The 72,089-nt window shown below is 37.8% G+C and overlaps 1 protein-coding gene across 3 annotated transcripts; it reads left to right on the plus strand.

Moving 5' to 3' along the window:
• Window positions 1-3,335: 3,335 nt before the first annotated feature.
• Window positions 3,336-49,615, plus strand: LOC150079359 (ras-like GTP-binding protein rhoA). 3 transcript variants are annotated; one of them, XM_090384087.1, is made up of 6 exons: window positions 3,336-3,856; window positions 22,844-23,023; window positions 40,741-40,828; window positions 46,046-46,155; window positions 46,391-46,525; window positions 48,694-49,614. In XM_090384087.1, the coding sequence occupies exons 2-6, from the start codon at window positions 22,928-22,930 to the stop codon at window positions 48,928-48,930; spliced, it is 666 nt and encodes a 221-aa protein (XP_090240213.1). In that variant the 5' UTR covers window positions 3,336-3,856; window positions 22,844-22,927; the 3' UTR covers window positions 48,931-49,614. The 3 variants fall into 3 exon arrangements, with proteins under 3 accessions (XP_090240213.1, XP_090240215.1, XP_090240214.1); XM_090384089.1 differs by lacking the exon at window positions 3,336-3,856 and adding an exon at window positions 8,395-8,500 and having other exon boundaries at window positions 48,694-49,615; XM_090384088.1 differs by lacking the exon at window positions 3,336-3,856 and adding an exon at window positions 13,357-13,448 and having other exon boundaries at window positions 48,694-49,615.
• Window positions 49,616-72,089: the final 22,474 nt, after the last annotated feature.

The following is a 72,089-nucleotide window of genomic DNA, read 5'->3' on the forward strand; positions in this document are numbered from 1 at the left end:
CACCTGTATTCTACGGTCGGTTTTTGCTGTGTCGCGAGATGAAAAATCCTGATCATTAGGGATACACAGATAAAGGGAATTTTTTTAGATTAATCAGTCTCGTTCCCATAGTTCAAATGCCAAAGAACTAATTAATACTGAAGTCGATAAAAACTCTGTGCATTTAGGTTTTGCGGATTTAGGTGCACCTTTCCCAGTACCTGTACACAAAATGTGCTACGTGTTATTTTAATTAATATCAAATAAACCGTTATATAGACACGGTTTATGCAGGTGGCGCTGTCTCCCAGATCGGTCTGGATAATATATATTTCGGATTATTGACGTTCGGATAATCGAGGTTCATATGAAAATTGTGTTCACGTCACAGTGGCAGGAAGTCTTTTAGCACGAAGCTATCATGGAACCAGCTTTTGTTATGGCAGCCACGTGAATAGCGCTCAGTGGTTATACCACATGTTCCTCCTCCCACACCTATTTCATTCTTTATCCTTATACTACCGTTCCTGAACGATAATTTCACTTAATTGTAATGTAAATCATATTTAATGCGCATATGCATTATTTATTTTTTATTTTTTTCCACAGAAGGCACCAAAGAACCCCTAATAAATGTTAGGGAGTGAGCGAACCTAAAGAGCTGATAATAAACTTTAAGGAGGAGAATCATTGCCTTCAAAGTCTGAGTGTTGTAAGCCCATATGATATAATTAAAGCGCATCATTAATTTTGTCTTAGCTCGGAAGGAACGAGTGGAAAAGGAAATTAATGAATCCTCTTTAGTAAACAGAGGAGGTACATTTATATTCAAAATTACCATATACCGAACTTTTCTTTATGAACACACTTAATTAAAACTCTAATTTTGCTCTTTAAGTTCGTTTTTTTCTTCTCTGGTTCCTTCCTTAAAAATGCATTTTATTTATTTATTTTTTAATCCATTAGAGTTTTTCTTAGCTTTTTTTTTTAGCTAACACTGCTTGAGGATATGACCAATATTGCGCGATATTCTTTTAACAAACCCTTGCTCTGCTTCATTCTATCAACTTTAAAAAAAAAGGGGGGGGGAGAACTAATCGTCTGCAGATAACGTAGTTTTTAGGGGGAGGGGGAACCGATAGCAAACGTTCCCTACAAGGGAACAGCTTAGTACAAGTTCTACCACACTGCGTTCTATTCCGAAGCATGAATGGTTTAACAGCGGGCAATTAACCCCCACTTCCGTACCTCAGGGCCTTCTAAACCCCTCCCTGACATTCACATGTTTAAGAAATTACACCAAAGGAACTTTATGGGCCTTAACACTACAGACGATAAACGCTGTAGTAAACAGATTAAATCCACATACCAAACGTAAAGTGGCTGTTACGTCATTGTCACGTGTCCTGCCAAACGATGTTTATAATTAGTTTTGAATATTATACTATTTTGATATTAATATTTTAATATCTTTGAAAAAGTCTTTATAACCAATAGCAATACCAACAATATCATTTTTTTTTTGTTTTATTTTTACCCAAATCAATAAATGTGATTATGCAGTTTCTGCCACCAGACTACGCACCATCCTACCGATCACGAGATGACGCATGTTATTCAGTGAGTCGGTGCTGATTGTACATCCCGCTCTTATTGTGTCACGCCTCATAAACACACCCACATTTGAAAGCGGGATCCCGGGTTCGTGGAGTACGTCACACAGAAAGAGAACAGCTGGAATTAGGCTTAAGGGTACGTCTCAAAATGCGAGGGTCTTTGTCGGTAGGGTCACAAATTACCGTAGAAATTACTCAGTGGTTAGCCGTAGCTCGGTGATCAATGCGCATGACACTCTTCACCGATACTATCTATTGTTGGTGGGGGTCATTTTGAACAAACGAAATGGCGATTATATATACTGTATATATTTTTACATAAGATCCTGTACAATCTAACCAAACGATCCTGTACAAGCTTACCAAACGACCACCAAAAAAATGTTTGGAACTTTGCCAATTTTTTCTATAATTGTTAAAAGTTGCTGCGCACTATACAGTACATATTATACTTTGGGTACATATCCATGCAAGGCTACTGGTGCCTTGTAAACAATTACCGCCCACTTGGGAGGTATCATCTCCCTCGTTAGCTGTTTACTTTCTCTACGAGTCCGTGCGTATACGGCGCAGGTGTCTACCAACCACCAAAATGAATGTAGGTCGCACTTTCCGAAAGCGTTATTAAGTTTTGTTCTCCCCACAGACACCTCACGTGGCTCTTCTGTTCCCAGCCACATCATCCGCATTTGGGTAGCGCCGTAATGTTTGGCAGACACAAACATAATGCATTTTTAATTCGTGTGGGCAGAGAACAGTAGGGGTGATCTGGCTTATGTATCCCTGGGATTAATAAAATAATTACGAACCTCTGACGTTGGATCAGAGATAGAGATTTGCCATCCGTGGCAAAATACCTTAGAGGAAATCATCTATTTATACAAATACACCTTCTCCAATAATCAACCCTCTTATAATATACACAAAGTGAATTTAAAACAAACTTACTGATTATGATACATTAATTCCCAGGAATAAGAGGCCTCATGACCTGGCTTACCTTGGTATTAAACCTAAGGATAGTTCCTTGTGGCTAGAACAGCATTTACGATCATTGGCCTTCTACACTGTGTGGAAAAGGAGTGGGTTCGAATCCCGTTTACAAAGAAGGAATTCTTAAGGGCTTTTTCATATCATGGCTGAGTTAGTCGGTCTCTGCAGAGATTTGCATGAATTTTTCTTCCATTCACCCCCAGGGGCTTACATCTGGTGAGTATGGGCTTGGCACACCCAGGGTCCTGAGCTGGATATCATCATTCTTCTCTTCTTGGCGATTCCTTTCTACTTCTGACTCTCTCTAAGCCTCAGGCTTCCTTGCACCATATGAATAATAATAATAATAATAATAATAATAATAATAAACACCGGCTTTTCATCCAGTAAAATAAACAAATCGATCATAGAATACACGCCAAGTGATCGTCCATTTTTCGCAGACAAAACGTCATATACATACTTGATTATTAAAAATAATATTTTATTAAAGATTTCGTAAAACCATTCATTTCCAACCCTGCTTATATTAGATAAATACGCCAATAATAATTCCACTTGAGTTAACAGTCTAAAAAAAAAAATTCTCGCATTTTTCCTAGTTGTAAAAAGCGTTTTACAGTATTCCATTCTTTCCCAGCCCATCCAAGGAATACCAGCCACCCCTACGCGACATTAGACTCGTCCTAAACCTCGCTGGATGCGACCATACGTCCTCCCGTTTGCCAGCATTCACATGCTGTTACGACCGCGCGAGAACTGGATGTCGGGGTACCGTTAGTGGTGGCAGCGTTGTGTGAGTGAGTGTGTGTATGTATGTATGTGTGCGCGTGAACGCATCCGCAATACGGAAGATAGCGAAAGGAATCCCGTAGTTACGATAACCGTGCTGGATGATTGTATCTGCTCAGTACATCTACTTAGGAAAAGTGAATCTTCAATGTCTTTGTGTTTCTTGGTGATAAAGGGAGTCATGAGATGACCCAAGAGGTCGTTTGATCCCTTTTGGACGTGGTGCCTTCAAACCCCCCTTCCTCTCCCACTCTCTTTCCTCTCAACCCTTCCTCCTTCCACGTGACATTGTGTCGAATTGTACCTTCGACCGTGGACGTGTTTTTTTTTGTGCGTGTGTTGTGTTTGTGCAAGCAAATAGTTTTGCCTTAAATGTACCGTTTGGCGGCAGTGTCATCGGAGTGATCAAGGTCATCAGTCTCGGTCTGAGGCTCTCATCGACTGTCGAAGACGCTGGGAAACATTAAAGCTGTCAGGTAAGTTGTAAAACCCCGTTTTAAGAAGATATTTGATAAAGTGTTATTGACTCAACGAGTTTTTCATCCAGTTAAGTTCTTGCTCATTAAAAATTCTACTTTGATTCGAAAATCCGTCGAAATTGCAATCTTATTTCAAATACATCCGACCGGATTAAAGACCAAACTATAATTAACAGCGAACAACCAATTTAATCTCAAAAAAGGCGCGTCTATCGAAGGATTATTGATTTCTTAATCAAGGACCAAACAGGCTGTTTGTTATTCAATGAACTTCGACATTATTAAATGCTATAATCAAATTAGGCCACTAGCTAAACGCATTAACTCAACCATTTCTGAATAAAGCCATACCCATCGGCCCAAGCGTCATTGTCCTATAGATATGGACTGTTGATTAATTAAGCATTCAATTTTCGCGATGTTTGCATTGCTAGTAATGTTTCACGCACTTGGCATGATTTAGTGCTGGTAAACAATGAATGTGGTTGTAAATGTGTCCAACCTAAGCAAACAACTGGTAAGCCAATGGATCCAGAAATTAAACCTCTTTTAAACGCCATAAACACAACGCCATTATTGGACAACCATTTAAACTAATAGGATTGGAAACTGTCAACAGTAGATTGTATTAAATCTTCCAGATGACTGAGTTTGCGCATTAAGAGGGTTTATTCCTCTACATTTACTGTCAAAGTCTGTAGATCATCGGTGGTAAGTTGGAAACTCAAACAAGTGAGTAATTTCCGACGCGATCGGTTTAATTATGGCCGTAAAGCACCAGCCCAAACATGTTTTCGAAGTGACCTTGGGCGGTCGTCCTACGGATAACCTTTGACGTCACAAACATTCCATATCGGAATAATGGTAACGTGCGATGTTTCTGTCACGATGTGAAATTCTAAACTTCAAAAGGTAGGCGTATGACGCTTCAAAAAAAGGTAAATAACACGAATTGTGACAGAACCAGCTGCGAATTGAGTCTCTACACCTGTGTTGACATTTCGTGTGTAATACCAACGATTGGTATAAAGTCCTCTCTTTTTCAACCCTGTGACGTAAGCAGAATACCTCTTGTTATATTAGGTTGCAAAGAGAAGAGCTTTGGAATCACGTAGCGAACACAATCGAGTTTTATCTTTCCTGGGCATAAAGTTCTTTTATTATACGTAGGAGCTTTCAGGGGCTGTTACTCCCCCCCCCATCCAACGACGTATCCATTTTTTTAAACATCCCATTTAGGTTGTTTTACAAAGATATTTGATAAAGTGTTATTGACTCAACATAACGAGTTTTTCATCCAGTTAGCTTCGTACTGTTTGCTCATTAAAAATTCTATGATTTGAAAATCCGATTGGTGAATTCGATCATCCAGAATTCCTATCTAGTTTTTTTTTTGGTAAATAGTGTATATAAAAACCTTCGTTCATTCTTTGAGAAGTGTACAAAGGAATCCAAAGATATGACATTTTTCGGGATGAAAATAAAATACCAGATTATCTTTTAGATCATTCTAAACGTTTCGTATCAATTAATATGCCCAAATATGGGTATTTCTGTTATGTGCACGCAGATAGGCTGGTCTGTGGCTCTGCTTCCGATCAATCTAACCTTCAATGGGGTAGTGGCGGCGTCGGCAACACGGGCCTCCTGTTAGCCCCGAGCAAAGGAGGAAATTTACACACAGGCAGGTAGTAACAGCCCCTTGAACGACTCAAGACAATGATAATAGGGAGAGAGAGGAGAAGAAGAAGAAAAAAATGCACGAGGACATACCAAATATATTAAGAGGTGAAAGGTAACCAGGGGGAGCTGTGTTAACACGATCTGCATATTTGCATTCCTGTTTTCAAGCTTTGACAAGCAACTGAATGAAATTAGGCTTAATATTAGGACAATTATGGTTCAAATGAGTCTGTTTTGAGATCTCCGTGCTGAGGTGACCTAATTACCTCTTTGATATTTAACAGTACACCGTGTGTAGAGGAAGGGGAGGTCTCAATGACTGTCTTTGAGCTAAAAGGTACATTTCTGGAAGGCTTTTAACCACCGCGGTATTGGGTTACAGACAATTGGTAGCAATTGTAATCCACTTAACACGCGTGTAATAGAATTGCTGTTATTGGGTTACAGACAAACTGTAATCGAAGTTAGGCCTAATATAAAGTCAGTTCGTGTGGGGTAGCCAGCTAACCCCTCCCCACACACCACTTTAAAAGCTCTCGGCTAAACAGAAGAGGGTAATAAACAAAAGCATTAAAAAAGAACTGCACACGCTTTTGCGCAATTTTTGAAATTGCAGATATTTGGACAGTAATTTCAAATGAAAAATGTGGTGAATCAGCTGATTGCTTTATAACGAACCATATTTTAAATTACAGTAAATTTTAAAAAAATGGAATGACGCTGTAATGCTCGTTCCAGAAGGGGGAGGGAAACTTCCTTTTTTTACTCCAAGATCTTACATCGTAATAAAGATGTAACTGCAATCATCTTTAGTGATGATTGCGCTTGCAACCCGACTACATCGTAGCTCTCGCCTCTCTCTTCGCTGTCACATTTATTTCTTCCAATTACCTTCGCAGGTAAGCGATCTTCCAAATGAATTTTGAATATTTACGCATTCAAAGTTATCCCTGCAGATCACCGAAAAAAAAGAAAGAACGATCGACGTACGAGAATTAGCACGATTGCGCCTTGGTTGTCATGGATACAAACAACAGGGCCTTGGATTGCAAATAGCAATTAGGTGAATCGCTTTTATCTCTTGCATAAATGCCCTCTATGATATTTCCTTCCACAGTACAACAACCGACTATGTCGAAAATTATAAAACAGAAACAGTGCTACGTCATCCTCTTTGAACTGTATTTTGTTCCTGAAACAAAGATCCAAGTCATGCTTACTAGTTCATTGCAATGACGAAACCATCCATATTTTGTTGTCACTGTTGGCTAACCTCTGATACAGCTGTTTCTCAAAACCTAAAGACACTTAGATTTTTATTCATATTCTATTGCGCATCCTTGTAATAACAAAATTCTTCATCCAGAATCAAAATGTACACGATACGACTTCCATTACAGACAACCAGATGAATCAACAACTTTACCGTGGCTATGATATCAAATTGGAAAGATAGAAGATGCGTACATTCCATTACAACTGAAAATAGTAGTTAACAGTATCGAATTTAGATCTTTCGACAGTTACAAGCACGTTGCAGACACTTGAAGATGGATTTTCGCTCATAATGAACCCGGACTTTAAACATCAAAGTCTGAATAAACAATACTTAAGAAAAACCATGGCCTATATTTTCTTCTCCTCCCTCCTGGAGAATTTGTTTTCAAGATTTTCTCCTTACTCGAATGACTAATCAAATCGGTCAAAGGGCATTCACTCCTTGTCACAGTGGATGCAAAACCCTCAAGGACGTTCGTGAACTTTTTGTTCCCAAGTACCTTTGACGAGCGGGTGTACGGATGAAAGCCTACTCCCGCGTACGAGGGAGTTTACTTTCCTCGTGGAACTTGACAACCTACAAGTTTAGGTTGGGGGAGAACAGACGTTCGGAATTTAGACTTCATTCCCTCCCTTCGGACTAAGGGCTAGAGGTTGGCATGAACCGGAATGCACACATCTTCTAGTAGGTAAATACAGTCCTTCAAAGTGAATGGATGAAGTGGATTTTGGTCAATTCCAAGCGCTGATCTCTCTCTCTCTGTATGCAATTTTCTGTCTTAATAAGCAAATATGAGTCACGCATAAACCAACTTCCGCATTCCTTATGTATCTTGGTGCTGGACTGATACCGTCCCAACCACTTGAAGTGTCAAAGCCTCGTTTACAGCCACATTAAGGTACACAAAATAGATAAATAAGAAAATAGAAGAGATCTCAGCAAAAAAAAAATTAAAGAGACGCTGTCTACTACACATACTGAAAGTATCGAATTGTAAAAAGGTTTTCAAATAACATTTGAAGTTTATTAACCGTAATCTTAAGAAACTGAGAATGAATTCTGAACCTTTCTTATATAAATTCTCAATTTGGGATACAAAATGTATATTTGGAAGCTCCATCGAACGAGTGAAAATAATTCTTCGCATTCACATCTGCCATAACGATTATATGTAGAAGACTCTCCTTATACTTCTCCCTATAACAACTCTTTGCCCGATTAAGCGCAAGAGGAAACAACAAGTACCCAACTGGAACATATGACATCAGCAACCAACCCGAGAAATAGAGGCGGTAGAAGCAACAAATGTGTTTAGTCTGTCGGTTGGGCAACAACGGTGTTTACACAAGACTTGATACAAAAGAGGATGTACCGAGGGTTACTGCCACCGTTTGCCACACGTACCTGTAGCGACGCATGAGTTGTACCGTCAATCAGAACGTGTGTTGTTGTAATTAGCATCGGAGACTTCCTTGGTCAAGTGAATGACGGTTCTCCCTTGGATTACTCACCACCAACAACAAAAAACGATATGGAGAAGAGATTCACACATTGGTAACAAACTCAGCCGGTAATATCTGCTTCGATATTGTTGGAAATTCATGGGTTGCCTAGCAACGAGATTTCATCCGAGAAGTTCTTTCCTCTGGCAATTAATTTACATATTTCTGGAGGCGCTGGTAAGTAGATTATATTTGATAATCAGCATTATCTCGGACAGCCCACAGATGAAGTTTTTCCACAGTTTAGTCGCTCCTTAACCATCTGTTTAAACCTTTGTCATTTGGGGCTTGCGCGAGTCTCTTTTCTAGCCTTTCTGTCTGGCAGTTGCGAACTTCCTTTTTAGCACTGTTCCTCTCTGTAATTTTGGCAGGCTTTTCAGAGCTCGCAGACCGAATCCCACGCTTCTCACGTTCGCCGATTTCACTGAAGTTTCCTGCCAAAATGCTTCCCAGTTCAAAAGTCGATGGCTCTTTTCCAAAAAGGCTCTTCCACATCTAGAAAACCACAGAGCACAATAAAAAAAACTTCGCTCAGTAATAGAGAGCGTAATTTCGTACATATGGTTTTTACTGGCCCTCGCGTCACGGACGCAAGGACCATGACCTCCACACTTAGGCGAAATAACTTGTTTAGCGATTTTTAACTTCAACGTAATCAGATAACAAAATAATGAATTTAAAATTCTACAAAAGCACAGGCTATTTATTACCAGTAATTTTTAAGAAGCTTTTTCCTAAAAAGAAAAAACGTATTGGGGACCAATGACCCTTAATAATATGTGGATGGAATTAAAGCTTGCCATGGCCTTCTTCTCCCGATGAAAATTCAAAATATTATTTAGATCATGTAGATGGATATCTCAGTGTGTGTATCTTTCTTCTGCATTGCGATTCCTTTGGCAAAGTGAACATTCCAACTCTCATTTAAGCAAGAGCATCAGAATCACAATGGCGTCAGACCTCAACAATATTGCTGGTGTGGCATCAGCGATAGCAAATCCAATTATCTTTAACCATGTAATTTTCCAGTTATTGATCTACAAAGGAGTGGGTAGTACCTTCCATTTTCTGCACTGACGTTGAACACTCCATATTTTTGGGCAACCTTTCTTCAATGTCCTCAAAAGGCAAGTAAGATAGAGCAACAACTATCCTGACGCGCTGACATTGGCGTTGTTTAGATATAAAGTAACAAACTCTTGAACCTCTGACAGCGAGAATTACACAAAGTTTTCAAAATCAGTTTCTATTCAGAATGAAGGCGTAAATCTCCCCTTTGGGTCTTTGGCGCAAACATTCCCAACAAACTAACCCCGGGGATAAACAATAAAACATTTACGAGCCAGGAAACGGGAACTCGTGAATGGAGACAACACCGTTGCCGATAGGTTGTAAACTCTGACCTTTCCAAACGAGTAACAGAGCCACTACCCCCATTTGAAGTTTAGGGTGAATTATATATGGTGTAGAACGCTTGGGCGAGTACAGTGCTGGAGGTAACAAATATCATGGGACGTTCGGGCGAGTGAGTTCTTGGCGTACTTGCAACCGCCAAGATTATGGAATCTGGGGCCAACCAAAGGTATGAGGCGCTGAGCTGGGGGGAAGGAGTTATGACCACGCACGCTTGTTGATTGTAAAATAAGTATATTAAAAATAAATTTAATGGGTAGACCACACAGAAGATGCATTCCATTGATAAGGAAATTCATACCAAGGATGGTTCACATTAATCTTAACCGAATTCAACATTATTAATCGTTATAGTTAAAGTACGTGCCTGTAGTATTCTATGGAACACGTCCCTCTAGGGGGGAAGGGGGATTACTCCACTGCAGATTACGGACAATAGATATGCGCAGTAGATAAGTATGCGGTTTTTTGTTGTTTTTTTTAAAAGGTTTCTGGTGTGCTGTAATCGAGTGCTGTGTGAGCCAGCAGAACGGTGATCTTCCCTTCGTATCAACGAACGCAACGCGTTTCTGTCGGCTGAAAAGAGAAGACACAGATGGCCCTGAGCTTAACTGTTTTGTTTTGTTCCCTGGCATTCCTTCGCATTGGGTCATTAGTCTCAAAGGATAACGCGGGATGTAGTGGTAGACAAAAAAAAAAAAAAAAAACCAGGGACATAGAGAAAAAAAATAAATAAACAAGAAAAGTAGGCAATAGAAATAAAGTTTTACCAGTCAAACATTTGGTAGCTGAGCAGCAGTAGAAGAACTTGGTTTGATCTAAACTTTACTTCGAGAATCGGTGGAGTTTGATACTTTCCAGGATCCGTTCTGGATAAAACCCTTGTTTAATTTAAGGGGGAGGGGCTACTAAAGCATCCTAGGTGGGTACATTACAACCGCTTCTTTGAGATAAACTAATTTTCGAAGTCAGCTACTGTGCAGTGGGGTGCACGGAAAATCCCAGAGAGAAGGAATTTGACGAATGACCACGCTCGCTATGTATATCATATACGGGCGTTTCCAGAAGCGGATTATATTCGTCATAATCCCCTAGTTCACGCCTCTGCCGTAGCCTACACTTTACAGAAAACGAATTCTAAAAGGAAACCTCCGCAAATGACCTCAAAATCTCGAGGCAGTTGCGTTTCTCTTCGAAATCTTTAAGCGTCATTTGAATGTGGTATTGCGCGTGCTTTTTCTTTTCTTTTTTTTTTTTATTCTTCCCTCCTCAATCTGAACAAAGGTTAAAAAGTATTTACAATTGGCTCGAGTCTCCCGCTGAGACTACACGTGGGGGTACTGTCTGCTCGCGCTGCGTAGACTGAGCGTCCTCTGCCAAGAGGAAACTTCTAACTTTACAATCTGATGTTTCACCCCCCTCCATTCGTTCTAATTGCTAATTAAAGTCACTCAATCTTGACCTTCTGCAGTCTCGTCAACTGGAGAGTCCCTTGTGTCGTTGGCGGGAAGAGATTCTGCCTTTAGTACACGGAAGAAGGGACTGATTTGATGGCTTTTTTTTTTATATATTTTTTTCTCCACTTCCCTTAATGGTGGCTATCGTGTAGGGAACGCCAGCTATTTCATGTGTTAACAAGTCTCGTGGGAAGCGATGCGTTCACACCCTTACTTCGTTAATTTGCTGTCTACTGAGACAAAATACTCGTTTCCATCCGTTTCCCAATCCCCCTTTCCCTCCGGGGTTAACGGAGGTCCAGTTATCAGTGGGGTTGTGATCTGCGAATAAACAGCTTTTTCTCCGATGGGTACTTTGAACACCGATGGACCGCGAGAATGTAAACCAATGATTAAGCTGCCATGTCAAATATTTGCCCCGAGACAAGGGTGCCAAATTCCATCAGCTTTGACGTCACTTGCACCATTGATGAAATGAGCTTTTTGTTCATTTTTTTTTTAATGAAAAACGAAAGTGATTGGATATCGATTGACCAATCAAATAAAATGTACATTAAAATTCTTGGGATCTTCATTAAAAAAGATATCAATCACTTGATGTCAACTGCGCAGTACTTAGTTTAACTACAATACTGCAAGCAGTGTTGTAGTTAAATTACGTTTGGTAAATTCTGCTCATGGACAATCTTGAAATGTAGATCATAGATTGATCCACTTGCTAGACCACAAATCAACCAATCACAGAACTAGAAAGATTCCGGTAACTTAAGAGTCATGATTCCAGATTAAAGTTGCAGCCCAATTGTTGGTAGTCGCCGTGTACAATTATTTCTGGTACAGTACTCTAAGAAATCCTAATACGAATACCAACATGTTGAAAGCCATTTCCAAACTAGAAATTCCTTCAACAGTTTCTGTTTACTGAATTCGCTCATCACTTAAGATCTCATTGCCATTAAAATCTCTTCTCACATCTGCTTTCGCAATATATTTTGGTACTTAAGACATCGTTGTCCACTTTAAAAGATGTCATAGTTATCAGTAAAAGGGCAGTGCAAGGACAAGGAAAGAAAATCGCCAATCGAATGTTTTCTGCTAGATAGCGCTGGAAAAGAAAATTAAAACTGAACTTGACATCGTTAACATTATTTGATTTGGAAAAATTTTAGTTCATTCCGCGAAGGCCGGAATAGAAAATTTCTAATATCTGATTAACATTGAAAAACCCAGTTATGGAAAGTTTATTAACCTTAACGTATACATCGAAGTCCGTTGGCTTTTGTTGTGCTGGAAGTGCCATTTTAATGTCCACGGGGTGCTTACGATGACTACGTGTACGTATTAAAGATAGTCAATGAGATACAGCTGTCGAAAGCTGTGGCGCTTTGTAGATTTGAAGAGGGAAAACGCACCGAATGATGACATACCCCCGTTGCCTTAGCAACGCAGCATGTGACTGTGAGCTGTTGATTTCCGGCGTCGGAGTAAAAAGAAACGCCAAGCGTCGGGGGGTTCGTGTGAGTTATTCTTCCAGTTTGGTAAAATGACACATTTTTCAGCGCGAAGATCCACGGGTAATTATTTTTAAACTTGTAATTTTGAGTAAATTAGTCACAAACTTCTCTCTGTCTTTCACTATGAAGGTCGTAATCCATAACAGGAAGGCCTTCTGCGAGAGTTGCCTTCATAAATTATAATTAAAGCAAAGACCAAACTCTCGAGGAACACTGTGTCCTATTGTATCACCATCTTTAGAATAATAGCTGTCTCACCTTGAAATTCGATCTTGAAATTGCAGTTGGCGAAATGTAAGACCTGGATTACTTAACTCGTGTAGAGAGAGCGAGAGAGAAATTAGTCATGCCAATGCCAGAACTGTGAATTCGCATAACTCTGTTATGCAAGCTACCATTTCACTATTACTTATAAATCTGACGTCAGAGGATCTTACTGTCGAGGAGTTTGCTTTCAAGGAGTGCAGTTGGTTGTTGGCAGGAACTAATTACAGTTTGTTTTTCTTCTTTTATTTCTTCAGATGAATTCAACCTTGCGCATCAAATGAGAACAGCTTTAAAGGAAATGGCTTTTCCTGCAGCTTACAAGAAACAGATGACGTATTTGTGCATCGAGTTTTTCATATCCTAATGTCGGATTATTTTCACGTTAATCTTCGCTGTGAACTACTTTGGTATTTGATGGTGGTATCGGTATGCAGCCTTAAACTTCAGTCTTCGCCCTCCCATCTTATAAAAAGAGTAAGTCAGTCTTTTATGGATTCAAATTAAGTGATTGTATCTCATTCTGGGTGCAATAATTCGGAAAAAAATCTGGTTTTCTTGTCCTTAATGACAGAACATTAGATTATTTGGCTAATGGCTCTTGTTAGTTAAAACCAACAGAATTAAACTGGAAAAATATCTAAAAATTGTAGCAAGGACCCCAATTATTCTGAATCTTGTATTTTTCAAATCTTGGTGGTATTAATCTTCTTTGGCTGAAAGTATTTTTACCAAAATGTTTTAAAATCTAATGATTTCTTCAAAATACATTTATTTTTGCAAATGCGATGATGGTTTAGTAGTTTGTGGATGAAAAACCAGACTTTCGGTAGAAACTTTAGCTTGATGGGCTTGCTGCAACCAAATGAAAAAGCATTTATAATTTTTTCTCGATTAGTCAGCTCCACTTTCCAAAGTGAGGTGAGGAGGCGACATTGCTAGAAATTTAACAGAAATCCGATCTAAATTTTGGTTTTAGTTTTCCAATACTAAAACATCCAAATGTCAACCTGTCATGTTTTGGAATTTATGCCTCCCATAAAGTTGTCAAAACTTTGAGGGCGTGCAGGAATTTTATTATACACATGTTTGTTGGAGATAAATCCTTGATGGTTTTGGTCAATTTTGCATTATTTTCAAACAGTGCTGTTTAATTTCAATTTAACCAGACTTCGATTTCTAAACAAAAAAACCACAGTGGAGATCTGCTACCCCTTTGAAAAATGTGTTTTACAGGGAGGGGGCAAAAAAGTACAAATTTTGTAGTGTTAAAAGCTGAGTTCTGAATGAAAAAGAAAATAAATAAATAAAAAATCCTTTTAGAATGGAACGAAATACAACTGTACGTGACTGCACCGACCCATCCTTACTGCAAATTGCCTGTAGGGACAGAAGGAGGTTAAGTTGTTGCATTTACATATGGTGAATGGTAGGTCGTGCTCCGAATTGCAATCACCATGCGAAGAGCTCTGTTTTGTAATCTTTCCGAATTTCTTCACAATCGGAGAATACCGCCACGAGCAATTGGGTTATTCGGAGGTCTGCGAGCATCGGAAACGCAGTAAACGGGCGACGGCTTTTTGCAGTGAAAGAACTGGCTCCAGAATAACTTTTTTCTTCTTCCCCTTTTCTTTTAAACATTTCTCAAAGAAGCTCAAAGAATACGTATATTACAAAGATGTAACCTAAAGTTTTTAGATAAGTCCCAACAGGAAGAATAATTGTCCCGGTGGAGCAGTATGCTGTAATGAATACATGCTGATTATTGGAGTGTAAAGTATTATATCTACATTATGAATGACTTAAATGGTCAAGCCCCTGAAGGCTTTATCAAAAGAAATTTCGTTTTGCAAGACTTGCAAATAGATTACAAAGCGATTGTAAATTTCAAAACCACATGGTATATCTCAAAAAGTTGCTTTATCTTATCAATGTTTTACCACTCTGAGACAACACCACTATTGAAATAGCTGTTCTATAAAATAAACACTTCTGACAGTCTGGAATATTTATTTTAAAGGATTGGTATTTTTTATATAGGATTGCGCACCAAAATAGTTAAATGTTTTGTGGTTCCTCTTACAATCTTGTCGATTAAAAACATCTAATAATTTTCCAATAAATATTAAAGAGTATTTGGGTAATGGACCATCCAGTGATGATTAAGATTTTCTTCCATAGACAGAAGGCACTAAACTAGAATTTAGAATTCAAAAACCAAAAGTCTGGTGGTTTGTCCCAAAAGATCATACCTCGGACCAATATTAGGAATGTCAACAACTGTGGTGTTTGTTCCACATAGTTATTACCTGCAGAGATATTCACGTTTTGTAAGATTAGGTCGTGATTTTTATAGACGTAACTTTTCCTTTTTCGGTTTTTCATCCACTGTATTCGCTACATTCACTTTATTTTTGTATGCCAATTGCTTATAAAGAGAAAAATCAGAATCCAATTCATGGTAGAATACTTTAAATATGTGCCAGATTTAATCTACAAAGTTAACCCCCACTCTATATAAGTGCATAACCGTTCCATCCCCTGAAAATCCACTTACACACAAACATGCTTTTATGGGCTTTGCTCTGAATTGGACTACTTCGCCAGCGAAGTCCACAGTATTAGAGCAATTGTAAGAATTCGCTTGCACACAGGACACAGAAATGTACTTTTCCTTTTTTCGGGGCCGAAAAAGGGGGATGGAGAGGAAGGAAAGGCAACTCTCCAATATCGGGAGGTTTAAGGCAATCGATTACTCGTGGAAAAATGTCGGAAGCCGGAGAAATGATCAAATGTGTCAAACTTTAAGGGGAGAGAACTGTAGACAGAGCGCGAGACCATCTTTCCCTTGGGAACGCTGTCTTTCAAAGAGTGACAGATAAAATGAGACTCGACAAATCCTGCTCGAGCGACAGTTGCGTGTACTTGCCCATGCCTACGATTGATGGAGCTGAGATAAAAGAGGAACGAACACTTGAGCCCCGACGAGACGTTTAAGTGTGGTCACTGCGCATGCCCCTTCGCCAGATGCAATGTGATTTTCGAGTATACCGTGGAGATGCTTTTTTATCCCTTAAAAGCTTCAGTTACTACTGCTATTAACAAGACCACGGACCGTATCGCCCGTAAGTGGTTCCTTCCCCTACCTCCCGTTACTAAAAATCAATCATAATGATTACGGACTAAGCCGTCCACCCACACAAACTTTTCAAAATGGAGGACTTCGACGTCCTTTTGTTTTAAAAGCAGACGATTAATATGGAAAACGTTGAAATACAGTCGATCGAGTTCGTGACGTCATCGGTTATTTTATTTTTTCTCTTTTGCTTCGCCGATTAATTGCGTTTCTCTTAATTGGTTGTGAAAAGCAGACGACGACAGAGTAGCAACAGATTTCCGTATCGTAAGACTTAATAAAAATTAATCTCGAGACCAAAAATGAATATTTCAATAACACTTAGGCGCCGCATAATGGATTCCGAGCGATGATTTATTTATACAATTACGAGGTTCGCATTTGGATCCGATTTCGTGCCATCGGCGAAATTGGCTTCGGCGTGCGCGTGTAAAAGTTTTAAGGTTTTAATTAAAAGGTGCAATCGAGGTCGTCGGTGGCTGCGGTCCTTTCACACAGTGGGCCCGCCAATCGATGCGACCGATGCGCATTCACGGCCCGTGACCAAATAATTAGTACGGAAATGAAACCCCGTTCGAAATTAAGAAGAACCTCTTCCACATTCCGTCCGCAACGAAATGTGGCCCGAAAAAAAAAGATCGAGTAGGGGATGCTCACCCCTTTCTTTGCTTCATTCGGGCGCTGTTTTAAGGACCGGGTGTTTGCTGCGAAAATTAATATCTTTATTAGGTCCAAGTAGGCTTAGAGCGAGGGATCCTCATAAATGAACCAAATCACTCGCCATTCGAACATTTTTCGGTCTTTGGATGGATAGCGTCCAAAGTGAACGATCATTCACATCTTCTGTCTTTTTGAAATCCAGCAAACGTTGCTTTTGCATTATTTTATGGTTGCTCATCACTTTCCTCCTCTAAAATGCATTCTGTGGTTTTATCGAACGCCTTTGTGCGTGTGTTTTTCTCTCTCTCTCTCTCTCTCTCTCTCCCCCCCCTCTTATTTGTTTCATTCTTTTTATTCTTGTTTTTCTTTCTCGTTCTTTGTTTTTCTCTATTTTTCTTTTTATTTTCCTCTCTCTTTTCTTTCTCTCTCTTTCCTTCTCCCTTTGTTCTGTCACACATTCCCTCTTGTTCTTTCCTTCCTTCCTTCCTCTATTTTTTCTTTTTCTCTTTTCCCCCCTTTTTTTTCATTTTCTCTTTCCCTTTTTCTTTTGTCCCCTCTGTTTATTTTGTCTCTCTCTCCTCCCATTTTTCCTTGCACGTATTCCTAGTTTCCTTTCCTTCCTCTCTTTCCTTGCCTTGTTTTTTTATTTATCTTTCCTTTATTTTCTGTTTCCTGCTGCCTCTAGTTTTTCTTTCTTCTCCCTCACACACTCTGTCCTTTTTATTCTCGTTTTTCTTTTCATTCGTTCTTTCTTCTCCTAGTTTTTTTCCCTTCTATCTTGCTTTGTTTTCCTTTTTTTTTCTCCTTTTCTATCTTCTCTTCTGTCTCTCTTTCCTTCTCCTTTTCGTTCTTCTGTTTGTTGCTTTCTTCTCTCCTTTTTTTTTTCGTTTTTTTTCCCCCTCGTTCTTTCCCTTTCGTTCTCGCACACACTCGCAGTTTTTTTCTTTCTTTGCCTTGTTTTTTTTTTTATATTTATCTTTCTTTGTTTTTCTCGCTGTTTCCTTCTGGCTCTTGTTTTTCTTTTCTTCTCTCTCACATCCCTGTCCTTTTCTTCCCTGTGTTTTTTCTCCTTTTATTTCTTTGCCTCTTTCTCTTTTCCCCCACTCTTTCCTCGCACCCCCTCCCTTAATTTTTTCTCTCTTTCCAATTTTCTTCACCCTTATTTTCACTCCACTTCACCGTTAGAAGCAACCTTAGACCAAGAAAATGCCTCAAACATTTTCTTCTATTTTTTTCTTTTTTCCCTTTTGGCCTTGAAACCATATTACTTCGTGCGTCAGTCACCAGTTCTGAGATGGGGATACAGTCTAGCATCTCTCCCCTCTTCCTCCACCACTTTTCCCCCTCCTCCTCCTCGTGTTTTTACTGATTGGAGGCGCTGATCATCTCGGACGGAAATAGCCTTAGGAGACAAGGGAAGCTTGTCTATCTTCTGAACTCTGAAAAACCAAACAGCAAAAATCCCTTTACCCAAACACTCAATGTCATCCGAAGAAAATCTTGGCGCGGGACGCTTAAAAGACACACATTTCGAGGTCAACAGCTCGTCTAAACACCACCAAAAAAATCCAAAATGTCAGAAAATGTGGGACACCGTATTAAACGTCCCAATATCCTCGAAACGTCCCCCTTGGGTCCTCACGAATTACAAGATCGAAAATTACCAATCAACACATTGTACCTTAATGAAATTCTGCTGTTTAATTATACGCAGACGAACAAATTCGGTTTATTTTCTTCGTTTTATCTTTATCTTTGGAGGATTCGTGTCTTCCTTGAGCCGACAACATTCTCCAATTTCTTTGTCAAGACTTAAAAGTAATTAGTTGATCTAACGTAATCAACCTTAAGATTTTATGGAAGAAACTCTGATTCCTTGACATCCGTTTCAGACTGGGGTCTCTTAAACGAGTACAGATTGGCAACTTGGACTGTTAACTTACCAAAACTAATAAATCGATGGATTATAAATGCAAATTGAACCGTGGCAATAAAAAGAGATTTCTCCTCGAAGAAATTTAGTTTAAGGCAGCCGAGGAAAAGCCAAAGGGTTACAGATAAACGCGTGCGCTGCGTCTTATCTGATAATGTCGGGGAGACTCGTACAAGTAGTTTATCTGCTGTTTTCTCAACGTCACATGTCGGCAGAAGGGAATAACAAGAGTTATCTATGGTGCGGTCAGGCCAGTTGCTAGGGGGCAACAGTACAACCACGCTATTTCTGGAGGAATGTTTTTTCGAGTGGGAGGGTGATCGCGCTCTCCCCTCTATCCCTCATTTTATTTTTATCAAAGCAGCTCTGTATAGGGGGATTATCTTCGTTTCTGTCTACTCCGTTTCGACACGTGGCGAAGTTTTTTTTTATTATTTTATCCCACTAGGGGGAGTGGTAAAAAAAAATCGTGTTAGGACTAACACACTCTACCCAAAGCTGTCAACAACTGTTTTTACTGATTAGGTGAAACTTGGGTCAACACGCTTATCGTACACGTTTGTCTCCACTCATTCATTGTATGAGAAAAGTAAGAGTCTGAATACACCCCCCCCCCTTAAGGAACAGGGGCATTCCTAGGAGGGGAATACCAGAATTATCTGAGATACCCTTAGTCTTTGCTGCAGTCAAATCAAACTACTGACATCCCGATGGTGTCAGTCACCTCTGTCCGCTCAGCGACCCACCTCCACGTGGTAGGCTGTCACCTCGAGGGGGTGAAAACCTCCCACGTGCAGAAGAAACTCACTAAATCCACCTACTCCACGCGCTTTCATTCGGTTTCTTGAGTTGTTTATCGCATTCGGTTGTCTTCTTGTGAAACTTAAGTTTTCTGACTTGAAGAGGGACCGGAATGAAAAGTGAAGGGAGGGTTACCAGATGCCACTGTAGGTTGCCACTTTATGGCCTTGTATAGATGGATCTGGTGGGGGTAAACAAATAGGAAAGCTTGAGAAATCGAAAAAGCCTTGACTCATTTGAAAAGTCACACAAAATATGTTTCTGTAGCAGTTCTGGATGTTTGAATCAATATTAGAGGTCATCAGTAACCTTATCCACATTTTTCGCCATGATCGCGTTGCTCACTTGGCTTAACCTTCAACTTTTGACCTTTTATGGTATAAACATGTCGCAACTGTTAGCTTCCTCAGCATACGAAAAAAAGCAAGGTCTTCAACTTTGATGTTCATCGAAATAGTTTTTATGTTGGGAGGTTATCGTAAAGGGTACTACTATTAACACCCTTCCAGCTGATCGTGGGCTCCTCTACTTGAATACAGGGAAGTTTATAGTTTGTAAACTGCCTCGGTATAAAACTGGGCATACACTCAAAGAATACTCCACAAAAACTGTTCAAGGAAGCGCATGATATGAGGCGCTTGGGCACTTTTTTTTAAAGAACGAGTACTTTTCAGCCATGGATGAAATCATCACACCTCGATTTTAACACCGGTCAGATTTATTACTTTCAACGGGCGTTTCAACTTAGTAATTGCTTTCACTGCTCACATCTCCATATACAGGCTATGGGTTAAATTCTGCCATTCATAAGGTGTCCCTTGATTGAGGGAGACCAACTGTTAATCACAAAACTGACTTTTCTTTCTATTTAAAAACCGAGGAAACTAATCATAATCACTAAGATTATGATTAGTTTCCATACTTGAATCCTATCGCAAAAAAAAGTGAAGATATTTGTGTGTCTTGTGCAAGTTCGAACAAGCGATATGCAGAATTCTCTACCTGCTCGATAGCTACTGACGATATTTTCTTCACTTCGTCATAACTGTGCTCGGAATTCGATTTTGTCAATACCTGAGAGTTCAGTTTTAAAACTTGGAGGGGTCGATTGGCACCGATAAGCGCTCACCGTGAGCTGCCTAAAGTGCAGAAATGGGCTGGCAACGAAATGTTTATAAATATAAAAGAGGGAACTAAGCTGTATGTTATATTTATTCACTTTTTCTTTTTTAGTACACGCAATAAAGATATGTTTCGAATATAAATTCACGACAGCGCTTGTTTTGACTTGCAAAAGCCAGAGCTGAAACAACTTTCAAATTCACGCACAAACCTGTTTCATCATCCACATAAATATGAGAGGGAGGATATGCAGCGATGCCTTCTGCGAGTTATTCCTTCTCGAGGAATTCTTTCCAGCCTATCGGTTGCAATCTATGTCAACATATGAAAGATGCGCTGTAGCACAGTAATGTCCAGTTCACCTTGACTTTTTCTCCTTTTTTTTTTTAATTCGAAAAATGTCATCGTATTATTGTAATGTGAAAACAAACATTAGATTGATTTTTATCAGCAACAAAGAGGGGGAAGGGAAGTTCGTGTTGGAGCAGGGGTTAAGAATAATGATACTAATAGAAAGAAAGAAAGAAATGCAGCTAATATTAAAGGAGGCATCCACCCGGCTCTTGGCATGTTGCCAAAGTTTTTTCGTATAAAAACCCAATAGTCATTTGCAGCTGTGGAAAAAGGAAGAAAAAACTATTAACTTAATCTTGCAGTATGGTATGTCGTATCATTCGACAGTACACTGAATGTGGGCAACTTCGGAAGTTTATTCTAAGGGTTTTACTTTTTCTCAGTAGAGATTAGTACGATAAAAGAAATGCTCTGATTCTTGTATTTGTAATTTGCATCGAAATATTCGTACTTTTGGATCGACAAGCAAAGCAGAACTGAAGATGAAGAAGAAGTCCGGGAATTCTGATTCTCGTCTTCCTCAGTGTGGCATTGAGGGAGTTCAAGGAAATTTGTCAAAGCTTGTTGATGACTTAAAGATAGGAATAGTGGTTGAAGACTAGAGCCAGCCAGGCCATTTTTTGTTTCAGAATGAATCTTGAACCACAGCCATTTGTTCACACGACTACGCGAAGCCTTCAGGGATTTTTCTTCTGATCATTTCTGTTTCTTGACTCTTACCTATTTGTATAAATAGGTCAGAAAGATTGATCTACTTTAGGGTTTTTTTTTTAATGAAAGACTCTCCTTTCGATCATGAACTTAGTGTGCCTCAAAAGAAAACGAAAAATTTCGATACAGTGATGTTTAATTTCAAAATCATCAAAGAAGTTGTTGTAAGACATTGTTATATTTTTTAAAACAGTCATGACTACTCTTACACGAGGTCATGTTCGTGTTCCACAGTTCGTGATGCATAGAACAGAAACAGATGTCTAATAACCTACTTTGTAAAGTTTCTTCACGAGGTATAATTATCAGCCGAAGCCCTAAAAACACTAATTAGTATTATATTAGACTTCAATTATCCTACTTTTAAGGTACCATAATTTTTGTGACTTCTAAAAGTTTGTTTCTTTTAAGTTCTTGCGGAATTGCAAAGCTTGGAATGTAGAACTCTTTTATAAAATATTTTAACAGAGAAGCACGTATGGAAGGATTTCTCAGAATCCGGATTCATTAATTGTTCCATTAAGTTTAGCGAACGGCACGTTGAGTCTGCTAAAAACTTCAGTTAGACACCCTCTCCAGCCCCCGTTGGGTCTATTTAAATATTGCACTCTCATTACATGAATTAAAAATGAGTTATGCAAACCAATTCTGAAGTCTTGTTTGGAAATATTGAGGAACACGCCACATCTGGTGATATAAGATCTATACATGCTAAAAGTGGATAGATTTAAGATGGATAGACCCTGTACTTGCACGAAGTTTTTTAGCTCTTCTAATTTAGCTTCCTGGTAGTGGTTGACTTCGGGAAGTCATTCTATTGATCAGGCTGAGTCTTTATTTATTAGTTTTAAAGGCAGGTGAACTGGTGGACAGCGAAAATTGATTTCTGATATATCAATGGTGGACTACTTTATGGTAACTTTATGGTGGACTACTTTAAAAGCTCAGCCAGAAATAAATTTCGTGGTGAAGATTTCGATCTATTAACAGAATCGGTTAGAGCAATAAGATGATGCATCTCTTTTGTGTTTTTAAAATGATTATTTCGTTGGCATTATACATACACGTTTCCAATAAGCGTGAAATCATTTATAATATTTTATTATTAAAAAGAAATGTTTAATAAAGTTCTAAATATATTTTTTTCTCCCCTAGAAGCAACATTAACAAGAACTGCCGTCCCATCCGTCCACTTTATTGCTGCCACCTAGTGAAACTCAAGTACAACTGCCATTAAGCATGGAAGAACATAACTGCAAAATAGTGTTGGTAGGAGATAGCAAGTGTGGTAAAACTGCCCTTATCCACAGGTTCGTTAGTGATAATTTTTTAGAGGTAAGTCTGATTTTCTTTTTATACACAACTCAAAACTTTTCGGACAGATTTCTTTTGTATTAACGTCGTAATATAAAACGCCTCACTGCCTGAAGGAAGGACGGGTTTAGAAACGTGCAGATCCTAGAAAAATATTCGTAAAGGCCCTTCTACAAAAGGGTGGAGGAGGATCCAGGAGAGAGCTGTCAAAATTTCATTTCCAAGGCATTAATTTACTCTCCTTAGACAATTATCTTATGTCTATACATCCAGGGGCTTTTCAAAGCATTTGCCGCCCCTTGTACCATTTACACCTCTAAGGGGGAGGATTTTAACCTTTTTCCACCCGATAGCCGCGCACTCCCGGGCTGAAACGCCCCTGTCTACGTCTAAACTTGGCCTTGCCTTTTGACATTACTTAGCTAACGAGCAAAATCTTTTTTAAGTGAAGAAAAAAAATTGTTTTCTATTTTATTATCTTACAATGATTATAGCTTTAGGAAGGCCTGAAAATGCTCCGGTGGTTTAGATCATTATGGTATGATAACCCATACTGTTCATCCCAGTCATGGGAAAGTTGCACGTGGTAGAATTCCGGGGGTATTCCCCCCCTAATGGATGTCTGTAAATAATATTATCAAATAATGTAGCAGCTTGTAACTCTAAAATAATCTAATGATAAAATACTCTAAAATATTGTGTAGGTTCTTTGAATTTCAAGATGAAAGTCGAAATGGAAGAATACCGTTATTATTGCATCATATTAATGAAGAACAGAAACAAATAGAAAAAGAACACGGATATATTATTTAAACATAAATTAAGCTATATTAAATGGAAAGTCGTAACGAGTTTCTATTCAGATGATGTCATTTTTAAACCCGAACAGTTTTTATTATCTGATTTAAACTGAGGCAAAAAAAAAAAAAAAAAGCGATAGAATGAAGCCCAAAGAATGTTGCTCAGTGATCAGGAAACGTTCGAAACCATCAAGACAGCGCGTATGTTATTCGTATTATTATTTCATCAAACCCTGCCGAGAAAGATATTGGAAGAATACGCTCAACGAGTGATTTCTTATTCAGAGGTAATCAAAATATTTTATTTTATGCAGTAATGCGGTTGTTTAGAGTCACTACATTTATAACCACCCTTTTCTTATTTGGGTCTACAACGATACGATGGGAAAAAACTAGTTAAATCTTGCGGTATTCTCGTATTTCATATAAGGCTTGTAGGACTTTATAAAATTATCCGCACAAATGCAACTCATAATCCATCCCCCTCCTTCCATCCTTTCCCCAAACCCTTCGTGTTGTGCAATGCTCTCGAAGCGATGTTATTAAGTTCGGAAAAGCTGGCTGATATGAACCAGATAAGGTTTCGCAATATCAGGAGAAAAGTTCTTTTTTTTTTTTTTTTTTTTCCTCTCTCTTTCTAAACCGAAATTACGCAATAGGCTTTGAGATTGATGTTTTCCAGACCTTTAATTTAGCACTGGTTCCATTTAGATCAGAATTTCTACACACATAAAAACCATCGTAATTCTGTAGTGGAGGAAAGTTTTCTACCAATTACGACGATAAATCAGATGATTTTTCTTTTATTAATATTTTTCCCCTCATCCTCCACTACAGTTAGGAATAAGGACATTTTTATTTAATTCTAAATATGCCTCAATAAAGAAAAAAAAAAAATGGGAAGAGTGTGTTTTCTTATCGAGAGATGTCTTGACAGCAATCTACTGCCATTTCTTTTCTTACATCTCGTCTTACGTTTGACATTTTCTTTACTCTTGTTATAACAGAGCACAATTCTAAAAAGAAAATTTCTCATTAAAATAAGAAAGAAAAGAACTACTAGCGTATTTATATATATAAAAAAGTATTAGAAGTTGTCATCTTATAGTTATAAGACAAATAAATTACGCGCTCAACAGGAAACGGCAGTCTCGTTTACAAATCCGTTCTTCGAATAAGATTTCTGAACCAATTGAAGAATGTTTTTTTCCCTTTTTAAATAATTCTCTTCGTTTCCGATTTTTTTATTTTTATTTTACATATCTCTGCTGCAAGATTAGTTTGATCCAGTCTACGTTGTCACCAGATACTAATTTCTTTCGAGATAAAATGAGTTCTTCGCTTTTAGAATTTAAACAGCTTTTATCAGTGCGCTTCTCCAAGTTTTGTTTAATGGACTTTTCTCCAATTGCCTCGAAATAACGTGAAAGGAAATCGAAGAGCAATTTTGATTACACGGACTGATCTTTTATGTTTATCTCGAGATTCATTAAAAACTCTTAAGAGATGCATCTTCCCTTTTCGAATTAAGGGTTAAAAGAACGAGTCTTCAAAATGACATTCAGTTTATTATTAATGCTTAAAGCTCCACGTTCTGTTTTATATTGAAAAAAAAATGAAATCCATTGTTTAGATATAACTGCCACTAGAGGCGCTCTAACACCCGTATCTCGTAATTATAAATATTTATCGACTCCATAATTATTATCTTTGTAATTAGAACAGAAGGGGAAAAAAATCGATTACTGACCAATAGAGGGCACTGGAGTATCTTTTAACTTGTACTTTTTGTTGTCATGCATACGGGATACCATTATTTAACTAGTATATTGAAAGATCATCGTATTCTTCGCTTATCTTACTCGGGTCATAATTGGCTGGATGTAAATAATAATAATAATAAATATATGGTGCATAAACACTACCCCTATTGTTATCTTAATCGCTTTTGTTGTAAAATAATTTCTTCCAGACCTTGACAGAGCTCCCGGAGTTAAGCGTGCTGCATGCTTATACTCAAGTGTGTAGAGTAAATTGAAAGCATCGTGTTACAAGAAAATACTGTTTTTGTGCTTGTCAGGTAATTAGCTATCAGTGTAAAGACACGTGAAACAGCGTTCATCCTAAGATTAAAGACGCCACGGCTTGTGAGTGCAACTGAGTAAGATTGATGTGGTTCAGAAGTTTAATTATCTATTTCTGCTATCTTTCGTTTTTCTGCCTATCTCGTCTTTTCTTTTTTCTCTTTCCCCCCTTCTTTTTAGTACGGTTTAGAAATAATAAAAAAAAAACAAATGGGGGAAAAGACACGGAAAAAAAATTATTTAGAGATGGTCTCGAGGCAAAGAAGTTACTCCAATATTTTTGGATTATCTGATTTAATCTTTACATGGTTGTTGTCTAAAAGTGGGTTTATTGTTTTTGTTTTTCGCCCTTTGCCCACTGCTTCCCAACACCACCCACATTCTCGGACTATTCAAATTCCATTTATATCAAGATAAAGGAGTCCCCAGATTTTGGAGTATTCATTCGAATTTGGAAAACTTGAATGTAGGGACTCCAAGCTCCATTTTTGATTCCTGCTATTTTATGCATTCTTAATTCCTTTATAGTAGTAGCGTAGCCAGGATTTTTTGTCAGCAGGTACATTCACCAAAAAAAGGTGCCAATTGCCTAATGCTAAAAAGCCCCACAATACCAGATTTTGGCATCGGGAGTACAATGTACCTGTTGACCCTACCCTGGCTACACTACTGCTTTATAGTGACGATATAAAACGCCATATACCGGTAGAGTCTAACTAGCCTTATATATCGAAAAATATCCATCGACTTCTTTTAAGAATCCAAACTTTTTTTCGGTTAAGAATGAAATTGAAAAAAGATAGCTAATTCACTCTGAATGTTGCGCCCAGATAGAAAATTACCATAAAATTTTTATATAAACCATCGTTCTATTTCCTTGATAAAATTACTCCAAGTTTTAACGTCAGTTGGTATAAGATACCACAAATAAAACAGAACTGTTTAAGAATCCATTTGCAGTTGTAGAAAAGTCAGATTCGTTTCGCAACTTAATGCAGCAAATGTAATGTTTGTACCGTGCTTTTCCTACTGACTATTTTCTTTCTAATGAAAGAATACGATATAGAAACTTCCACACTATTAGCATCTACAGTGGCGAACAAAAAAACTGCATCACTTGTGAATTTTGCAAATAATGTTTTGCGCTGCATTGTGGGTTGCAGAAATGTTCGAAATGCATTTGTTAGATGGGATATATATCTCTGTGAATGAAATCCAATAAAAAGACTCCACCTGATATATCTAATTGCCATAAATATCTTCTCAGAGTGTAAAATGCGTAATTAATGGAAATGGCAATCGTGACAACCAAACATACATTTCATTGGATTTACGTGTACAAACTGAAATGACAACTTAACGTAATAGTATTATGTACTGTAAATCAACAAAATAAGTCCTCAATATTTTGTTGTTCCTCCTCGAGCTGCAATTACACCTTGAAACGATCTGGCATAGAGTTAATCAACTTCTGGATATACGGTTGCCCAATTTCGTGGTACCATACCTTTACAATGCTCTTCTGCAGCTGAATCCTACTTGTTGGCTTCTTCTGAGCGATTGTAGACGACATTATGTACCAACAATTTTCAATACGGTTGAAATCTAGACTGTTGATGGGCCAGTCCAACGCTCTAATGCTAGAATTTGAGGTATGACTGCACCTTAAGGGAGAAAAACGAGGGAAAACATTGGTGTAAGCAGTGCTTTTTTTGGGACGGTACGGGGTACCGGCACTTTTATTAACAGTGAGATTTGGATGCGGTGCACTTCGAAATTTGTAATATTCCGTAATTTTTTTCACATGTTTACCTACTATTCAAATAAGCTTAAAATTATTTAACTAAATTTGCGTTTTTTACTGTCTATTGTAAAGATATTTACTATATAAATCTGCATAACAATTTTTATAATTCTAAATTACTCAGTCAGACCTCTGTTTAACGAAGTCCTTTTACAGCGAACTATTTTGAATTCTCCTTGGAAGTTACATTTCAAATACTTTCCGTTGAGCGAGAAAATTTTCATATAGCGAACGATTAGCAGAGTACGCACTGTTCACATTTCTGGCCTTCAGGCAATTTAGGCAATTAGTGCTGCTGAGCGAATTAAGAGAGCTAAAGGGATTAACATTCTACAACTTAGTGGTACCTGGTAAAACCTATCCGACCACCTGTCCCACATACGGAGGAGTTGCAGTAGTCGAGAGTGAGCAGATCAAGGTGTATTCCCAATGGGCTCTGGCCCACCTTTTACTGCAGTGGTGTCCAAACATTTCCCGTACAGAGGCCATATTCAAAGTTAGATTTCTTTAGTGTGTTCCTAATTGGTAAGAAGGTTTTGAAAGAATTGAAGCATTCGATGAACGCTCTGAGTACGATACAAATTTCATCGAGTGAATGTGAAAGAGGATTTTCACAAATGAATCTGATCGCCAGCGCTTCGTTGATGACAAAAACAGTTTCTTCAGTACTGTTTCTTAAAACTGTAGGCCCACCGCTGACCCGCTTCGATCCAGCAAAATATGTCGATTCGTGGCTGCTTCAGAAACGTCATTCAACAACCGACACACGAAGAGGAAGAAAAGAAGTCGGCATATTGTGTTGGATGAGAACTTAATAAAAATTTGGAATATTCTACAAAAACTTTATTATGAAATTATTTTTACTTATTTTTTTATATACGTACTTGAATAATAAACTTATGCTTAATTAACTGTGTGTTAATACACTTAATTTGTTGTTCTTATTCTAAAAACATTACTACTAAAGTAACAATATCAGGAAGAAATAATTGTTAAGAGTACTTTTCATATCCTTTTAATTTTCAATTTTTCCTGATAGCAAAGAATGCGTACCAGCACTTTTTTTTTTTTTTGTAAAAAAAAAAAAAAAAAAAAAAAACAACACTGGATGTAAGTATGTGTTAAGCCTTGTGAGACAAGAAGACTAACTCGTCATTAAATCTAAATAGCATAAAACTTACCAGTTTTGCTGGGTGCTGAGTCCTGTTAAAAAATGCAGTTTTGGACGTCTGTGTAGGGATCCCTAATAACGGGTTTCAGCCACTCCTCCACGATAGCAGTGTAGGTTTCTGCATTCACCGTTCCGTTAATAAATTTAATTCCCCCACCCCTTTGCTTGTTGTGCATCCCCTGACCGAGGGGGGGGGGAGAACTTTACAGTCGGTGCTATGCAGCCAGAATAGAAACGTTATCTGACGCAATAACTTTGCTTTGAGACAAACAAAATGACTGTAATCAAACAATATCTTATACGTTTCACTACAAACGTTACTTTTTTTTTAAGGTGATGCAGTTTTTTGTCCGCCACTGTATTTATATTGTAATCAAATATTTTCGCATAAATTGCCACGGAAGACAAAGAATTATCAACAAATCAAGTAGAAAATTTCTTTTTTTTTCTCTCGTTTTGTCTCATAAATTGAGTAAGGCGTCCCATCTACTAGAACTGGCCCACCTTCCCGTGGTGTGAATGAGTATTTGGAAGCAGTCTTCCTGGCGATTCTAGGTAGCCAAGAGGCCAGCACATCACAACATACATAAAATACACAAACATCACACTACTCCAAGTCTGGCCTAGTAGTAGTAGTGGCAAGTGATGCAAGAAAGCATGTGTATGAGCTTGCTGTCCAGTTCCTCCTTAAATTTATACAACCTATCAACTTCCACAACGACAGATGGAAGTTTGTTCCAGCAATTAACCACCCGCTGGCTAAAGGAAAATTTCCGCACATCTATTCTACATCTGTCTTTTCTTAATTTGAATTTATCCCTCCCTTAGGTTCGTAATCTGAACAAGTGGAAGGAGCCCATCAGATTCCAGCGTGCTCAACCCATTCAAGGCCTTATATACCTCAATCAGATCACCGCGCAGGTGCCTAGTCTCCAGCCACTGCAATTTGCAGAACTTAAGCCTCTCTTGATAAGAGGATCCCTTCATTCCCCTCACCAATCTTGTTGCCCTTCTCTGTACACGCTCAAGCAAATCTACATCCTTCCTAAAATGAGGCATCCAGACCTGTACGCAGTACTCAAGGCGTGGCCTGACCATTTCCTTATACAGAGGGACAATCACCTCCTTTTCCCTGCTAGCAAAATTCCTATATATCATTGACAAAACCCCATGACATACCCTGGCAGCCTGTCTGCATTGCTCAGAAAACTTCATATCTGACTGCACAATTACTCCCAGGTCTTTTTCATTTTCTACCACCTTAAGTGTAGTACTACACAGCTGGTACGTTTCTCTGGGGTTATTTCTACCCATATGCAGTACTTTGCATTTGTGAAGGTTAAACTTCAGTTGCCACTTGTTAGCCCATCTGCCCAAATTATCTAGATCCTGTTGCAGTAGCACACTGCCATTACTGTCATTAACAACCCTGCCAACCTTTGTATCATCTGCAAACTTCGACACTAAGCCTGATATACCTTCATCAATATCATTGATAAATATACAAAACAACAGTGGACCCAACACCGAACCCTGTGGGACTCCACTAATAACATTAGTCCACGAAGAGCAGCACCCATTTATAGTTTATAGAGTCTGTTAAAACCTACAGTAATACGAGGCGCATTTGAACTAAAGTTCTAGGAGCCGCCCTAACACATGTCCGCCACTGTATTTATATTGTGATCAAATATTTTCGCATAACGGGAGACAGAATTTTCAAGAAGTAGAAAATTAATTTCGTAAAATTCGAACCAAATCTAAGGTCAGGTTAATTTTTGACCATTTTGAAGCCCTCGTGTGTAGTAGCAGCACCGTTCTCCCCAAAACAGGGTAGGAAAGACCAGAGTTCGATTCCCGTCGATGACGTGAGGAATTTGTGGAGTTTTCACGACGTGGCCAAGCTAGCCAGTCTCAGGCGAGGGTAGCATGGTTTTCTCTCCCAGAAACTCGAGAAACTCCAGCAAACAGAAAATCGAAGTCAGAACACACGCAATGTACAGACAGTATACACAGAATAATATGGCCTTAGTCGCCGATGCTCCTAATACACAACACCATTTTAAAACAAGATGGTAGTCACTTACAAACACCATCTATTTAGAATAAATATATGCATGCGGAATAATTACTGGTCGAAGATGTTTAGTATCATCAAAAAGAACAGCTCTACAATAACGAGTGGCCTACATTATTAGATAAGCTATCGCCTATTATGAAAATATCTCGGGGATAGCGACTTAAGTTTTCCAGATTTCTCCCTAACAATCAGGTTTCACTACAAAGGCGAGCATATTTCGTAAAGTTAATATTCCTACACAGCAGGAAGACAGGTGTTTTAATGACCTATCCTAAGAAGTTTCGTCACGAACCGTAATTATAGGTCGTGACCTTACAAACGATTATTACCGCCTCCTGGATCCCCTAGTGGGAGTCGAATGTAAATATGACACCTGCCGCATGATGAAGGGGATCGTAGAATCTACTGCAAGTGCTTTGCGATACCATCTACGCGTGCTAGCATTGCACCTGCCGAGGAAGGCAGATGATACTGCTTTATGATCGAGGTTGTAGAGGACGCTGAAGTTTCCAGTACGATCAAGCCAAGCTGGAATGCACTCTGCTCATAATGCCAATATCTAATGACCGTTCTTTAGCGAATAACAAAAAAGAAATATTCGTATGGGATGGAGGAAGTGCAACCATATAAAAAGAGTCTTTATCTGTGATTTATCCACAATGTAATTAGTGTTAACAATAGGCCTCAGTAGTTCGCTACTAAATTTTGTTTTTTGTGTAAAAAATCTCTAAATAAGACCAGTAATGGGCATGACACACTTCCGCGTCTTACTTGAAGAGCACGTTAAGCCTCTCGCACATTAACTTCTCCCAAGAACAATCCAGATCGATGTACATTCGCCTCGCGTGTGAGCCTCTGAAAGTAATACGCCTTTGTCTACACCTTACAACCAGTGTTTTAAAGGGTTATTGGACTCTCGTCGATCTCCAGTAGCCAAAAGTCTCGGCAATGAGTCCAAACGAGGCGTGGTGTTGTAGGACGAGATCTCCAAGACTGCACTGTCTTCATTTATTGTTATTTTTCCGTTGTCTGCACTCAGTTTGCAACAGGCCGCCCACTACACTATTTTGGCGGATATAATGAGTCCAGTTTCGTATCGTATTGTCTCACTGCGAGCGAATTAACGCCCTTTTTTTTATTTTCATCTCCCTTTTGCGAGCTCAATTAACCGTATGACCACAATCTTTGCCGATGACGAGAGTCTTTCTTACCATCGTCTGCCATTAAGAAAGAGGGACGACAATAGAAGATGGATTAAGTATAAGGCGAACTACTTCGAACACGCAGGTCAGAAATCAATACTAACACACGCTTTCTAATTAGCCATGGCTGGTGTTATATGTGTGTGTAGAGAGAGAGAGAGAGAGAGAGAGAGAGAGAGAGAGAGAGAGAGAGAGAGAGGTACCTTTGCGAAGCGTATAGAGAAAAAAACATGAAGATCTAAATGGTTATTTTAATCCTGATGAGAAATTAATCTATTTAGAAATAATAGTCCATGGTCCAGCGCATGTCTGTTGTGTCTACGAGATTCATCCAATTTATTTTAAAAGAAAATTTAAATCTTATTTACAACAGTACCCAACTTTTTCCCCATTTGAATTACAGTTTTAAAACTTTCCAATAGATAGCGCTAGAATAGTCTATCTTCAAACTGGAATCTTAACGGGAAATTCTCTTTGCTGGAAGATGGGTCAAGCGCGTACAAAAGCATTATCAGAAAATGGAAGTTTAACCAAGCAGTGGTCGCACAAATTCGGCCGATATTACTTAACCACCCGAGTTAGTGAAAACTTAGAAGAATTGTCAATTGCTGGCACGGATTGTCATTGGTGATTAAACAGGCATTGATCCCCCATAATCGAAACTCGATAGTGGTAAACTGAACAATTTCATTTGACTCCAAACTTTAACATTTTTAAAGGGGGTTGGAGGAGTTAGAATTAAGAAAAACTTCCTAAGAGTATATAACTTCAAGTATCTCTGAAAATGATCTTTCAACCTGGTCAGGATTCCTGCAGGTAACGTCAAAGTCCATTAGTTCAGCTACTAGAGGAGCTCTTCCAATTACAGATTAAGGCGATATCAAATATATTTCAAATAAAAGGCGAATTTATTTTTAAAGGAGAGATTCTTTCTCCTACATATCAACCCCAGTGGCATCCCTCAAAGTCCATCACAGCGAACGCAGTTTCAATAATAAAATATTGAAGAAAAAGAGAAATGATTTTATTCTTTCAAACCTCCATAAACAGATCCAGTGCTTCAACCAGCCAGCCATGACTGTAAATACACCTGGGAATTATGCTTTGGAAATTTAACTGATATAGTAGCCGATAAAAACTATTTATGGCTTGTGTGGCATTTACATGACCAAAGACCAGTTTTACCTGATTCTTATGCGTTACATTTTGTATGTTTTGGGGTCCCGGAATAATTTTTAGCACTACCCTTATCTACAAATGTCCAACGAACCCCAGGATAATATAATGCAACAAGGAAATGTAAAGACTCGAATGCAGTAATAATAGGCCAGTGATAAGGAGGTAATCGACCGCAAAATACACGAAGGATGGTTTTCTCCATCTGAGAAGATACCTTGCATCTCTAGCTAATGACACAGAATTATGATCATCAAGAGAAAAAGAAATACAAATCTTGGCATTCTTTAAGAACGTAGCGAGATAAGAGGGTTAAGTGAACTAAGTTATTTACGCCATCACGAATGAGTAAATAGTTGCAATTTGGACGAACAGCCTACCATATTTTTGTGGTATCTTCAATTATAATGCTCTCCATCCCGGCGAGTGGGAAGTTGAGGGTAAAAGCTCCAAGACGTGTCTTCCACTCAAGACAGTGCTATTAACAAACTTATATACGTGTTTATTTTATTCAATCTTGGAAAAAAGAATTCAGCAGAATTAAACAGGTTATGTCGTGCTTCTGACATGTTTGATCATGTTCATCGGAGTTACCAGTTAAGTTACTTTGAAAAAGCAACGTTTACAAATGACCTTGATTAATGGGAGATTCTCGTTTTATTCATTGTGTGTGATTGGCCCATAGTATCTGTTTCGTTTAATTATTGCTGTGTTTGGGGATTAGGTACCGGGACACGCTAATAAAGTATACGAATAAGATGCCTGGGGGGTTTAATAAGAAGAAAATAGTTTTTATCGTGAACGGACGCGACGTTTTATCAACTGTGTCCAATTATACAAAACAGCGATACCGTATAGATCACACGAATGTGACCTTCAACGTGTGTACAACTACCCTCAATCCGTTGTCTGGGTAAGTCAGTCAAAAGCTAGAAAGAGGAACACGCTCTTTTTTCTTAAGTCTCTTTATTACTGGTCTTAATATCGCTTCCATCAGCCTCATTAGTTTGCTAAATGCTTGTTCGCATGTCCATGAGCCAGGTCATTTGTAATAAACGAAGACATTTGTCACAACCCATGACTGAGAGATAAATGATGCGTAAATATTTAGAACTTGCCAAGTAAGTTTTTTTTTAAAAAAAAAACTACTTTAGGGTCTTTCATTTAATGGTTGTAACAGGAAGAAAAGGAGGGGAAGAATTGTAAATAGCACTGTTAGTCTTTAAGTAAAGCATTACAAGTACCTTGCAAGTAGATGTTTGTTTCGAATTCCGAACGTCTATTGGGCAGAAGTTGGGACAAAGTGAATGATCCAGCTTGTTGCAGAAATTACTAGATGGCGGATCTCTTGAAAGTTGATTGGTCATCCATCATATTTTTGTCTATTAGTTTTTACTGGTGTTAATAATTGCTAGTGGAATCTTTTTGTGTATCTTGGCTGGTTCGACCACAAGTAAATTGTCACGTGATAGCTTTTGCTGATGATGTCACATTAATTGTGGCAGGTCGATCACGACACGATTTGGAGCAAAATGCAAACCGTGTAATAAATGATATTAATACCTGGGCACAAGGATTTAAGCTTACCATTAGCCCCCAAAAGACCAAAATGATGCTTTTTAAAACCAAACTTGATTTGGGACCACCGCCGCAAATAAAATTAAATGGGAGACAGTTGACTATGGTTTCTGAAACTAAATACTTGGGGCTCATTATTGATCACAAGTTGTCTTATTATGCGCATATAACACATCTACATAGCAAGATTAGGAAATTTGCCGGCTATATTATAAGAGTATCAAGAGGAGATTGGGGTGTGTCCAATAAAACTTTATTTTTATATTATAAGGTGGTGTTTCTGCCTATGGTTACATATGCAGCGGGAGTTTGGTCTCACAGAGTGGCTCTTGTTAGATTTCAGGCTAAATTAAACTCACTACAAAGAACGATGCTTCTCAGTATATTAAGGGTATGTAGAACTGTAGCTACGACTGCACTTCAAGTGATGGCTGGGGCAGTCCCTTTGGATTTGTTCGTGGCTTATCGAGGGCTGTGCTATGGCATTAAGAAGAAAATATCTACTAGACTTGTTGGCATAGAAGTTGACATAAATTCTGATATTAAGAGGGAGAAGAGAAGATGTTTAAATGAGATTGTTAACTTGTGGCAAACAAGATGGGACACTGTATCTACTGGTCGAGTGACAAAGAAATTTATTCCGGATGTTACCTTTTTAAGTGACAGAACAGTTCGAAGTTGGTTTACGCCAAGTTTACAAACATCATTTTTACTAACAGGTCACGGCTCGATGAAAGCGAAATTATTTCAGTTGGGTCTTTCGGATACAGATCTCTGTTTTTGTGGTGAGAGTGAAAGTTGGCACCATATATTATATGTGTGTACAATTTACGATAATGTCAGGGAAATAATCAGGGAAATCATTGCTGAAAATGAGTTAGGTCGGGAAGAGGTGTTTGTATCTAATAGGAGTGTATTTCAATTATTCCAGGATTTTGCAAAGGGAGCCTTTGAACTGAGGAAACGCCTGTTAAACAGTTGAACCAGAATAGTGTGTTGAAAAGAATACTGAAGTGGGTCCAGAATGCCCAAGAGACTATTGGTGATGATGAGGAGGATTTATTTATTTATTATTATTTTTTTTTATTATTTTTTTAATTTATTTATTTATTTTTATTTTTTTTTATTTATATTATTTATTTATTTTATTTATTTATTTTTTTTATTATTATTTTATATATATATACGTGTGTTATTTATTATTATTATTTTTTTTTTTTTTTTTTTTAAGCTCTGGATTGGGCCCCCAGAGGGTTTTTTTTTTTTTTTTTTTTGTTGTCTCATAACCTGAGACCTTATGCGTCCCATCTACTGGAACTGGCCCACCTTCCCGTGGTGTGGACGAGTATCTAGAAGCAGCCTTCCTGGTGATAGCTGCTTCTCGGTAGCTAAGAGGTCAGCATAACACAACAACATAACATGCATTAAACTACACGAACATTTCACTATATTACACGCTGGCCTGTTTTGCAGAGTCTGTTCAACGTACAAAGAAACGAGGTGGATTTGAACGGACGTTCTAGGAGCCACCCTACCTATACACACACATGTCAATGTGTATCTTGTATAAAATAAGTTACGCAGTCTTGTATTATTCAAAGAAAAACTTAGACAATGGCGTGTTTGGTTTGTTTTTTCCAAGCTTGTGCTAAGCCTAATTTGTTTAGGCTTAGCGCATTAATAAGAGATTTGTTTATTTTGGATTCATTTGGTTGCTTTGAGGAGGAGAATGATATAAGGATATTGAGGCCTTATCCTTTTGTATCATAAGAAGCCTAAGTCAAAAGATAAATCTTAATGTAGGCCTACGTTGGTGGAGACTCCGAGTGCTTTAAGTAGTCAAAATTACCTAGATTTTAAGTATGAAAATTTTCAGTAAATTAAGACATATTTTTCTTTATCTTAAAGCGATATATTTTTGTCATAATGAAGTCGTTTTATCGAAGGATACAAAGTCGAGGGTCCTCCAAGTGGATAGCCCTCGTTCTTTCTGTTTTTACTTCTAATCGACTAGAGACAGCTTTATCCTTCAGTTTCTGTAGCGTCCGAAAACGTCCACTAAATACTTCTTGGATGCGACCCATCAGTCTTAGGCAACGCCACACTTCCACCATCACTCACTCCACACAGTGTCTCGATAGTTGCACGAAGATATAACAAAAACAAATAAGCGATTAATCAAAGTTTCGCAACTTGGCCGGGCGGTGATGGATTACCAGATGGTTTTATTTTGGACAACACCAGCCCCGGTTCTTAACCTACGAAGAATGAATAACGAAGTCGGTTGGGGTCGATACGGAAATCAGATCTGTGAGAAAAGTGCTTCCTCCTTTAGATTCCCTTTCTGTCACTAACTTCATCCATTTTCCTGTTCTTTCGTTTTTATTTTGTTTATTTTATTTTTTCCTTTCGGTGGTCCGTATAGCGATCGTGTTCCACCCATCGTTGCATAGTCTGTGAGCAGCATAACAAAGATATTAGCCTCTTTACATATCATTTGGTAGGTGGCGCTTTTTTCTTTCTCCTACAACTTCTTTCCCAGCAGTCATGGTAATTCTTTGACATATTTTTTTGTTGTGGATCTTTGAGAATGTCTTTTGGATCTTTGTACGAAGTCTGACTTATGGAAGTTGAGTCCAGTCATGCAAACAACGAGTTAAATGGTAGCGTTTCGAAACGTGCTTCATTTTATGATTACTTTCAATTGATGAAAAATTGTCCACGTACTCATTCAGTTATATCCATTTGTATAAACAGACCTGCGTCGTATTTTGAGTTCTTTAAGTTAATAAAAGAATTTTGAATTTGCAACGAAAAATCTTTTATTTTAGAGGGAGTTTAAGACGTTTTAAAAATTTGCAACGATGTAACAAAGGCAGTGAGGAGTCAATGTATCGCATCTGTGAACTGTGTGAATTCTTTGGTCATATTCTGTTTTTCGGGATGAAAAACCCGAGTTACTAGGAAATTAATATCCAGTCGTCTAAAGATACCAAATAAATAAAATAAAATAATCCGTTCTTTCTGTCTCCAAGGGAATTACAATATTTTTCAAATACGAATGGTTTAAAACAGATTAGAGTTATAAACTACCAGAAGCATTCTATTAAATGAAAACGCAGTCGTAGAGTTTGACTAGTGGATACGTACTAACTGGAACACAACATTCTATTCCCTGAACATAAATTTTCTCCTCGTTGAACGAACAGACCATCCATCTTTTTTATGACCTATTGGAGGAACTCTTCACATAATGTTTTTATCTGGGATTGCATTTTAAAGCAAATACGTATACGTCTTTGTAGACTGATGAAGAAACGAGCACTTTAAATTCTTTATTATCAATCAAAAATTTAATTCTTAGTTGATATCTATTATCCTTTTCAAGAATTCCAATGAAAATAAACGTATAAAGACCGGAGAAACGACAATCAAATATGGTTATTAGTTTCCTGAATTCGCTTTAAAAATCAGTACTGAAGAAAATTATCTTTAGTAAAAACTAGTCCATATCACGAATCTCTTCCAATTTTGCCAGCGGGAAATTAGTTGTGGTTAAAATAAACGCCTTTACTCCCCTTCCCTCCCCTTTAATGATAGCCCTTGTCCCACTTAAATAATTAGATACGTATAATATGTATGTGTGGCTGTCTGCGCACGCGCGTATACTCAACGACGCGTAATTATTAAAAAAGAAATAAATTAACAAATTAATATACATGCAGACAACTATACTAACCAATTAATGCTTCTTTTAAATAATATATTCCATGATTATGAAATATGAGATGTTTTAAGAGTTTCCAAAATGGCGTGGGTTTGAAATTACATCGATTAACCCATATCTGGATATAAATACTGGACACACGTGACTTACACGCATAATTCACTCAAAATACGTGATTTGTTAACATCAATTTGTCACGTGGATTACCATAATAACTACGTAATTGAAGTGATTGTTACGTAAAAGGAACCGGTCAACATCGGTCGCGGGGGCTCTCTGAGACTTGAATAATAGCAGTTCGTGTCACGCATTAATGTCGTGCAGTTTTGTGGATATTTATAGGGTTAAGTTGAATGTGGTTAAAATGAATATTTCTTCCTTGTCTTCAACTAAGAGAAAAGAACTCAAGAGTATGTTTTCCAGAACTTTAAACATCAATAAAGGTTTTTTCAGTAACTACAAAAACTGGACTTACATTTTTTTATTAATATCCCACGCTTGATTTCTAATTAGAAAAATCTTAGACGATTTTTAACTTATAATCAACTGTTCAACATAACATAATTAGCCATCTTTATTCCATAATCCACCAAGGATCAAAGAGCATGGAAAACTTGTCAAACAGGCGATATTCCTTCTATTTACAAACTGGCACTCGTCCGTAATTTTAATAATGTTTTTCTTTTTTTTTTTTTTTTTTTTTTTTCAATGAACATACCGCTTATGTAAGTACATTGATCCTTTCTATCGACCGCTAGGGTCGGCTGTGAAGGCGGATGAAAGTCACGAAATGCATCAGCGGTGGACTTAAAGCCTTCGCATTAGGTCAAAGCATACCTCAGAGAGTCCATTAACGCGTGTCATGACAGTTCAGCTAATCCGGTCCTTCAATGGTTTTTTTTTTTTTTTTTTACCCTAAGAATCCTTCAAATATTTATTAAATGTAAAGCATAATCCTTGACGACCCCCAAGTCGGGAGAAGTTTTTTTTTTTTTTTTTTTTATGTATTTTTCAGCTACAAAAAGTAAAAAGAATGGGATTTAGCTTTATTAATAGAGTTAAACCGATTTTGGCTCTTTGCCAACTCTTGAAGCATGCGGTTGATTTCAAAAATAACTATTTTACAATCATGTAACTCTATTTGTAGTTATAATGGAAGCTAAATTAGTATTAACAATATAACTATGCTTGTAGAATGGAGTCAAATTATAATTTGTACATCATTTTTATTATTAAAATTATTATTTTGAATAAAATTAGACAGAACTGTTCGGAGTGTGACTTTAATATACAATAAACGAGTTTTACTGCAATCGTGGAATGTAAATTTTTAAATTACACGGACTAAGTGAACAGCATGCAGGTGTTCGTGATCGAGCTTTGTTTCTATCCGGACAAATGATCCCCTTTACAGCGTTTGACCTGACCTGGCTCGGCACACGCGATGATCTGAACACATTCACGCATTGTGGTCTAACTCAATTGCCGATTAGTTGAAAGACCTTGATTTCTGACAACATTGCAGATGTTATACGTGCTCTGAATTTCACGCTTCGCTGCACTTGCAAAACGGATTAAGATGTTCCAAATAAGATAGTGACTGTGTGGGGAGAAGAGATGCGAAACTGATCGCTGGATATCGAGTTACATGACTAAGGTCCTCGCACAATCATTTCCTATTTCACGTTGATTGGTTTCGTTTTTCTTAACAGGTAATTTCTTCCTTGAAAATTACCTGGAGCTTTAGATGCTGGTTTCCGGGGAGGAAGGAGGGGCACAAATGTTCGTACTGATTAAAGGACAGTCCTCCTGGCTTTTAATTATGATTAATGTTTAAAAAAACACACAGGGGGATGTCCAGATATTAATGTTAGGGCAGTGTAGTTTACTGCAGATAAGAAACTGAGATAACCTCACCTGGATATTTTCAAAGCATCATATTTTTGATGATCTTACTTCTTCTATCACAAATTCCATTTCCAGAGAATGCAATTCCTTGTAATTTGTCCGCTGAGTCTATAACAGTAATATTATTATTTGTAAATATATGTTTAAATAATTGAGAAAAATAAAATTGTTTTGAAAACTGTTTTCGATTTTTTCCCCTCTCTTTTAGGTATACACCCCTACGGGATTTGAGAGATATACAGCAAATTATGAAGTCAGCGACTATAGGATAAACTTCACGATATGGGATACCTCAGGTAAGTTACAACAATAGTCAATGTGTGTTTGTATTGTGTGGCCCACATGTTACGATACACTGCCACTTAAATGCCAAATATTAACTTATAATATACTCCAATAATACAACTCAATGAGTTGTATTATTGGAGTGATCACTACCGTGTTAGTTTAGCGTAACATTTTTATATAGTTACCCAAAACATTTGGTGGAACACATTAGTGGGATAGGGCGTGAAATTATTGATTCTGGTATATTTCTGAGTGGGCCAATGCCAAACTCCATTACAATCGTGGGATAACTACCACTGAACTGGCAGCCGCTTTGCCAATCAGAAGAATGCCCTCCTTTAATCATATCCGCAGCCAAAATGAAAATATGAACTATCTCCTAGCTTCCAACTGGGATTTGTGCTCCTGGAGGATCCCACAACCTTGGCTCAGTTCCACTCCGATGCTTGTCAGTCACTCACACTTTCCCTGAAGGACAGATTCCTTTCCAACCAAAAGTCTGGACACGCAACAAAATAAATGTCAACATGCACGAAATGGTGAAAGAGAAAATGTACAGACAGAGCTGTCTCTGTCGACCCATGGTTTGCATGTTATTATCCTATTAACATAATATTTATTTGTCATTCATATTATTCAAGTGCCTCACTTTGACTGTAAATTCCCAGCATTCCGGTGCTGCTGAGGGATTTGTGTAGTTTCTCTTCCACAATAAAGATTATATTTATTTTTGGTTCCGGTCTTGGCTGCAAGCGATATATTTTCAACGTAATATATGGCGCCTCACAAGGAAAACTTCGGTCATCCCTAGTCTTGTTTTCATTTCAGAAATTTGTAGTCAATCCAACACAAATAATAACGTCCCAAACAAGCTAAATTGGGTTGGGGTCGATGAGTTGGGTGTCTATGAAAGGACGGAGAAGACATTGTCGTGTCCTTGAAACCAGTTAGCAACGCAACCAGCTGCTTTCAGCTACTGGGCTTCCCCCCCCCCCCCTGCAATCATTCCACGTTCGAAGTCTGTAAGATCACGATGCCGATCCATTCTTCCTCGCATCCTTCACTCAAAAACTGATCACCACGTGGCGTGCAGACTACAAATGAAACTAATTAAATCCATTCAACGTTATCGGACAGTTATTGTCAGTAACAAGACCAAATAATGTTATAATAATTCAATATGGAGGGAAAATGATTTGCTTGTTTGTTGTGAAAATGGAGGAATTCCATCTAAAGCAAGATTCCGAATGCTTGTTACTCGAACTCCCAGGAAACAATATTAAACTGGGAGGAAAGATGAAAATCATAATGGAACGAAATGTCCAGGTCTTTGAATTGGTTGACAGATTCAGTGGACTCATCGGAGACCAAATAATCAAATAATATTGACAACTGAAGACCACGCTTGGAAAAAAATCTTCATAACTTCAATATCCTCGGATTCAATGTCACAATATGGTTTCTACAGCAGGGTACATCGACAGGGAATCGGACAAAGAGCGAATCGTCTTATAAAGTTTCAAATCAGTAGTAAACAACTTACAATAAACATTGGCAGATTGAAGTACGGCAGATAAATCATCGATGCGATGAAATGGATAAGATGGGGCCTAACTGAGAACCCTGAGAGTCACCAAACGAAGAAGAGGAATAAACGCCTTCGATGACTATTTTGGCAGGCCCATCAGGTAATGTTACAGTGCAATTTAATATACGTAGACCCTCCATAAGATGAAAAGGTATTATTTAAATTTGCTGGATGTACAGAATCAAAAGTGTGAGTAATATCTAAAAGTATAGTCTCTCTGACGAGCCAGGTCCAATTTACAAAAAGTTTGATCTTATAGATCTACGCATAAAATCAAATTAGTGGATAAAAGATTTCATAAAGACCAATCAGCTTCTTTAAAACGATATGAGGAGTGCCCAACTGGAGTAAGAACAAGGTCACTAAGATCGGATATAATGAGAGCATGACCGGATGAAACCACTGAGTCACCTTCAGTAACATAGAACACAGTGACCCTGAGTGAAACCTAATTAAGATAAAGACGAATTCCTAGTAGCAAAGGGGTACCTAGAATTAAATAATTGCTGTTCTAAACATTACAAAACATAGAAGTCTTTGCAGAGTCTTAAACGTTGGGAATGTGAGTATATTAATTGGATCTTAAAACTGCAATAAGTAATTTATGGTTTAATGAGAATTTTTAGTGCGATACGTGTGTCTTTGACTGCAATTTTCAATCCTAAGCAACACCGTAAATAATAGCAGATGAAGAAAGGTGAACATCATAATTTGATCAATCATGTTTAATCCACAAGAAAGTTTTTCGTAGCGCTGACAGTGTCTTTTATATAAGTCGAAATAATGTAGGCCACTGAGAGATTTCATCAATACTTTTTTTATGGAGCCACCATCGGAAAATCATTTTGCCAACACAGCCAGAAAAAATAAATTTAAATTACAAAGAAGCGTAGCAGGCTGAATTTTCTAATTAATTTATAAAATTAATAGGTCCTGAAATTGAAACAAATCCATCATTTAACAAAATGTTTTTTATTAATTATTGTGTTTTTTAATTGGCACGCAAATAGATTTTCAATAGACGTCTCTTCTTCAGTGTAAGGCTACCAAAGTTAGAATATTCGACCACAGACAAAACTCCTACAAGATTTCGCCTTAGAGAAATTATCTCGTGAGTTCGTAGGCCTGCGGTGAACTGGTCAACTTTAATTTCTGCAAGAAACGTCTTTCGACATTACACCCCCGGACAGATTTATAAAGCAGTACATGAACGTGTTCGGCTTAGCCCACTAGGAGCATATTGGTACTCAAGATTTTCATTTATCCACGTGAACACGCTCCTTGCAAGCATTCTAAGGCGCAGTGCAATGTCTGTTATTGATGGCATCTTTGGGTGGAATCTAATAGAACAGCGGGCAAGCCGTTTCGCATGCTGGCCACATATTGAAGGAAGATAGTAAGATACAGCTGGAGCTCCTCCCTCCCCTTATGGATTGATAGGGGGAGTATTTCCTCTACAATTCACGTAACAACCGCCCGTTCCTTTTCTTCTTCTTTAAATTTCCTTAAAATCCGAAGAAATATGGAACCGACATGGAAAAATGATAAGATTGCAGGGGCAAGTTCATCTATCAAATGTTTTTTTGGAGATTCTGATGTTAGTGCAGATAGTAAAACAGAATTGAAATATTTCCAAGATGTCTGTAATGCTAACTGAATGTTGTGGACTCTGAGCTAATACTTGTATGCATCGATATTTCGTGACGCGTGCTCCCATCAAGTCTTTATAGTGTTTGGATATGTTGATTTAATGGAGTGTACTCAATAGATGTGTGGTATTCCAGTAACTGGCATTGCTTATTGGAACCCAGAGTTGGTGAAACCATCTTTAGAACCCAGAGATAAGTCCTGTATTTACTATTTCTTTCCTCGTATCTTTTTTTTTTTTTAAAGGATATCTGGTGATGTTCATTTAAAAGTAGATTCTTTTTAAATCGAATCTGCAAACAGGATGATAGACTAGTCGCACCTAATGATAACACATTGGTTCAGTCAGTCAGTACATCATCAACAGAAGCCTAAAATCTGATCCTTTCTTAATACTTCCCCTCTTTAAGTTTTATCTTACAGAACCACTAAATATCAACAAGAATCTTTTAATCTTCGAAAAATATCAAACTACCCCTAAACCTTCCAGATACCCTTACAAATACGTGGGCCCAGTGTTAGTTTGTCTCTCACACTATATTTACTCGTTCAGATTGGTTCTCTGGCCGTTTCATCAATCAATACACAATTTGACTTGCCCATAATTACTCACCCACTTGGAGAGATTTGTTTGGTCATTAAGAAGTTGCAGTTGCTTTAATATCCTCATTAGTTGGATCAGTATAATTGGTAAAAGGAGTTATGACTGTCATTAAGAAAAATAATTTCAGGATCAAGAAAGTTAGATTGATAAAAAATCAAGATTCAAGGAATGGACGTAATATTTGTCACATTGGGAAGATTAAATGAGGTTAATATTCTGCACCAAAGAAGATTTAGTATCAGGAGATGATATATAAATTTTTGCTAGAATCAGTTTGGGTAGTTTCGTATGAACACCTTTTGGACTTCTACAAATAAACAAGTCCCCGATACTGCACTTATGTAAAAGAGTTTCCTGTATGCTGGGGTTGTAACTGACTGTGTCAATAGTCATTTCGTGCAACCGACAAAAGCGAACAGACTACGAATTGACAAACACGTACTTTCAATAACGAAATCCGACAAGACTTCGATGCACCCCATTTTTTTCTCTTCCCCTCCCCCCTCGTTCTCCTCCAGCAGCAGTATGTGTTGGACATACCAAACGCACGAAAATAAGGCAATCTTTACTTGGAATTTCGGAATGGTGCTGGTGGATGCCATTGAGAATTCTGTAGAGGAATTCGCTCTGAGCAGAAAAATACGACATAGCCTTCCTAAAAAAAACGTGATAAGATTTTTGTGTGCTGCTGTGATTTGCGAATAAAAAGAAAGAAAAAAATAAATAAAGCGACTGTTCGAGGGATAAATGCCACTCCCACGCGCGTGCAATTATCGGGGCCAGCATACGAGGTGATTACAGAAGTCCGATGCCGTATATCTGCGCATAATCGTATGCAAATCGGTCTCGTGATCACGTCCGCGCTGTCCTTTGAAGGTTACACACCGTAAGGAAGATCGAGATTAGATCGGCTACGCCTTCCGTATCGCGTGCGTGTTTCCCTTGACAACTGCAGATTGCTGTCTGTTGGCGCCGTGTCCTCAATTGGGACAAAACCGTGAAATTTTCTTGCTGCCTTTCCCTTTGGGGGGAGGGGTATCTAATGGAAGAATCCATCGAGTAAGCAAAGAACGGGGGTGTAATGGAAGTTGTTCGAGAAGTATACAGAACCCTTGTTCAATAACGTACTCGTAACTTGTGGAATAATAAATGAAATACAATCTTTGCGGATTATTACTCCCATATTGGCTTTGAACTTGGCTGTTAAGAACAAATAAACAATTTCCAGTCAGATGGGTGGTTTGGTTAATAAGGAGGTGCGTAAAAATTGTAATAATTGGAGTGAGTGGAAGATGGAATCAAACGTAATCTCCCAAACATAATTAAGCAAGGATTATCACTCTTGTCTGTAAAGAAACTAATTACCAAAGTGTCCTTATTTTGCAGGAGCTCCAGCATACGACACCGTAAGGCCTCTAGCTTACCAAGACGCAAGGGTGTTCCTGCTGTGCTTCCAAATCAGTAGTCCAGACTCCTTGGAGAATACAGTAAATAAGGTAAAAGTCTGTTTTGTTGAGTCGATAATTACTGGATTATTTATTTGTAATCGCGCTAATTAATGTGTTTGAAATAGAATTATGAACTTAGAAGAGAGAAATGGTTCTTGATGAAGGATTAATTCAAATGCATCCCTCTTTTGCCAGCAATTAATTTTCGAGTGATTGTGTTGTCTCTCTCTTTTGAATGGTCAGAAGTTTATTTTATATTTATTAGTTTCTTTTTTTCTTTCAGTGGTATCCCGAGGTTCGACAACATTGCCCAAGTATTCCCGTGATCCTCTGCGGTTGTCAGAGTGACTTGAAAACGGATACAGATACCATATGCAATCTGGCCAAACTGAAGAAAGCTCCCGTAACTTCAGAGCAGGTAAGACTATAAATAGAAAGTCTTTTAAGGTGGCACAATCGTACGATGGATTTTCCAACGAGTATATTTTAAATTAAACATAGGTCTGGAGACCTCACTTTAGGAAGGATGTGGAGCTGCTGGAACAGGTGCCGAGAAGGGCAACCAGAGTTGTGAAGGGAACAAAAGGGTTCTCCTACGTAGAAAGGCCTCAGTTCTGCAAATTGCAGAGTCTCAAGACTTAGGCACCCGCAGATCTGACTGAAGTGTTTAAAGCCTTGAATGGATTGAGATTCTTCCACTTTCTGAGACTACATACACGAGGAAGGATGGTTGTAGGATAGATGTGCGGAAGTTTGCCTTCAGCCAGCGGATGGTTGACTGTTGGAACAAGCTTCCATCTGTTGTCGAAGTGGATGGGTTAAATAATAATTTCAAGGAAGGACTAGACAAATTTTAGTTTAGACAAATTTAATGCTTCCGTCAGACGTGCCGTGGACAGATGTTGAGAGGTGCTTTCTTTGGTGATTGTACCTCCTAGTAACTAAGTGGGCAGATGGACAACACACAACTTACTGTACCCAACGTAACTCTGGCTTTGCAGAGTCTTGCATCTTTACAGTGCCACTAAGTGCGGTTTTGTGGGAAACTGCTGGCACTGCCTAACAAATGCACTATGTCCACTATATCTTCATTGTTCGGAAAGTAAACTTTCCCCCATTTCCCCCCTATTTTGTCTACTTTTTTTTTCTCGTTTGAAGTCTATAAGAAAGGACTATTTTAAGAAGCGAATTTTTTTTTCGAGCAGAAATCTTGACTTGTATTAGCTACTGACGGCGAGGGCAGTACTTGACCTCAAAATGGAGAAAAAATTGCCCGGTAGGCTCTTGCTTTCTACTCGGAGACGTTTACTGGGCTCTTGGGTCTTCATCTGTCATCCTATAACCTATCATTGATTCGTGCTCGGGGAATAACAAGTGTGAAGAGTTTGTGGGAGAAGGGGAAGACTTGGTAATCATGGAAAGCAGTTCTCTATGATGAATCGATCAACGGAGGGAAGGAACAGCTCCCGTCCTCTCGTGGTCTTAATTCCCTCCGAGATTTAATGATGACATTCTATCGATTTTGACGCAGTATTTAGACTCCAACTGAACTTAATTCTAACAACAAAAAGTCACCCTTTTTTTTTTTTTCTTCTTTTAAGTGCATCCTTAATTTTCCTAAACGGAAGATTTCAGGGTTATTTTTAAATGTTTTATTATCCGTATCTTTTCCAATTTTCTCCCATCATTCTTTATTTTCACGAATTTATTTCAATTTAATTTTATATATTCTGTTTTTCTTCCATTGATGGGTTTTCTTTGGATAAGTGTATTTTTATTTCTATGCAGCGCGATTGACCAAAATGATGTTGTAATACAAAAAATTTCGAAAGAAATCGGTTAAGTCGAAATTCGAATAATGCGAAACTCGGATAAGTCGAAATTCAGAGAAACTAGATTGTTATTCCATGGAGTACTTCTAGAAAAAAAATGTGAGCCTTGCATTAGGCCTCCCGGAAGTTTTAATTGGATTCATCAACAGAAATATCAAAAACAAACAAACAAAAAAAGTAAGTTATTTAAAAGTCCAAAGAATTCGTGAGTCTTGAGCATCTTGCCGATACAAATAAACGAATGTGTGGGACAAAAAACTCATCAAGAGATAATGACAGCGATAATGATCATCCATGAACGTTATTTCTTCTCCACACTGACATTTGGCTACTTGAAATCAATTCTGAAGTGAAAATTGTCATGGACTTATTACAGTTATTTTAGCTGTACGTAATCCCTTTATCGCAGATGGCAGCACTCGGTGTCATTACAGAGCAAATGAATGTAGGTGTTGGAATAGAGTAATGCCATCAGATGTTGCACAGAGTCTGCTTCGGTAGCAATAAGTCTCGCGTGTTGAAACTCATTTGTATTTTCGTGTCCCATTCCTAATGCAGTTAACTACCGAATGACCAGCTTCACGTTCTATAAATGAGGTCATAAGATGAGTTCTGAAAATTGAAAAATTTAACTAAGAAAGCCGAATTATTATTAACTAATAATACATAGTTTGTGTATGATTTAATTTATGCATTTTAAATAATTAATAGTTGGTCAATCGAGTTAATAATGGTCTTTTCTTTTTGTTTTTAGGCTCTGGCAGTTTCGAGACAGATCAGCGCCATCACGTACGTGGAGACATCATCAAAATTATGTGGAAAGACGGTACACGATGCCTTTGAAGTTGCAGCATTGGCTGCTCTAGGAAAACTAAACAAAAATCACGTTAGTCTCCTACGCTATCGTACTTTGACGAAGGCGAAACACAAGCACAAAATTGACCTCAAAGATGAGATACGGGACAAAGCTAAAAATTGTGTTCTAATGTGAACTCTTCTTTTTTTTTTCTTGTTGAGTACCTAGTGATCTTTGTACAGGAGGACCTATTTTTAGCGTGTAATTGTTGGCGGTTGCGAACAGCACCCGAATATACGTATTGTTGTAAATGGTGCTGAAGGCGCTCTCCTATAGGAGAAAATCAACAACGCATCACTCAAAGAAAGGGAAGATCTGTACCTTTTTTTTAGCTTTTTATTTGTTTTTCTTGTTGGTTTTCTTTTGTTTTGTTTTAATAGATAGGAAGACGCCGAAACAGTGGAAGTTTCGCAGTTGCTAAGTGACTTAAGAAATTGAAAAGAAAAGATAGAAAATAATGGAAAGATTGAGAACTTTAAAGCAATCTTCCTACCATCGAGTGTTTGCTTTGGAAATTGCCTACGAGTTTTTTGTACTTGGGCCATTTTTATTTGTCCGAAGACGTTTCGTATTACACAAAACCTTATGTTCTAGCACTCTGTGATAAGAAGATGCCATGGAAGTACTTAACAGAAGGGGTAATTTTATGAAAAATACAACGATCGTAATTTAATTCTTTATTGTGTTTTATTCGATGAACTTGGAGGCTGTAATCTATGTATGAAAAATATTTAAGTTTTCTATAAAAACAGAGAACAAATTTAATTTTCTGGAATGGTATTCGGAATATATCTGGTATTTATTGTAAATGCCACACGATATTTCAGTGAAGACGAAAAAAAATTATATATATATATATGAAAAGAAAAGTTAGAGGATATTTAATCGTAAGTTAATTCTTTCTTTCCAAAATTGTGGAGAGACTTTGACATAAAATTATTGACGAGAAGATATGTGGTGTCTCTGTTTTTCTTTCTCCACAAACTATTACACAAACAATATTGCCTTGCAGAGACGTTTCCTCGCATGAACGATCAGCTAATGGGCCGATCTAACTTTGTTTCCAACGTATCACCACACTATTACACTTGGTGGTACGTGTTATTCAGTTTTTTAACTTAAAATTAAACAATTTTCGATATATATGCCCGTATATACTTGACTAAGAGTCTAATCCAGTTAACGACAAGCGTACCAGTGGAAAAACACGTTTATTCTTTCATTTGAGGCCAATTTAAATTGAGGAAATCCTGAAACGGTTGAGGGATCCTGCTTGATACAAGTATCTGACCAACTTAAATGGATGGTTCACTCCCTCACAGGCCGTCATCTCAAAAACGTGCTTCCTGTAAGGGAGTTTATAGAAAGAGCTTTACTTCTGACCATCCTTTTGAGTATTTTTAGATCAAAGTAAAGAAATTTACAGTAGTGGGCAAAATATGAAGGATCCAGCAACTGCTTCAGCTTTATTCTGTTGGTGGATTGAGTCCAATAAGTTGTAATTGGTTCCTTGCATCGAAATACGGTAGATGTGTGGAAATTTGCTTTCAGCCAGAGAGGGTGTCTAGAGCTGCTAGCTGTCTTAGTTAGATATCAATCCAATAGAAAATATTTGGCGAAATATCGATCGGGAGCTGTAAAAACCACTGGGTTTAAGGATTACAATAAAAGATTGTTTTTGTAGGATAAGCCAGCGTGTTTAAGTATTATTTAATTCTTTTCCAAAGAGAATTTATGATCTGTCACTGCTAAAACCTTCCATCTGAACACAATATGCTTGGAACGTACGCTAATTTTTTTCCCCTAACTACATAAGTCAGAGTTGATATTAATCAACATAAAACTATAAAAAAAGACTTAACGATGCCAATAGATTTATATTTACAATTATTTGTTTGATTTATAACATTTCTCTACAGCATAAAGCCAAAAGCTACAGTATATCCATTCTTTTTAAGCAACAGAAGGTAGACTTCGTTAAACAGTTACTCGATACTAAAAATATATAGCCGCGAAAAGTCGTTAAAAATAGATAGAACAGTACTCTTGCTTTTTAAAAAAACGCATAAATCTGTCCTACATGACTTGATTGCGCTGAATAGGCGGAAATCGAGTTAATTGGACTTTATACGCTTTATATTTCTCTGCTATAAAAGGCTTAATTACCCATCCGTTAGTGCAGTTTCTAAAGAAGCAATAATTAGTCCTCTTTTTTATTATTTTTGATTCGTGTTCGTCGAATAACTCCGCTCCATCGATAACTACTTCAAGCTGGCGACTGAAGAGGGATGCTATAGTTTCCCGTGGCCTCCTGATGCCATACAACGTATCCATTCAATACCAGTTAATTAAGGCCACCAAACCGCTTACTGCCTGTTGACTGTATGCGACAGCCTTCGTTCTTGGCTTCTTTCTTCCCCTCCCATCCCATCCTTTCTTCATCCATCTTCCAGATGTTAACACGCATCTTTTACAGAAAGAACTCAATACCCTAATAGAGATAACGAATAAGAAGGGGGAAAAAAACGTTAACTTATCTGTTGCAGGAACTAACTGCAAATGTGACGAAGGATAGATGCATTAATTAGTGCGCGATGTTCCACCCAAGGCAGCTGCGCATAAGTCATGTTGGTTGTCAAATTGGAATGCCCGATTTACTCTTGCGAATCGCTATTTTTAGTAGATAAACGTTGCCATAATGCACCATTAACGGGCACAGTAATTTTCATAATAATTGGCATTGGAGTCTTCTAATAGTGGGGAACAGAATCTTCATAATAGGGGGAAAAGCAGTTTCTTAAAAATTGTTTTGGGTTGATATAGAGCATTGTGAAATTGTTGTAGTAGAGCAACTCGTCACCTGTAGAGCCAAGTGAAAGAAACGGGGATTCTTTGCCATAATATAGCCAGTTCAAAGAATCGATTCTTTGTCACTTTAGAAATTTAAAATCCAAGGACATCTTTTGAACTCAGTAACTGATTTGACAAAGCCTATTTATTCTAGACGGACCCTAAAGGGTCCTTATTCTGGACAGACTATTTTTGGGCAAAGTTTATTTATTCTGGAGGGACTCTGAGAGATCATTACTAAAATAATCAACAAGATGTCGATTATTTAAGTAATGTTCTTCGATTGGATCGTTAATATATTTTTAAACTTTCCTATAAAAAATGGCGAAAATCCTTTTAGTTCCTCTGATAGCCGACCGGGTAAAGTTCCTTCCTGGCAATCCAAAGGTCGCGGGTTCGAATCCCGCCTCGGGCTTGGATCAGAATAGAAAATGCAAAAACCTTGGGAGGTGCAATATGGCCACAGAAGCCGATGCACCAACAACTAACAAAAGAAAAAAAGTTCCTCTGATGAGCTGTCGCCATCTTTGTCTCTCCTGTGCCGTTTGTTTTAGTTCCTCAAAGATTTGAAATCCTGCTTCATCCATCAACGTTCCGATGAAGGTCTTTTTTGATCTACCCCTAGGGTGTTTTCCCTCCACAGTCTCCATCATTGCATCTAGAAGCAAACCACCATGTCGAATCACGTGGCCCATTGATTCTTATTCTACCTAAAATCTTCCTTTGTTCTTGGACACGTCTTAATACTTCCACATTCGAAACTTTTTCAGTCCATTTAATTTTTTCCATCCACATCTCGAAGGCCTCTAGTCTCTTTAATTAATTTTTTAATTCCTAGCATCGTTTAATCTCACCACCTTGGAAATAAATCAATCCTTCCTCTTTCGGATTAAATTTAATCTACAACAAACAAGGTTCGCAGGTGGCTCATTTTGCACTGGGTTTCGAAACCGTGCAAAATTGCAGGGAAGAAAAGAAACTGATAAGACTTTTCCCTCTTTGTTTGAACATCTAAGGTATTGGTTATAGAAGAGCAAATCTCCGATTCCCTTCTTGCATTCCTTCCATTTCTTTTAATTTGCTTTTCATCTGTTTAAGTTGCTTATATATATTTTTTTCATACGCTAATCTTAAACCTTTTTCCTTCTCTTTGGGGCGTTCCCTTGAGGTGAATACGAAAAAAGAAACCAGTTTCCTCTTCAATAACTGGCATTGCTGTCCAATATCATAGCATTCGAAGGCAGCTACGTAACTTCCCTTCTTATCAGCAAGCAACAGCTGCGTATACAATGCTCAATAGCGAACTGTCTACAGGTACACTCTGTTTACTGAGTTACCAAAATTTTCCTCGAAGTCGAGAGACTGAGCATCTTATTTCCCAACAACGCTCAGGATCTTTACGCTGCGTAGAGCAGATAAACAGAAAAAGATCGAGGGCCCCGCTACTTGTTTGTTTGTTTGTTCGCGAGCTTCCAACGCATCGTAGCTTAAAATGTAGGTCATGTTCATTTTTATATCAGTTACACACAGAAATCAATAAAGCTCTACTGCCAGCCAAGGTGATAGCTAGCTGCCAATTGAAGCTTATGTGCAAGCTGGTTTGGTTATTTAGAGAGACAGAATATGTAATTCTTATGGACAACTGTAGGCGAATGCAGCTAAGGTAGAAAGATAATTAATCAGCGGGGTTGAGAGAATCCAAATTGAGAATAAAACAACTTGAATTTAGATCTTGCTCCATCTATCTGTCACTTTCCCAACGGAAAACAATATATCAAGCTGGGTGCTGACAATAGAATTTGTTTTGGCTTCAATCCGAATCCTTTTACAATCAGAGTATCGAAGATTTTGTATGAAACTCGAAAACGTAACATTCTTTATGCTCGGATGTATAGTTCTTATTTGGACTCGAAACCAGGTTCGCTCTTTGAGGAAAAGGACTGGGTTAAGGTTCCTATGAGTGTTTTCGCACCATGGCAGAGTTTCACAATTTTCCTCCCAGAATCTCTGGTTTTTCATCCCATAAAACAATCAGATAGACCATATCTCCAGATTTTCATCCCACAATTAGATAGACCATAGACTACATGAAATTTATTAACGCAAGATACAGATGCCTCCTGGACTATGTTGCCTCGGTGTAAAATCTAAAACGAAAACAATTTTTATTGCTTTCCAGTAGTATCACAAATGATTTATAACTGGGAGTGGCTGTCGATCCTTCAAATTTCAGTTAATGAAGACATTCTCTTTGCAAGCTGTTTAGGGACTTCATAAGAACTATCTCGGTGATCGATTCAGGTAATTTACTTAAGTTATCTAAAGCTGCCACGACAGGAGTTCGTTCCAGACATCTATAGTGCTTAGCAGGAAGATTACTAACTCACTGGAGACTGTCTAAAAGGAGAAAATTAAAACACGGCATTTTTACAACGGTGATGTGTAGAAATCTCGTGTGTGTGAAAGAAGTATTCTCTCTCTCAGGAAGCCATAAAAGGATGTCATTTGTGTTGTAGAACAGGAAAGACATTTCTTCGTTTAATAACAGGAAGTACAAAGAATTCTGAACTGCACATATTTTCAGACAATGAATTTATACTTGGAACTCAATGGGTAATTTGAGTTAAGAATGGTGCAGTGTCATGGACACAATGGGAATGGTTCGCTGTAGGGGAAGAGTGGGCTTTAGGATGGAAGAGGCTCCCAGGTGGAGAAATATATTTCATGAAAATCCGTGCCGACTGTATATACAGGAGAACAATTCTGAAGAATTGTAGAAGACTAATGAACGCCAACAGATAACCAATATCTGGCCCTAACTGCAAGAAGTATAAGGAGATGGAAAAGCAACTCTTAGAATTTGCGGCCGCCTTAGGATGGAATATCTTCTGCCCAAGTGTCTCGTATAGGCTGCGAAGAAAAGTCTGTATATAAAACAGACCAGGAATTGTTTTGAATCATTGTAGACAACAGATTGTTTGAACCGATGATTGGTTATGTAGTTATGCAGCATGGCATTCACTGATCAGTTACCATTCCTGTCTACGGTGCAATTTTCAACGAATCCATCTGAAAAAAGATGGAAGAGAGGGACTTGAAACCAGCCCATAGATATCAGGAAAAGGATGGTCTAAAAGTGCAGCCATTATCAACCTTAAAACCATTCTCAGCGTTCATATACACATTCGTTCAATATAACTTTACAATACGTGGATACTACTAACAGTACAGAAGAATCTTAGAATTGCGCGAAACCTTATTCAAAGGTACTCGAATGCGCAACAAAACTGTAATCACTGATGCTTTTATGTATAGTGTGGACACCAATGTCACACAGATCAGCTTTTGTGGTCCTTTTTTTTAAAACAACATGGTCCACTTCAACCTCAAGAAATTTCTGGTTGCTTATGAATCCTACACATTTTAATCGCTAAATAAATTTTCTGTTTATGCTCTTGAACAACAACACAGTCAGAGGAATTCACAAGACAAGAGAATTCCAGAAACAGCACCGTATTTAGTAGTCACGCACGTTTGAACCACGGCCACTAAAAGCACGCATACTTAAAAAACATCAACATTCTTAAACTGTTACTACAATCGATTATTTAAATAGGAAAGATTAACAGAAGAATAAAATATTGGATTTTTCTCAGTTAAAGATTATTAAAAACATTTTTTTATAAGGCATAATTGGACTACATCCCATTGGTCGAATAAACAAACGAATATTCGCCTTTCTGATACTCGTCTGAGAAGTTATGTTGTATTTTAACTATTTTTGAAGTTAAAATATAGTTAGTGAGCTGAAACTTTGATAATGATACACGTATAGCTGGTTTTTTTATACTGTATATATATTATACACACACAAACAGGTGCCAAAGAATTGTTTTTTTAAGTAATCTAACGAGAAAGAATTTATACAGAGGATGACAAACTCTCTGGAAGGTTAATAACTGCCCACACGGAGGAAGTTGTTAATGGTGTGAGAGATTTTATTCGAAGAAAAGAGAGTGACAAATACGGAAGTGGTTAGAGAGGTACACGTGTCTTATGGCCATGTTAAGTAAATGCTGCACAGGATATTCAACTCACCTTCGATATTTGCCCTTTCGCTTGCAAACCACGACTTATTTTAAACAGGTGACAAAGCCTGGGTACTAAAAAGAACCCAGAAGCTATTTAACCAATGACATTCATCAACAAAAAGAAAAATTTTGGTCAATTTTTCCACCAATCAAGCATCAGGTGACAATTGATCAATATGGCTTCGTTCTACCCAACAGCTGCACGCTGGACTTTTTTTTTTTTTAATCATAAATGTACGTTATAGGGAAGAAACGTTTATAAATTGCCCTCTGGTGATAATACGCTGAACTAGACATTATCTTCGACCCTCTTAAGCGATAGGATATCGTTTCGGATGCCCTGGGGGACTGGGCCCGTTTCACTTCTGGCTCTACAAGTTCGTGGAAACTTTCCATTGGTAAGTAAACTGGCTTCGTTATAAGAAGCAGAATTGCGTTATTTATTGATTAAACCATGGTCGATATTGTTTTAATGACATCGCGAGGGATTTAGCTGCAGTCTAGGCGACTCCTGTTTCAAGTAAAAAGCCTAATTCAATCTAAAGATGGATCGATCAAAAGAATCGTCAAAGAAGAAAGTATCTTCCCATTATACGTTCTTCTTTAAAGTCACGTAAAGGCATCAGAAGTTTTTCTTTAGGACGTGTACGCCTTATGAATTGACTTCTTCGCATTCACAATTTCTGGGCCGGAACGTGTATAAATAACGCCCTCTGTTTCACGCTTCATTATATGAGAATTTTCATAAAATCTGGGCAGGTAAGAAGCGGTGGTGGTGTCACAACGTGTGTGCCTTCTGCAGAGAGCTAATAATCCCGAGCTGGTGATGAATGAACGGATCGCTGACTTCTCGAACGCTACTCCCGAATCGACCACGTTGACATGGCAACGGTTGTCAGCTGCGCAACTGGAAAAGGTACAAGTTGTTTTCAGTGACACCTGAAACCGTAGATTGCGAAGCGATCAAAAGAAAGTCAGAAAATGGATTGCTTCTTTGTCTCTTGTTGCCACGACTTTTCTTCCGCTGGAATGCTATTCGTTGGCACGCACGTAGTCGATCTTAGAATTTAAACCACACTTTGCGATATTTACATAAAAACAATGTTTTTAAGTCGGTGATGGACACGTTTTTAGATTTAATTTCGGCAGAATCTCACAGATATATTTCTCTTCTTTTTGATTCCTGGTGAAGAGTCTCTCTACGTTTCTTTATCATTTATATTTAAGATATTTTGATTGTTGTTCGTAATAGTCCTTGGTTCCTAAACATTCCAACTTGCAGACCGGAAAATTCCAACAAAAGTTTAGAGAATTGATCCTGGATGATTAGAAGATTATTGGCTTTTGGCGTTTCCTTTTACATTTCCGCGGTCCAGCGAAAATTAACGTACTGATCACCTCTAACCTTAACGCGTCATCATAGGTTGCTGTTCCATCTGGGGTTGGTGATCAGCATCTGTCGTAAACATCGTGAAATATGTTCCAGATTTTTGCCTGTCCATTCCTTCAAATTATCCAACTATGATATTCTTCTTCTTCCTCTCACCATTAACTATCTCCATGAGTGTTTAAAGATCAGAATCACTTCCTGCAATGATGAATGTATCATCGGCGTATATTATGAGGACTACTCCATTTTGTGGGGTGTGGAAAACAAAGATTGTTTATATATTTATTTTTAGCTATTTTATTGTTATTGGTATATATTTTTATTTAGTTATTTACTTTATTGTTCTTATTTTTATTTCGTTTTGTTCCCTATTATGTGTTTGTCCACTTTATTCTTATTTCCCCCACTTACGCATCTGACTTTACTTCCTAGGAGAATTCCAGATTCAAGGGAACTTCTCTATTATTTATAATTCCCTTCGGAAAGGCTGAGTGTTCAGGAATAACAACTCACAAATTAACAAACAACAAAGTTTATTTACACTTATATATTTACATCATAATATACAATTGAATAAGGAAACATGTAATGTGCATACAAGGTTAAGTATAGGATACCTTGCATATATTATTCTTATATTAACAATCCATATGCTATTTTCATCATTATAATCTGTGTTCTCGCCATTCTGTTACAATACACTGAAGACTAATCTTAACTTTCCTAAAGTCTCTATTTTTTATTAGTCTTTCAGTTAGATCAACAATTCTTCATCAATACAAACACTATATTCAATTATCTATCCTTAGAATATTCCAAGATTCTCACTATAAACTTTATTATCCTTCTAACATATTATAATCATTTGAACAACAATTTAGTTTATTACTTATCTTTCGTTTCTCTTGCATTTTACAATAACCCTTTTGAATTAATTAAACGCTGTTAGTATATATATAATTTACTTAAGAGATAATTTATCTATCAAGTTACTTCTAGTGCTATCTCTGTTTTTCATTAATTAATCACTATACTGTTTCACCAACAGTCCTTGTTAACCTACAGTACTTAATAATATCTCATCTACTTCTATCTTCTTTTTTTTTTTTTTTTCCTTTCCGGGGAGGTTCCAAGCTTTCCTGGCTCTCATAGTACCTTCTGGGGATCTCTTTCATCAGCTACATCTGAATTTGCTACAGATGATTTTTAGGAACTCTTTGCTGCACTGGGACTGGCGTTCTTTCTCCACCTTATTAAAACCTATCACAAGGAAAACTCATAGGGCATCTCACACTAACTCCTTCTCTCCACTTTATTAAAACTTATCACAAGGAAAAACTCATAGGGTGCTACCCTCGTTTTTCCGCTCCACCTATTAAGAACTTTTTTAAGAAGAAAACTTCCCCAGGGCGCTACCCTGCTCTTTTCCCACCACGACCAAACACTCAACTGTTAACTGACACATATTTCCTACCACAACAGAACCCTCAACTGTCCATGTTACTAACTCATTTTACTTACCTCGACGAAAATCTCGACTGCTGTGTCCACTGACTATTTCATTTTTCCTAGCACCAACAAAAACTCAACTTAGAATCCCACTAACCCATTTTCCTAAACACCCACAAGATCTCAACTCGGGGATCTGTGTCTAACTCATCTTCGCAAAACACTCCCAAATTCTCAACTCTGTGTTTTTTCTCTCCCTGCTCACTCACTTTTTGTTCATCTCCTTTTCTGTACCGCATACATATGTCAAATCTGCCCTAATTTTCTGTTTAACCAATCTTACTCATTTTATCAACTTTCTCTCTCTTCTTATTCGCTAATTTTAATTTTCTTAAGCTGATTCCTTGTTCGCTCCCCCATTATTCTTATTTTAAAAAATTTGTAAACTTTCTCAGGTTGTCAGTGCCTTTGAAGTCAGCCGCTTATAGTTATACTGTAGCAGGCTAATTTCCCACGATCTAAAAACTTGCCATCACCAACAGCCAGACAGACTTAAATCTAATTCCCAGCATTCGTTCCGTTTTTACTATCCAGGTGTCATTGATTAAAGAAATGTCCCAACAGCACATGGTCCACCGCGCTATTGTTTACCAGAGTTAACACCTTCTACTAATAGCCTTTGCAACTGGTTTCTATCGTTCTGGTTTGCCTGTGTGAGCTGAGAGTCCGAGTGTACCTAGCTTGCTAATAACTTTCTACTTACCGCTCCCCTTGTATGGACGTTGTCTAATTTAATCCCTTGGCTTGTAAGGTTCGCTCCCCCATATTGCCATATTATAAGTTTTACTTTAAATAAATCTCCCTCCTCCACAAAATATTATATTTGTAAGATTTTACATCTTACAATTTAAAGCAATTCCTTCTGTTCCATTTTCCAATGCCTCTTTCATATTTTTTTTCAAAATAGAGATCGAACAGTGATGGAGATAGAATGCACCCCTGTCGAACACCTCTCTTTGTCATAATTTCTTCTGTCAGTTCATCTTCCACTCTCACACCATAGCACTCTGATTATAATACAGATTCTTAATTATTTGGATGTCTTTGCAAAGTTTATCTGGTGCAGGATAGCAAATATTTTCTGTTCTGCAATTTGTCAAATTCTTTTTCATAGTCTATAAAACAAGCTTAGACACCTGGTTGCATTTCCAGACATCTTTCTATTAATACCGAAAGACTGAACCATAGCTTCTCTAGTACCCACGCCCTTCCTAAATCCAAACTGAGTCTTCCCTGTTTCCTTTTCACATTTACCCTGGATGCGAAGACGAATTATTCTTAAAAACATCTTTTATGTATGATTCATGGGGCTACTTGTTCGATATTCTGCACAATTCTTTGCATTTGGCTTTTTCTGGTAATGGTATGAAAGTTGATTTCAACCAATCTTGGGGAATCTTCCCCGACTCATAAACTTTGTTGAGGAGCAGACACGTCAGAGCCTCGATGCCATTTTCACCCAGCAATTTTAGATATTCTGTCACTATTCCATCCTCTTCCACAGCCTTATCACTCTTTTCCATTTTCAAAGCCCTCATCGCCTCACTTTGAAATATCTTTGAGTCTTCATGTTATCCCACATCATTTCAGGACTTTGTTCATTTACTTCTCTGGTTCTATTCTGATTCCAAACTTCTACCTCTGTTTCTATGAACTTTGTAAATGTCTGCGCTACCTTCTCATCGTTCAGTTTTCTTCTGTCTATCTGAAGGCTTCTTTTTTGCGGCTTTTTGAGAGCTTTTAGTCTTGTTCTCAGCACTGTTATCACTGGATTATGGTCTGGTGTAATATATGCTCCTGGATATGTCTTTGCTGTTAACTCATTATTACGGAATCTTTTGTTGATCATTATATAATCAATTTGATTTCGTATGATTTTGTTCTCTGTGTCTTGTGGCGATTTCCAAGTATATCCGTCTTAATGGTTTATACCATGTGTTGACAACTATCAAGTCCTCCTCCTAGCAGAACTGGATATTTCCAACTATGTCTATTACTGCCTCTTGGCCTACCTTCGCATTAAAATCACCAATTCATAAACTTGAATCAGATTAATTTTATTGGACTGTCCCTCAGTTGGAGTACCATTACCCTATCAGATTTTGGGATGAAATTGCTAACATATTTTATCATGCCATTTGCTACAAGGATCCTAACACCATTTATCTCACTGGAGCTTCCTGAATAGTATAATCTGTCCCATATTATTAAGGCCAAGGGAAGGGCTAAAGGGCGATTGCAATGGTCTCAGTTTTTAAATTCTGTGCAGTGGGACTAACTGATTAGGTTACCAAAGCAAATTCTAAATGGAAAGCGTTCAGGGAGGCAACCATAGAAGCTACTGGATTTTGAGTACCAACTAAGAAATGCTATTCCAGGCTTACACCTAAATGGATGTCAGATGAACTATCGAGACACGTGGCAGAGAAGAAAAGTGCATGGGATGCATGTAAATTATCAGGCAACAGAGAAGCCTATGGTAGATATAAGCTGGTCTGTAATCAAGTCATAAAGGAGGTTAGGCAAGCTAAGGCAGATTACGAGAAGTCTTTGGCTAAGAATGCAAAATAAAGAAAAGAATTCTTTGCTTATGTTACCACTAGGGGAAAGGGATAGACTATTTGGTCCAGCAGATATCAATGGCATAACTGTTGATGATCTTGTTCATGTTGCTGACAAACTAAATAAACATTTTCCATCTTCGTACAAGCGTGAAGAAGTTTTTAAAGGCCCCGTTAGCAGACTATCTAATACCGATTTATGATTTAAATGATTTTATGATAACTGTAAAAGGTGGAAGAGAAACTACTGCAGCTAAAAGTAAATAAAGCACTTACGGTTGACGAATTATAGAGTTTCCGAATTAGTGAGGTTTTAGCCTAATACACAAGAGTGGTCATTTGAGAGCCTTACAGAGTTCTGTGTAATAATATTAAAAATAAAATGTACTCACGAATACGCAAACAAACTCCTCTATTTCTGCTCTCCAATTCAATGGCTCATCAGTATCTACAAAACACATTTTACAAGAAGAAAAACCCAATCCTACTTTTCCAATTTGTTGAGCCTAAAATCTTATGGGAAAAAGTTGAATTTTGTGCGATGCCTTCTTGAAGAAGGTAATGAATGTCACCTTATTATTAGGAGAGTCCACGGTTGGACCTTTTTTTTTTACAGATTGAACTTCGTTTCTTATTAGTAGCAGCGTGTCGCGCGCTTGACAACTTACGACATTTCCAACCAAACGACCCCGTGAGTCTCGATTTCTTTTCCCAAACCAAAAATAGTTGAAGAGACCTGTTTTATGTGGGCGTTCCTCCAATACTTCGGTGTCTCCTCCAGGTTTCTCAAGAGAAGCAGGAAGTTAAAGAAGAGGCAAGTCACTTAGAGGAAGGGAGATAATTAGATTAATTTAATTACCGGCGTCGAGCGCTTTTCCCTACTACGGTAGTCTCGACCGCAATCTCCCCCCCCCCTCCTTTTTTTAACCTTTTTCCTCTTTTTGTCTTCGCTGAAAGGCCCATGGCCACGTGATCTTTGTCACTACCTTTGCGTGTCCGTGGTGATAAATATACCGGGCCCTGGACGGAATTGTAGGCAACCCACGTAAACGTGTCTCCATCACGTTGCCGTAATTAAAGAATCCAGTTTCCGAGGTGGCCTAGACTCGGCTGAGTCACGAGAAAGATATCTTACTTCCTCATTTATAAACACAAATTCGGATTTCTTACATCCATAGCCTTCGTGACCAAGTACACCCTGTCTGGGGCTGCATTCTAAAATCGCTACTGCTGATTGACGTGAAAAAATAAAAACAAAAAATAAATAAATAAGAGTTGTTTTGTTTTTGACAGTTCTGAAAATTGAGCCGCAACAAGGCCAGTGAGTGCTGACAGGTGACAAAAGGAACCAGCTACAATTTGTTCCGCGCTTGTCAATGAAGCTTTAATAATTCACGCTTTTTATTTTGTTCTGTTTTTTTATCATTTTCTAAACGTGTATACACACGCATAATAATTAATCGATGGATAATAGACCAAAATCAAAGTTGCTGGATGATATCTTATGATTGGTCTTCATTCCAAAGCACCCCAGCCAAGATACGTGCTGCACTATTCTCGGCTGTTGACAAAGAAGATACTTGTTGACATTAGATCTACATTTCTGCAGATTGTAATTTTCAGGAAATACGTGTGAAGGGAGGTTGTTCCAGAAAACAGAAGGGATAAATCAGGAAGAAAAAAAAGTTAGTCTGGAAGTCCGACATTGGACTGCGAATAGATGTTATCGATTTGAGACGTGGTCGGACAAGTTTGGAAGAGAGAGAGGGGGCAACGACAGATGCCATTTCAGAAGGACTCGGGTAAATATCTATAAAAAGGCACGTCAACTACATGAGGAATTTTTATGGGCTTTTTTTAAAAAACGTGGCCGAGTTAGCCAGTCTTTGTCAAGGTGTGAATGGTTCACCCCGCAAACTTTAGATTTTCGTCCAACAAGCAGCAAATCGAACAAAGAAAATATGTAGTAGCTGTATTGATACCTCATAGCCTTAGTTGCTTTGGTGCTGAACGCACACACATGGATCATTAATTAACCTGACTGCATCTATGGAAGAGATGCCCAGAAGGTTAAGAGAGGTACTGGAGCGTTTGAAATCCTGCAGTTTTGCACCTCTCGTTTTGATGCACGCGGGGCAAGTGCCTTGCTTTTCCCGCTCTAGATAAACTGTACCCAGGTGTGTCTATCGGGTCCCCGGACTGTGCAACCTGTTTCATCATCACTGCACATCACGTTCCACAACTGCCATAATGTCCGATGCTTCCTTTTTCTGCATCAATGTGGGAGATGATGGGTGTTGTGTAAGGTAGCTTCGGCTTTTGAGCAGTTGTGCAATCATGGTAAAGGAGTGCCTGAAGTGTTTATTGATGGTTGTTAGTATTAGCAATAGCAAATGATAAAAGAAAGCAAACTTATAAAGCGCCAGCCAAAAAGAAAAAAAAAAATTCCCACATCACCTGTCCATCCCGTCCAATCGTTTGCTAGCTCTTCCTTGAATTTATTCAAACTACCACTTCCACAACAACAGACGGATGTTTGCTCTAACAATCAACCACCCGCTGGCTGAAGGAAACCTCCACACATGGAGCCTACAACCATCCTTCCTCAACTTGAATTTATGCCTCCTAATGTGTGTAGTCTGACCAAGAGGAATAATGCCATCAGCATTGAGCTTGCTCAATCCATTCAAATCCTTGAACACCTCAATTAGATCACCTCGCAGATGTGATCTGTCCAAAGGTTATTGCTTCCAGATTTCACAATACATGGAAAATCTCGCCTGTGTCTTCTGAAATGTTACGTCCTATTCATCTTGCGAGGGAAGAGATGCTTCAATTTGAAGAACTGAAATCGGTCTTGGTAAAATCTCCCTTTCGTTCCCTTTACCAATCTCGTCCTCCTCTGCACCAGTTCCAGTAGATTTACCTCCTTCCTAAAATGACGCCTCCAGACCTTTATGAAGTACTCAAGACGCAGCCTAACAATTGCTTTATACAGCATAATGAAACCATAACCACTTTTTTCAGCCCATCTACCTATTCTTTTTTTTTTTAAATGCAGTGGCTTGCTTCTAAAAAACAATAGGCAGGAGATTACCCTGATTACTTTCATTAACCGCCCTGACAACCTTTGTATCATCTACAAACAAATATTAAACCTAATATATCTTCATTAATAAATACAGAAAACAAAAATGGGCCCAGCACAGAACCCTGGGGGACTCCACTAATAACATTACGCAGGAAGAGCAGTGTCCATTATTAACTACTCTGTCTTCTCCCACTCAACCATCGCTTTATCCATTGCAGTAACTTGCCCTTAATGCCATACCGCTCCACTTTGTACAGTAGTGTTCCACGTGCAACAGTATCAAAAGATTTTCTGGAACTAAGTAGATGATATAGAAATTATTTTCTGCATTTAGTTCCTTTGTTAATGCATCGTAGTATCCAATTAGATTGGTCTGACAAGATCATCCCTTAACAAATTCATTTTGTGACTGCAGTGTAATCTCATTCTTCTCTAGATGGTCCTGTATTACTTCTCTAACGAGAGACTCCATTTTCCCTAGAACAGAAGTTAAGCTGCATTTGATGACTTAATCAGTACTTCAAACTCATCAACTTACAATGCTCACAGCTTCAGTGTACACGCAAATATACAGGCACCTGTTCGAACTCTTAATTATCGTAACACAGCCCACGTATTTCCTTGAAATCCTTATTTATTTATCAGTTTAGTAGAGGATTTTCACTCCAGGACAGCAATTTTGCTAGAAACGTTTTCATTCTCTAACAATTTTCCAGTTATGCAATATATTATTTAAAAATGTCCAAAATAACATATTATGAATGCATTACACATTTTATATGCAGGTTGTTAGACAAATATCTCTTCAAATATTGACGGTTCATAGGAGATAATCTGGAGACACTGAGAGAGAGAGACAGAGAGAGGTTACTCAAACAAGCTCTTAAGTTATAACTTGCAGAGTCGTTGGAAATAATCAAGGGGAAGTTAGAGTTGGATAGAATTGATATATTTGATGCAGTGTTAACGTCCTACATTTTCTGTCGGAACAAAACCCCCGGGATCAATTTGAAGAGAATTACAGCATTCCACTACGTTGTTTGGAAAGAATATATTTAAATATCTAACGTTTGTAAGTCTGCTTCCAAACCTATCGCTCTCTCTCTCTCTCTGCAGGATCATAAAACACAATATTGTTAACTGCAGGTTCACCAATCCGTTGGGAAATCAGCTGCTGAAGCCTGTTTAGGTTCCTCGAGACTGCAATGGATTTCCATGATGAAATGGCATTTTCACCAGTTTTAATATCGTAGGAGGATTGCTCAAACGCCGATTCAAACTTATCGTCCAGTGCTGCAATACAAAAATATGCTTTGGGTGTGTAGGAGGCCGGTGCCTCATACATACCAAATTCCGTACTTTGCCTGGAAAGCAAAGTAGCAGGGTATTGGAACTGCATGTTTCAATAGAAGCAGTGGAAGAATCACTTTGACCTCCGCTTGCGGTTGTAGTTTGCTTATTGGAGGCTTGGAGTGGTGAAACCCATGTTTGGTCTCCACAACAAAGTTTCCAGCAACCCGCCCACCCACCCACCTTCCCCATCGTCTTCTACCCAAGCACGGTAAAAGTACTATGGATTTTGATACTTTTCATGTTTGGAGTTTTCATTAAAAAAAAAAAAGTATTAGCAAATATTCTTGCACCCGTTCTATTTAAATGTATTCAATCCCAGTAAAAACAATGTCTCCTTTTAAAAAGCACAGACCACGTTGAAAAAAATTCTGCTCCAAATACCATACCCAGTCTCTGCAGGGTCGAATTAATTGCCCAGTCTCTCAATCTCTCCTATAGTTTCTGGGCAAATTGGCAGCCCCTTTCAAATTCAATCCTAACTCGTGACTTTTTTTTCTCCAATATTGCCCTGTAGTTGTTAAGTAAGTCTTCAGATCTCCTGCTTTTTATCTCATTGATGCCAACGTATATAACAACAACATTACTTTTCAAGCCCTTAAAAGATGACATCTGCTCTATAACGTCGTCTCCTTTTACCCATAGTACATATGTCCCGGCCCTATTCCACCTATCCTTTTTTGCCCAACATGTATTCCGTTTCCCTGACAGTAGAATTAGCGACAATAACTACCTCCTGTGGGACCAGCGCATTCTGCCTTGATGACTGCCGCTGTGTTGGTCCTCTACTTGACCCGATTCTGTCAACTGTCTCTCGAGTCAACTTATTAAAGATGCCTGGGATTTCTGCTCACTATGTGTTCAACTGTCAGCATGCTCAGGGTCTTCTGTCTTCCAGTAGCGTACGACCTCTCCAGGGATAGATTTTGGCTCTTTCGCTCTTTGTGCGAATGGACATGCTCGCGCTGTAACAACCTGCGATATCCCCTCTTGTGAAGGGATCTAGGTTCTTTTTCTCGTCCCATTCTGTTCCATCTACGCTGGTCCCATAGGAAGTAGTTACTGTTAGTGACTATTGTCGTGTACTTGTGTAAGTATGACAGGTGTGCAGATGGATTGGTTATATATAGAGTGTACGTTGTTCTGACAGGCTCCCATTAGAGTGAAATAGAACAAACTATCAGAACCCCCCCCTCCCCGCTTTGCTGACGTCAAGCCCTCTGTTCTGAGGCATTGCTTGGAATCTGCAGACACTGGTTTCAGTTGGACTGGCCAGTGTGGGATTTGAAACAGAGAAGTACTGTACATCTACGGTGCGACCGTCTGCCCCCTCGAACATAGAGTGCCCTCGCTCTATGACTTTATTCCCCCTTCAATACTTATATCCTTCTCCCACCTCCGAACCAAACCTTTCACTTGGTGGACTCCAGCCAGGGCCGGATTTAGGTATTGCAGGACCCCTAAGCACAAAATTTTTTGGGTCCCCAAAAAGTTTAATTTTAAAAAATCTAAAAAATACATTTATTATTATCTATTTTTTCCGGGGCCCCCGATGAGTGGGGGCCCTAAGCTACTGCTTATACGTAAATCCGACCCTGACTCCACCATCACAAATCTTTCTCCGTGCTTAACAGTATCCCCTGTGGTGGATGGGCTCCTTCCACAGGGGCCGCTCTGTTCCTTTAATTTCAATTTTCCAGGTAGAAGCCTTCTTATCGTCCACCTTTTCTGGAACAGTCGAAGTATCATCCCCGCGTTTCTTTTCCAATAAAAACTACTTTTTTTTTTTTTTTTTTTAAGGGGTCCTCTCTGGCAAGCTCAAGCGACGTCCAGGGTTCGCTCCAGCCACGGACTTTATCTACACTAGGCCTACCTTCTCGTATGGTGGAAGGGCAACAACAACAAAATAAAAACAAATTTGTTTTTATGTTATATTTATTTTAATTTTTTTGTTTTTATTTTATATATATTTCATTTTTTATTTTATATTTATTTTTAATTTTATAATTTTTATTGTGTTAGTTACCGTTGTAAACGCTTTTATTATACGTTTATTTGTGCTAGTAGTAATAACCGAGAGAGGGCGCTGAAAACCAGATCCGAATTTTTGTCTCACACTCGAAGAAATTATAAGCGACATATTTCCCTTAAGAAATCACAGACAAGAAAAGCAGAAAGCCGAATGTGTGCAACGAGCATAAATCGATTTTTCGAACACAACAGGCTAATGGATTCAAGAAATGCCCAAAGTCTTAAGACAGTCGCATATTATTTAGTAAGTTACTGCATGTTCTTCATAAGTTTTCAATCTCGCCACAGAGCACCCAGCTGCTTATAAAAAAAATAAAAAATTTGACTCCGATCTCAAAAGAAAAGAAATACCTTGCCAAACTAAATAAACAATAACCTTAGGGATTGATCTGTAAAGAACAATAAGGAATTCTTCTCAAGATGGTTCTCGTCTCTTTAGGTTTCTCCTACCTATCGGGTGAAAAAAATTTGCATATAAAATACTGGCAACAAAGGTAGCAGCGCCTTCCCCCCCCTTCCTCCATTAGATGGGTTTTGGTTTTATTATGATAAACGGAAAGATGTTTTCGTTGCTGTGGAAAATTATTTCTGCCAGAGGCACAACTTCAGTAATGAAATTTCGCAAACATCTGTATAAAATAATATTGAGGAGAGCATTAGCTATGCAACACATTAACGAACACGAGTGGAGGGCCTCCTCTCGATATTTAGAGAAATAAGCTCGCGCTACACAAAACAAATCGAAAAATTCTTTACCATCAAGAGCTTGATTAAATTAGACCTCATCCAATATTCTGTGCCCGGAGTGGAGTGTGCCCATTTCGTGCAGTGCAGTTGAAACTAATTTCGGACTAAACTGGCTAATTGGTTTTCTAACGATAATTATTCCTTTCTACCACCCATTATTTATTTTTGGATGCAGAAAGAATGGTTTTCGTTGGTAATCAACTCTGTTAGTAAGCTGGTTACTGGAGAGATAGGTACATGGATGTTAGAATGCAAAGACTGAGTAAATGTCTATTAAATATATATAAAAAGTGATATTTTCGTTAAAAATATTCATGGAAAAGAAATAATAAATCATTTTAATAAGAATAAGCAGTTATTTTTTGGTAGCTTTATAGAGATTTGTAGATATTATAATACACCACTTTTTTTTATTTATATTAAACTAAATTTTCTAAATTGAAAATGGAATTTAGAAATAATAATTTTAAATACAATTTATATAAAATAGTTAATAAAGAATACAATATTTATAAATAAAAAATATAAATTTAAAATTAATTTTTAAATTATAATAAAATTTAGATATTCAAAAATAAATTTAGAAATAAAAGCGGTGAGATGAATGTTTCTTTCCAAATAATATTTTTGTTAAAAATGTTCAAGGAAAATAAATAATAAATAATTATTATTAGAAAAAGAAGTAATTTTTTGTTGCTTTGTATGTACAGTATTTGTAGAGGTTATAATACATAATTTTTTATTGTAAAATAAATGTTTTTTTATTATATATTAAACTAAAATTTAGAAATTAGACAAATGAAATTTTCGAAAATAAAATTTACAGATTTAGTAATCAAATTTTATAATTTTAAATAGAATTTATATAAATAATAAAAAAATACAAAATCAAATAATAACATATAAAATAATTTGTTATTTTATTAATTAAATTATTATATTAAATTTAATATTATAATTTAATTTTCCATTATAATTTTATAATGAAATTTAGAAATTCAAAAATAAAATTTCGAAATAGAAGTGGTGAGATGAATGTTTCTTTCCAAATAATATTTTCCTTAAAAATATTCAAGGAAAAGAAATAATAAATAATTGTAATAAGAATAAGAGTTCATATTTGGCAGCTTGATATTTATATGTAGATGTTAGAATATACCTTTTTTTAAAATTTATATTAAACTAAAATTTTGAAATTAGAAAATAAAAATTTTATACAAAATATAATTTAATTTTAATTTAAAATTATAATAAAATTTGAAATTTAAAATTAATTTTTGAAATAAAAGAGGTGAGATGAGTGTTTCTTTCCAAATATTTTGGTTAAAAATATTCAAGGAAAGGAAATAATAAATAATTATAATAATAGGAAGTTAATCTTTGGTAGCTTTATATTCATTTGTAGATGTTATAACATACCATTATTTTTTTTCATAATTTTATAATTTTAAATATTTATATAAAATAAAATAATTTATACAAAATTATTTTATGTTCTAATCTAATTATAATTTAATGTAATGTTAAAATTTAATTTTAAATTAAAATTTTATAATAAAATTTAAAAATAAAATTTCGAAACAGAAAAAGGTGAGATGAATGTTTCTTTCCATATAATATTTTCCTTAAAAATATTCAAGGAAAAGAAATTAAGTATTTATAATAAGATTTTAATAACTTTATATTTATTTTTAGACGTTTTAATACACCATTTTTTAAAATTTATATTGACATTAAAATCAAATTTCGAAACAAAAATTGCGGACTGAATGTTTCTTTCGACTTCTCTTGCTCCTTGCTGGTTTTTCTTTCTTTTCCTTCTTATAAGGTAAATGTCCTATTTGAAGGCCTTAAAGCACGTGTTGTCTGGATGTTTTCCGTCACCGTAAAAGCGATGGTAAGTGCGAATCTATATTTAGGCGTAAGCTAGTCTACGGCAAACTAGTCGGTGCTCGAAAGTTCGATAAGTGAGGCTTTCGTTGCCAGCGAAAAATCACCGCTGATCCATAAATATATTAAGCGTGGCAAATGCTAGAAATTTTTGCTTAAGCATCATTAAAACATGTGTCAATGAACTGCGCCTGCGTGACACTGGGGAGGGGGGGGAACGAAAACCGTGGTCAGACAATCATTTACGTCCATCTTCATCACTATTAAACAAACGATTGAAAATCTTGCAGTGATGGAGTTAAAGTAGATTCGTATCTTTATTTATCTCTGATGACGCGTGCAATTTCTTAACAATTTTTGACACTTCACGTCTCGTTTTGTTGGGGATGGTTGCGTTTTAATACCGCATTAAAGATTTAATATTTTAAGAGTTATCTCCAATCTTTTTCTTTGAAAAGCCAACTGGGGAAGTGTCACATAAATCATTATTGCTTCTTTCAAAACGTACGGAGTACTTCATATTTCTGATGTAGTCTTAAAAAAAAAAGGTGAGGGGAGGGTCATTTGATTTTCTCTCTCTCTTAAGAAACAGCTACAAAAAGAGAAACATTTTCTCTTCCGCCAAGTAGTTGCTTGTGGGATTTCCGCACGTCGCTTTTGGCAAATTGTGATGACAAAGCCAATATTTAATATTGGATCTAAGCTGGGAGGGTGGAAGTAAACAAAACATCGGAAGGATCACGATATGGAACGAGCTTCTTTTGAGGGATTTTTTTTTACTGTTCTCCACCCCCCCTCCATCCACTGCTCTTTCTTTTCCTCCCCTTAATGGCAGAAATTCAGAAGCAGAAATCTTTCTCCTTCACACCCTGTTTGCCATAGAAACAATGAGCCATCTCTGGTGGAAAGTGTGCACGAGCCCTGAAATTACTACTCGCTCCTTTCCAGCACCTCCCCGAGAGGTCGTTAACTAACGGAGGCAGTGACGGATTGCCCCAATTCTCTAAATAATGGCGTAACCTTTGACTCTTTAAGGAAACTCGGTGGCGAGTACACCATTTGATTCATGGAGAGTCATTAGCAGGAACCCGGCAGGCACGTGGAGATAAAGGGGACGAAAAATAACAACAAAGAAAGAAAGAAGGGGGAAAAATGCGACTTTCAAATAGATTAGCAACATTATTTTGCCATCATCTGCCCTTGACAGCGCACACACCACACAGGGTCACGTGATTTCGAATTTTCGAGTGATCCGAAACCTTCTAAAACCCACAAAGGCCCGGAACTTATTCTCTTTGTCATATTTGCGCATTTTTGCCATCACAGCCCACCCCACCCCCCCTAGCTCTATCCCCTCGTACTTGATATAAAAAGGTAGATAGCTACCAATGAAAGGAAAGCTGCCAGAAGACTTGTCTCATGATCAGAACTCGTGACTATCCACCCACACACCCACTTCTGCAGAAATCATTAACTTTCGTGGGTCAACCACAAACGCCGGTAGCTCTGAAAAGCTGTCAGTTGCATCCGGCGAAGACAACTTAAGTTGTAGGACTTTCCAAGTTGTTTGTGTGGAATCCGTGTTGACTCTCTGAACTTGTCCAAGGTTTATAAGCGCACGGAAATTCTGTTATCAGAACACCGTGGATTTAATGGAGTGCTCGATACCGATCGTTCTTAGTTACCATGGAGATATCTCAAGCCACCAACTAAGCCATTCTCTTTATCTTCATTTTATAGGAGTGGACTCCAAGCTTATCCCATTTCAACATTACTAGTCGATT

Source organism: Mastigoproctus giganteus, chromosome 10, assembly GCF_048544385.1.
Source record: "Mastigoproctus giganteus isolate SK-2022 chromosome 10, ASM4854438v1, whole genome shotgun sequence".
Classification (NCBI taxonomy): domain Eukaryota; kingdom Metazoa; phylum Arthropoda; class Arachnida; order Uropygi; family Thelyphonidae; genus Mastigoproctus; species Mastigoproctus giganteus.

Excerpts from the sequence above, each read along its gene's own strand:
- LOC150079359 (XM_090384087.1), top strand. The coding sequence starts at position 22,928 with ATGGAAGAACATAACTGCAAAATAGTGTTGGTAGGAGATAGCAAGTGT. Across the intron at positions 40,829-46,045 it reads CACGATATGGGATACCTCAG|GAGCTCCAGCATACGACACC; the intron begins GTAAGTTACAAC and ends CTTATTTTGCAG. Across the intron at positions 46,156-46,390 it reads TGGAGAATACAGTAAATAAG|TGGTATCCCGAGGTTCGACA; the intron begins GTAAAAGTCTGT and ends TTTTTCTTTCAG.